The sequence below is a fragment of the Vidua macroura genome, chromosome 8, assembly GCF_024509145.1.
Source record: "Vidua macroura isolate BioBank_ID:100142 chromosome 8, ASM2450914v1, whole genome shotgun sequence".
Lineage (NCBI taxonomy): Eukaryota > Metazoa > Chordata > Aves > Passeriformes > Viduidae > Vidua > Vidua macroura.
In genome coordinates, this window is record NC_071578.1 from 5,603,269 (window position 1) to 5,674,053 (window position 70,785).

A 70,785-nucleotide genomic window follows, 5' to 3' on the forward strand; every position below is an offset into this window, starting at 1 on the left:
TTCCTGGTTGTACTCCATAATTCTGTGCTACTTCCCAGTTAGCTCACAGGAATCTGACCAGTCTGACCAAGGGCTGGGTAGCAGCTGTGAGAAGATCTCCAAATTTTGCCCCAGGTATTTCTGTTACACATCTGAAATTGTCCATATTTGAAGAGTTATTTTAAGTCTCACCGCACCTGCTATTCTTCAGAAGGATAATTTGATCTGTAAAGAAAGAAAAAAATCAAAGTAATTAGATTTAAAAGGCTGGATATCAAGACTAACCCTCTTGCTATTGAAGTAAAGATGATGAAGAACAAGAAAATGTATTTAAGTCTAGTTTCCTTGTGGCTGCTTCCCATCAGGGCTCTGACCTCAGTGTCCCACATCCTGCAGTGTCTCTGCTGGGTGAGAACAGCTCCTCAAAGATGCTCTCCCAGATCTTCTCCTGCCCATCCCTTCCTCCTCCCTTCTGGGGAAGCAGCAGTGCCAGAGGCAGCACTGCCTTCTGCCTCCCTGCTCCTAATTCCACACTGCTCGTGCTACCTCCCAGGTGGACCTACAGTATCCTGAGGTAGGGATTAAGAACTCAAACCTTTCTTGTGTCTTGATTTTCTTCATAAATCTGTAAAATGTGGGATCTGTAGGGAAAAAAAAAAAAATTAGAAGAGCTTTGATTTTAGAGCTGAGGTGAAGACCAGCCAGCAAACCATCTCTGCAAGATTTTACTGCCACAGCAGAGCTGCCAGACTTGGAATTAAGAATAAGGTATGCAGGCTAACAATTCCCAGCAGATTGGCTGCTCTGACAGAGATAAATCAAGAGGCAAATCCAAAACAATTCCTTTGCTGGAGTCGATACCCAGTGAAAACTATAATGCTGTTGTAGCAACTGGGCAACTCTCTGGGCTCAGCCATCCAGACAGATTTTTACCCACCAAACAGAGCCCCTGTCCAAGCCATGGACAGCCAGTTTCTCCAGGAGGATGCTGTGGAAAATGGTGTTAAACTCTTTCCTAAAGTCCAGACAGACACGTCCACAGTCTTTCCTCATCCACCACGTGGGTCTCCCTCTCACAGAAGGAGAAAGTGGTTTTGCCTTTTCCTAATCTCATGTTGGCTGGGTCTGATCCCCTCGTTAACAAATCTCAAAAGAGGCACTTGTTAATGGGAAAACATAGTTGCACAATGGAGTTTTTTTCCCTCAGAGAATTTTTCCTGAGATCAGTGCTATCCAACACTCTGGATACTGCAAATCCTAAACCCAGTAGAAAAATTTTACCCTCAGTACATGCTTGGAGAAGACTCAGTCAGTGTAGAATTGCTTTATCTTTATAAAGCAATTTATATATTTATACCCACTTTTTGCAGGGACCTTGAGTATCTCTGAAACTGAAACAAGTTTATTTTTTTTCTTATTGGTGCATTAGACAAAAACACATTGCCAGGGACTTGGCAGTTCAGGCAGTGCTGGTCAGTGCTGGGTGCCACGACTCCATTCTGTCTCACACCAGTCCTGCTGCATCATCTCCTGGAGCTGCAGGCACTGGAAAATGTCACAACACTCCGAGAATTCCTGGCATTTACTGCCTGTAGACCAAATGTGTGAAATAAACAAAAAAGCCTTTGATGCCTGCTGGACACGGAGATTCCTTACCTGCAGATCTCTGGCTATTCAAATTCCATGCTTAGAGTACTCCACTAATTCCTTACACCTCCAAACTGCTTTGGTTTTAATACATTTTTAAGAGTTACTTAAGCCACCTCTGTCTGCATCCATGTGCTAGAAAAACTTCTACCACAAATGTGTGCCTGGCAACAGTCTTGCATTTGAATTAAAGAGAGGAAAACACTACTGTGAGAGCAGCAGGCACGAAAATATCGACTTTGATAACTATATATGCAGTTTTCTCTGTGATATTACTATTTTGGAGGGGGGGGGGGATTTAAGAGTACTTGAATATTCAGTATGTGTACAAATGGATTTTTTTCCACAATGAGAGTGCTGTGATTATCCCTGCAGGAGCTGCATGGGAGGATGCTCATCCTCTGCCTGTGCAGAGCTATCCTGATCCATTCCCCACTGACAATTCCTAACTTGGCTCTCTCGGTGGGCCCCCTAAGCATCGCACATCTCTTCATCTTCCCAATGAACTGAGACGGTGCTCCTGCACAGCCAGGCTGTGGTGGCACACACACGTATGTGGCACATTAAATCGGAATTATTGGGAATCGCGGCATCAGAGCGCTTTGGGCTGGAAGGGACCTTAAAAAACCACCTGGTCCCAACCCCCTGCCGCACACGGGGCAGCTTGCCCCGAGCCCCCGCAGCCTGGCCAGCCCCCTGCAGAGGCTGACGCTGCCCGCAGTGACGCGGCCCGGCGGGAGCCGGCCGCGCCCGCCCGGCGCAGGCCGTGCGGAATGGCCGGGATGAGCCTCGGGGCACAGCGGCTCGCGGCGTTTGTCCTCCGCGCACGGTGACACCGCGCTCCAGCGCAGCCTTGGCACCCCCGTCCCGCTCCGTGGGGCCGGGGCTGGAGCTGGGATTCGGACCGGGACCGGCACCGGCACCGGGACCGGGACGAAGCGAATCTTCCCGGGCTGCCGGCGGCCAATCGCGGCAGCCCTGGCGCGCCCCCGCGGCGCCTCTGCCGCCGGGCATGCCGGGAATTGTAGTTCTCCCCTTGCGGTGCCGCCGTTCTGTGCACGGCCAGACGAACTACAACTCCCAGTAGCTTGCGGGGCCCCGCCGCGCGGTGCCCGGCCGTGCCTACGATCCCCGTCGCGCCCCGCGGGGCCTGGAAGGAGAAGCGGGTCCGGGAGCGCGCGGGGCGGCGCCTGCGCGGAGCGCGGCTTCCTGAGCGTCTGGTGGCGGCCGCCATTTTGTGGTGCCGCTTCCCTCTCCCGCTCGGGCTCTGCGGCCGCGGGACCTGGCGCGGGGGCGACGCGGAGCGGGGGAGCCGGGGCCGCCCGCACCCTCCTCACCTTCCCTTCGCCTCCGTGCGCCGCCGAGCCCCTCCGGCGCTGCCCCCGGGCGCGGCTGCGGAGAGCGGCGCTCGCCCACCATCATGGAAGACGACGGGCAGCCGAGGACCCTGTGAGTGGGGAGGGGGCGGCGGGGTGGGCAGCGGGCCCGGGGCGGAGCGGGGCGGGGGCAGGGATACGCTCCCGGGGAGCGGGGCCGGGGCCTCGAGGGGTGCCGGGGGAGCGGAGGGGGCTGAGCCGGGACGGAGCGTGTGCGGCAGGGCCGGGAGCGGGGTCCGGGCAGGGGGAGCGGGAGGGGAGCGCGGCGGCCCGCACGGAGACGGCGCTGCACCGATCCAAGGAAAACACGGGGCGAGCCGCAGCTGGACCCGGCGTGTAACGGGGTCCATCCCCGGAGCCTCCGGGGCCCGTCCCCGGAGGTTTGGAGGTGCCCGCGGGGGTCCCAAGCCTTCCCCGGGGGGCAGAGGCCGCCCCCGGGCCCCCCCCTGCACGGCGGTCCCGGCGCTGGGAAAGTTCTTTGTGCTCTGCCGGCGGTGGGTGGGATGGGGAGCGCCGGGAAAGCGGGAGGGATCGCTTTTCCCTCCAGCGTGTCACGCTGTGGTTCAATAACAGGGTATCGGGCCCAGCAGAAAGAAATAACTGTGTGCTGGCCGTGTCTCTCCGCGCTCTTTGGTCACTTGGTGGCTGTCATCCGTTTACTGTTTGAAAATACAAATTTGAGCATTTTGGGGTTGCTGTAGAGTTCTTTTCATCTTTGCAGATGTGGTTTTGGTGAATTTTCTTTGTCCTGTTGGCTTAAACGAGGGAGGCTCGCGCTTGTGGTTGGGCACTTGAGAGCAGGGATTTTGTGCTGCTGCTGATTTTAACCAGGTCCCAGATTTGCAGAGCAGCTGCCAGAGGGTGTTTCGGGCTCTGTGAGCGGTGCAGCGTTCGGGCTGTCCCTGGAAGAAAGGCAGGCTCATGCTCGGGCTGCCCAGATGACAAACACAGCTCAGGACAGTGCAAATGAAATCTTTGTCTATTTAGCTTTCAGGACAGTAGCCTTCAGAAAAACTCTCCGAGATAGTCGGGACTGAAAGCCACTGTAAAGAAACTACTGAAACAGAGTAAAATGTCTCATCATACTGTTCTCACTACCAAAATGATGACTTGGCATTTAAGGCTTCTCAAGGCAATTTGTTTCTTCTCCTTTCTAGGTCTGCAAAAGTTCTTTAAAGTCGTTTATAGTGTAGTATAAGTACTTAGTCCTTGCTCCCTGAGGTGCATAGTTTAAGTAAGCAGATCTGAAATGCTTTTTGTGTTGATTACCCAAATGAGTTTGCTTGGCCCTCAGAGCAGAACTAGCTTTGAGTCTTGATTTAGGGTAGGAGGAGGGAAAAGAGCAGAGTCACACAGTGTTTTATTTTCAAGGCTCCTTTCTTCATTATTGGCTCTTTTTATTTCTTTTTTCAGAACTGCTATATTCCCACTAAGTTTTAAGATGTTTTTTTAGTGCTAACAAGTTTGGATACCACATTGGCCATAGGTCCTACCCAGGAACACATCCATCAAGGACCTGACTTAACCCACTTAGTTACTAATAAGAAAAAAATAAATTTGTACTAAGATGTCTGAACTAGCATTTCTGCCGCTGCCCCAAATGGTTTATTGCACACGTGTGACTGTTTCATTTGTTAAACTAATAAACAGCATGCACATTAATTTCCTAGTAGTTCTGTAGTAACCACAATCACAGAGGGTTACTTTCCTGTAATTATCTGTAGGCTTTTTGCATGGAAGACAAAAATTTTGCTGTAGCATTTTTTACATTTTACTTTCTTATTCGTACTTTTAATCTGAAATATCTTTAAATTTAGAATAACAAGGCATGTTTTAAAGATTATTATCCTGAGCACTGCTTTTCATATAGAGCAGTTGTGATCTCATGAATAAAACTCACTGTCCTCCAGGAACAACAAATAAAAATATTGTTAGTTGAACTTCTAAGTTTTCATTGTTTGGTTTATTTGGGGAGGGAGAGGGGGGAGAAAGTGAAGAACAAATTGTTTCAGTAGCTATTTGACCATGTGCAAAAGCACTTGATTGATGGTGTAAGCAGAACTTTATGAATGTCTCAGTTTTTCACTCCTGAAGGAATAAATGAAATCCAAAATCTGTAAATTAGGAAGGAATTTTCTTTTTTAACAGTTGCAAGCCTTTTTTCTTTTTTTTTACTTATAAAAAGCAAAACCTACCTTACCACTGTTCACTCAACATTTATGCCCATCTTAACCAGCTCAGCAATAAGGATTGTTTCAATTTGCAGTACTTACAGGGCTGTTGTGTTTATTCCAGTCATGATAGGTCAGTCATAAACCTCTAAGAATTCAGAATATTTTCTGAGGCTTAATATAGAAAACTGACACCGTTTGCATTTTTCTTTCTTATATTTCTTAACTTTATAGAAATGTGGAGAATAACCTTAGATACTTTCTGCCAAAAATCTTTCCAGGAATGGGGGCCTTTCTGCATGATTTGTCACATGTAATTTTTTTAGCTGGTCCTAAAATGAGCTGTGAGCTTCTGATTTTTTTTTGTTGTTGTTCTTTGTTTTAGTAGAACACTTGAAAGCTCTGTTCTCTGTGAGTACTGTTAGATTTCACAGGCTGTATCAAAGTCCTGCTTCTACTTTAAAGTGAAAACTAAACTATCAGAAACCTGATGTGCTGCTAATGTTATCAGCTCCCACAGGCAGCCAGAAAAATTGCAAAGTTGTATATTCTTGTTCAAGTTTTTAGAAATATTTTGTGTGGTTTGTAGGTGTTCAGTGACTGCTCTGAAGTCACTGCATGACTATAGCTGTTACCTCATCAGCCTTGCCATGCTGTATTCCAGGTCTGGAATGTGGATAAGGTGCAGGAGTAAAGCTTCACCCAGATTCACTTCTCTTGAACTTCCTTTCAGTTCAGCTCTTGTGCAGGAATGTTGTCTCCTGGAGGAGGCTACAGAGTGGATTGTTCTTGGTATCATTTTATTTCCAGTAGCTCACAAGCACTAGGCAGAGTTGCTAGAGTTTCCATGGGCTCTTGACCACATCAGTTACCTTATTGCTTATCATAATTTCCTCTTTTAAATATGGAAACTGCCATTTCTTGCGTGTTGACTGTGTGAGAGAGAAATCAGATTTACTATCTTTCCTCCAAAAAGGAGTGTAAAGGAGTTTTGCGTACCTCAAAGTAGTGGCTGTAAGTGCCCCTTTCTTACTTCCCTGCCTAGGATGTAACACAAACCTGTTTACCTTCAAAAAGAGAGTTTTGCTGCTCAAGCCAAAGAGTTGAGTTCCAAAACTCATTATGGACTGATGCGTGCCTCTTGTGTTTCTTAGATAGTTCTACAACATCTCTGAATTTCAAGTAGTTTGTTATTCTTTGTGTTGTCAGCAGCATTCAGGAGTGTAATAGATAAAAATGTATGTCAGGACTTCTATCTGTCTACAGGTTGTTGGTGGTTTTTTTTTTTTTTTGGTAGCTGCTTATTAATTGGTGTTTAAATGCTTCAGACTTGCAGAAGGGAGCAAACACTATTGCCTGTGTGCAAAAAGCCACAACTTTTGCTGCCCTGTCACATCATCCAAGACCACCTTTAAGAGTTTAGTAAGTGCTTCTGCATTGCTGGGTTTTATAATTTTTAATAAGTTTGCATAACATTTCCTCTAGAATGTATCACTCAAAAAAGATTGAAATACAGTGCAATAGCATGTTAGGAGTCTTCTGGTTTTTTGGGGTATGTTTGTGAAAGTTTTGATTTCATGAAGTAGAATAGAAGCTGCTGTTGTGTTACATCACATGGAAATGGAGCTAGAAAGGGGAAAGCTGACCTTAGGCTGGCCATGAGTAGTGATTAGCATCAGCTGAGCCAAGTTTTGTGTTTCCAGAAAGGTAAGGTGTCTGCTCCTAATGTGGTGAATACATTGATTTCTTTAGTTCTGTAGTACTCAGACATTGACACGAAGATGTTTGTTTGTATGTTTTTATTAAAGTCCTCTTTAACTCTCCTGAAGGAGGTGATGTTATTGCAGTCTGCTAAAGACATGAAAGTAACCATCAAGTCTTACTTTTTAGCATATTGTTTCAAATTTGTAGAGATTTGTATTTCCATTGAGTGATTGAGAGATTTGGGTCTCTGAGTGTTGTCCTTGCTACATGAACCTTTACTGTGCAGTATTCTCAGTGAGTGCATTACTGAAGTTTGAGTTTTAGCAACTTGGGAAGGGCGGGAATGCCTCTGACTAATGGTAATATTGTGCACCAAGGCAGTATTTATCAGATACATTTAGGGAATTAATGGACCAGTAGGATTTCACATCCCGTCTGAATCCAGCAGTCAAGGTGGTGCTGATTTTTATGAAAAGGCAGCTTGTTTCATAGCTAAGGTTTATGATGCATGGTGGTATCAAAAAAAAACCACTTAGTATATCTTAAATATTCTAGCAGTTAGTGTAACTTTTCTTACCTTAGTTGAATCGATTGCTGAGGAATGGCTTTCCTTGGCCTTTTTTTCTTTTTTAAATTTTTGTCAGACCAAGAGGATTCTCCAGCTTGATTTTCAGACTTGTGTTTTCCAAATACATGTTGATATTATGCAGAAGAGGATGATACTTGTTTTGTTTTTTGTTAGTGTTAACTGTATTCCTTACTGTATCTGATTTGCAGTAGAAATAATGTGTTAATTTCATATCAGTGTTACTGTATCAGTGTACTGTGAAGGCTCAGTATTAATGAATACTGTTCTGCAGCATACATAGGAAACCAGAACTAGCAATAAACTGACCCTTTATGTTGGAATTCCTACTGGGATATCCATTTCCCATCTGATTTTAGTAGTATCTTCTCAGGTTAATATTTCCACTGAAAGCTATTAGTGATTTACAATTTATTCTTGGTGAATGATTAACAAAAATTTAGTTAATATTTCAGAAAGAAGGTATGGATAAATGTTTAACTACTAAGTTTTCAGGGTAGAACTGAAAAGTCAGTGAGATGGACAATTTGTCCTGTAAGGGGTCTTAGAGTTCTGCAGTTTTTAACTTCTCTACTGAAAAGCTTCATAACAATGCAGGTTTCTGTTAATGATTTGTGTTAATTCATACATATTTAATAAGAAACTAATGAGTACCTGAAAGATTTTAGTGGATGTTCTATATTCAGGTGGTACTTCAGAAAGTCACTCTGGATCTTGTAGCATTGAAGTCCTGCTGAGAAAGTGCAGAATTGCCTCATAGTTGCTGAAAGAACAACGTAAACAAACATCTGTTGATAACATTGTGTGGTGTTCTGATGAAAACAAATAGTGTCCGTTTTAATTTTGCTGGTCCAGATGAAAGTCCAGCTGTCAAACACAATTTGCTTTTGAAAAATTTTCAAGGGGTGCCTCTCAGAGCAATTTCAGAGCACACCTTTAGTTAATTCAAATTTGTCTGTGAGCAATAAGAAAGGCTTGTTCACATTTATGTTCACTGTATTAACAGGTCAGGCTGACTTTAGTTTGCAGTTTTATGACGTTCTGTAACTGACCAGAGGGAAATGAGTAACATGTATATTGTTTCAACATCTAAATCACAGAAGGTTCTGCTCATCTTCTTGGTTGCACTTGAATTCTTTATGCCTTGACAGGCTTGTTTGTAAAGGTGATGAATGTCCCTCTGCTGATGGCTTTTGACATCTGTTACTGTGACAAGCCTTGCTCTTAACTGATCATTTTGTTTACAATTTGATTACAAATTAGCCACATTGTTAAAAAGAATTTAGTTTTGTATTTATGACTTTCTCAGCCATTATCATGACCTGCTAAATCTAGGACTCTTATCTAAACTTGATAGGTATTTCAAAACTTGGAATTATTTCTCAAGATTTACAAACTAACAAAAATCAAGAAGTCTGAGTGATGTTAAAATAACACTGCCAGAATTTTGGGAACTATTACAAAGGTGGGAGCTGTTGAGATAGATGCTCTATAGTGCATTCCTGTGGCAGAATACTGCATAAATTGCCTTGTCTGTTGGTGAGTGGGCTGGCTTTCCAAATGTTCAGGAAAACAGAAAAGTTGAGTTGGTTGATTGCAAGGCGGCACAACTTGTCTGAGAGCTGCTCCTGAGCTCATGGAAGTTAGATGTGTGTTTGTACCCAAATTCAGAAGTATTCTTGTTGAGCTACTCAGTGGGAAGTGAAACTTAAAATATCATTGCCCAGTTGGTTGCTTGTTCTGCACAACATTCTTGAGCAATGTTCTTCATGCTTTTGACATCTCTGTGCCAAGGAAATGATTGGCACAAGGTCTTGGTATCCAGCACTGTCTGCATCGAGCTTCACTTCTCAGTTGTGTGGCCAACATTATAATTTAGAAACCACACGAGTACTGCATTAAAACTATGAAATAATTACTAAATATTGTCTTTAAAATACTTGAGATGTTTTAAAGGGTGAGTCTTTATAGTTGTTTAAGTTTTTAAAACCATGATTACATTTTAAAAGATGACAATTTCTGGTTTAAAATCTTCGTTTTTTGTTTCCTTGTGTAGCTATGTAGGAAACCTCTCCAGAGATGTGACTGAGGTTCTCATACTTCAGTTATTCAGCCAGATTGGACCATGCAAAAGCTGTAAAATGATAACAGAGGTAAGGCCTTCCACATCTGGGGGGTGGCATATATAGTGTAACTTTATCCTAAGTTCTCTAAAACAAATGAAGTTGAGGGCTTCTTTTGACATTACTGGCAGCGGGTTTCTTTGGGTTGATTGTGTTTGGCTTTGGGGATAACTCTTTGCAGGGGAGACCTGGTGTGTGCAATCCTATACTTTTGCCTGTAGCCTTGACATACCTTTTATCACCTGGTGATGAGTTTCCACTTTATTTAAAAGATTGTTACCCCCTCTTTGCAGAATCACATTGTTCTGTTGGTCAGAAACCTTATGTCAAGTGTAATTCATGGCTATTCGGTACATTTTTTACTTTATTTGAACATGAGCCTCAGTAATTCTTGTCCCTCTTGAATGAATGGTTCTTTTCTATGGATGACAAGTAAGAAATCCTTCAAAATAAGTTTGACTCTTCCTCAGCTTTTTCTGCATTAGTTCAAATACCTCTTGTCTGCACCATTACAAATAGTTCTTGTCAGCACCTGTCTGTTCTTAAATTAATTTTTCCTTGAAACAAAGTGACAAAATTTCCATAGAATTCCAGATAAAGTCTTTTGCACAGAGTGTTGGTAAGTATTAATGCTTTCTTATCTCCATTGTAAATACTCTGGTACCTTTACAGTTGGCAGCCATTTCTGTGAGCTTTTTGACACATCCTACAAAACTTCTCTCTCCCTGGTATTTTTCCTTCCTTCTACATTTGTAACTGGTAAGCTTTGAGCAGGCAGGGACTAATCTGAGCTTCTGCCAGGTTTAAGCTTTGGTCCTTCATCTCTGTTTTCTGTATTCTCTTCATACTTTTTACTACATCTTATGCTTCTTACTAACTTGTAATTACAGATTTCTTGAGGACAGTTACATTAGTTTTTTGTCAAGATTGTTAATGAAAGTATTAAAAGGCAAGTCTTGTGACCAGACTTCTTTAAGAGCGCTACCAGAAACTCCCCTGTGGGCTTCTTTTCCTTTCAGTGTGTCACACAGCTTGTTTGTTCCTTTGTTTTTAGCTTATCATCAACTTGCTGCTTGTTTAATCACTCTCATCTTTGTCTGGACTAATAATTTCCCATGTGACACTTTTCTCTGCTGGATTTGCTTTAAGTTTATTGGAGAAAAGTAACAGAAGGCTGACAGATCACAGTTGTTAGTTCTTCTCTGAAGAAACACTTTTGATTGTCATGTGCTCTACAGACAGCAGGTGCTGCTGCTCCCACCTTTGGCTGGGTGAGAGCTGTTAGCACAGTTTGGTTTCTTGAGGAATTAGATGAGAAATTCCAACATTTTTTACCTTGGTTAAGACTTTGTGGTTTTAAGATCTTTCCATAAGTGAGACATCTTCATGGAACAAGTAGATAAACAAAAACTGCTGGCAGCTGTATTCAGTCACACAGAGGTGACTGCACTGGGCTGACCTCAGCACCTGCCAATAAGCAGTCACAGGAGTACAGGATGGATTCTAGACTGGCACTGGCCTGCAGCTGTCACAGGACCTGTCCATGGTGTCTGTCCTTCTACAGTGTGTGGTAAACCTGTCCTAGGAACTCTATCATGGTTAGGTGGTTCTTACCATTGTAAGAAAAAAACTGGGATTTTTCCATTTTAGCCAGGTGTATCAAGTCATTCTTTTTCTTTTGTAGAGTATATGACATGAACATATCAAGTGTTGAAAAATTTCAGGTATTTCTTTTGGGGGTATATAATACTCAGGGTGCTGGCACAATATTTGTAGATAGTTTGAACACCTAAAGATCTGACTGTCTGCAAAGGAGATTCTTCTCCTGTTCAGATAAGTTCTCAGTGCTAAAGAAGACCTCCCTACAATGTAAAAGTAAGGCTGTACTTCAGCTGAAGCATAAACTGCACCAAATTTCCTAAAGAAGCCTTAAATGGGTTTCCCAAAGTAGTGTGGGAGAAGGAGTGAATTAAGGCTTTCTTTTTTGGGGCATCTGAGGTGAGTGTGCTTATAGAGAACTTTGTGACTGAAACTTTTTTTGTGATCTCAGGTGCATTTTCTTATCTGTTCATTGTGCATCAGTTAGAGGCCCCAAATACTGACAGTGTTCAGGAGGATGACTTCAGATTCCATGGACATTGTAGGTGTATAAAGGCCTTATGATCTGTTCAACTGTTGTATCTTCACAGCTTCAGAAGTAGACAGAGCTATGTTTAAGCTGTACAATCCAGTTTTAGGGGGAAGGACTGGATCTGTTCATCAGTGTAAGTGTGTATGGGTTGTCAGAAGTTAAGTAGGAATGCTGGAAAAGTCTTCTCTTAGCTTGTGTTACAGCTATGTTCTACCTGTACTGGGGGAGGTTGATAGTGAGAATACTGAGGCCAGAACAGTTCCTCTGCTAGACCCCTATCCATGTGAGAAATAACTTGTTTAGGGTAATATTAGTGTTTATCATAGTTTGGTCCATGCACGTGCTGAATGGTTAATGGAAATGTTTTGGTTAGAGTTTTTGTACTCATTACATCTTGGAGATATATCAAATCCAGTGTTCATGTTAGCATTCTCGACATCCTTTTCACTTGATCAGCTTTTCAAAAAACTCTTCTGTTCTTTGCACTTTATACTCTGGTACATGTATTACTTCAGTGACCTCTGTCAGTGAGTATTTTTAAAGGTGATTTGATAGGCCATCCTACAAAAACAGGTTGTACTCAAGGTTAACAGAGTTAACAGTCAATTGATTAATATCCTTTTCCCTCAGTCAAACTATTTTGAGTTCTTTTAAAAGGTTGTTTCCCAGTTGTTTGGTATGGCATTTTTCACTTGAGACTGACACTGTGCAGGTTCCAGGTTGCTGCCTGCTGGTGGTTTTCAGTCAAATAAATGGAAAGACTTCTTAAGTAGGGCAAGAGAAAATTGGTGAAAATGTGTCTGGGGAATAAGCCTTCCTAGCTTCGAGTATATGCATGAGGCAGTTTGTTCTTCTCTCCATTCTTCCCCTTTCCCCCCCTTTCCATCCAGTTTGCAGATCACTTTTCTGATCAGTTATTTTTAGTTCAGTAAACTTCAGTCCTCGTTCAAAACAAGCTATCCTTCAGAAACTGCTAGACCTTTAATAAAAAATCCATCAGAAGAATTCTTGCATTTAACTTTAATGTCAAAGGCTATTTCATAAATCTGATGCAAATCATTCTGAAAGTTTCTAGCTGTAAGTAATATATTTTCCTGGATTTTCTTCTCAGCAACCCGATAGCAGAAGGGTCAACTCTTCTGTTGGATTTTCTGTTTTGCAGCATACAAGCAATGACCCTTATTGCTTTGTGGAATTTTATGAACACAGAGATGCAGCTGCTGCATTAGCTGCTATGAATGGGAGAAAAATTTTGGGAAAGGTAAGTCACTCACATGGTAATCTTAGATTTAAAGAATATAGATTTGTGTGAAAATGTTAGTAAAACTGTTGAAGATGCTTTACCAAGATTAAATATTGATAGAATAATTTTTAAAGTATTGATATAAAAAGTAAGTCTTATTTAGGAAATGTATTCATTGTGATGTTCTATTTATGATGGTGTTTTATATTAAATGATGATTTTTAAGCATTGACAGTTGTAACCCACCCTTGAATGAACTTATAAAATGTAAGAATTTTGTGAATTTATACTAAATCTTATACTTGTTTTCAGGAGGTCAAAGTAAACTGGGCAACAACACCAAGTAGCCAGAAAAAAGATACATCCAGTAAGTAATGTAATGCCACAGTATCACTTCTACACAAATACTTCACAAAGTGGTAATAATTTATCATAAATGCATTTAAACATAACTTCTCTCCTTCCCATCTAGTGTTTAATAGAATTTTGCAAACTAATTCTTCTGTTTCTGCTTTACACCTGGGGAAACCGGAGTGGACAGATTAAATTGCTGCTGCTCTTCACATGGAATCCTGAGCGTTCCTGGTTCCCAGAGCTGTGTGCAGAGCATCACTTTCTCAGGAGTTGAAACTTTAGATAGCAGTTAAATATTTGATTAGTAAATTATTTATTTTCAGATCACTTCCATGTGTTCGTTGGGGATTTAAGTCCAGAAATAACAACAGAAGACATCAAGTCAGCATTTGCTCCTTTTGGTAAAATATCGTAAGTATCATCATAAACATTTCCATTATCAGTCAGAAAATGTGGTAGTGAAAATGTGTTTCTAAGTTGAAATGTTATTTCTTATCTATTGAGAGAATTTTTCTGCTGTTCATTTCTTTGTGGTGGGTGGGTGGGTAGTAAAGAGGGGCTGTATCTCAGTGTGTTTCACAATGTAAATACAATAATGTAATTGTGCTCTGGTTTGCTGAAAGCAATGTGCTTTTAACCTAATTTATATGTTAATGTCCTTCAACCTTTTATTAAAATTTAATTACTGCTCTAAGTGTGATTTTTTGGTGTTGAGAATGTGTACAGAGTAGTGACTTGATAAGTGGTATATATTGTATTCTGGGTGTGTTTTATGTGCATTTTTGCTGCATTTCATAGGCAGTGTGGAAAATTGGGCAATTGAAATATAATTCTATAAAGCAGCTAGTTAATAACTTGGGAATGTTTGGAAAAAGCTAATACTTATGAGAATGAAATCTGTTTTTTTGGATGATAATGGGATGAATTACAATTATAATATCTTAAATGAAAGAATGGTGGCTTTGCAATATGTGCACATTTCTGCCAGTTAAGAGAATGTTTCTTTAAACTTCTCTTGGACAATTCAGGTGATACTAAATCACCTGATGTTCTAATTGAACATATTTAACATTACAAAATCCTTGAGAGTGCTAAAGTATATATGTCCTAAAGAGTACTCCTACAAAAAATGTCTGTTTATGTTTTATCAGTTTATCTTTATAAAAATCAAAGTTGCACATGAACGTTTTTGTACTACTTTACAGGAATATATTTCTAAGAACAAAATTCTTATTTTTCTCTTGTTCTGTACGCATATTTTTAAATGAATCATAAATCTTATTTCTTACCTCTGCTGTTTTGTTTACTTTGCTTTTTGTCTCTTAATGTGGTAAGTAGTACTGTTTTAAAAATCAATTTAAAAAGAATAATTCAGGTTTCTGTTTCTCAATCTATATTTATACCTGAGACCTGCAGTTTTTCTAAAGTCCAAGTCACAATTAAAAGTAATAGCATTCTGGTTATTTTGCAGAATTGCTCATAAGAATGGACAGGATCTTGAAGGCTAACTGCAAGGAACTGTGCACACTGGAACTCAGTTGTAGATTTTTTCTCATTTCTATTTATTCTTATTATACATTATTTATATATACATATTTTAGTATTTACATTTTAACATTCTATATTCAGTGCAGTTCTATATTTCCAATCATTTTAACTTACTCACTAAAATTTCTGTGTAAATTTGTTGTTTTCGTACTGGTGTGCTTAGCATTGTTGTTAGTTTTATTCTCCTTTCTTAAATTTCTGAAAATGTCAATTTTTCAAAATTTACAGCTACCCAAACTCCAAAATGATGGTAGAGAATTGACCAAGAAAAATAAAGAAATCTGTTAACAGGCCATGTATGCCTTTTAATTCCTATTTTTTCCTCTTTTTCGATTTTTTTAATATTTCATATATTTTGTATCACTAGGCAGAAGACATTTAACTATTTAGAAAATGCATGGTAAATTAGATAGAATTGTTACAGTAATTTATAGAACAGTAAACCTTAGAGGACCCTAGCCAATAGAATATTAGAAAAGGAAACTTTGTTTCTCTTATACTTCAAATTTGAACATTCTAGTTTTAGCCAGTATAGGTTATGTGCATAGGTTGCATGTTTATTACATGTTATTTTTTTTGTCCTACTGCTTTTTTCTAACAGGTAAAGAAGCAATAGGGAGAGTTCAGGAATGACTGTAGTTTTAGGGCTAACTGAATTTATAAGAAAAAATTATGCTCACAATACAGTGTGTGTGGTTCCTTTTAGTTTTTATTTTGCAGGTTATCAATACTACCCTCATATAGCTGTGCTTCTTTTCACAGGGATGCACGGGTAGTTAAAGATATGGCAACTGGAAAGTCAAAAGGCTATGGTTTTGTATCTTTTTATAACAAACTGGTGAGTAATCACAATGCAGGTTTAAAATAGTTCCTATTTTCCATTTTTAGTTTTGCCTGTTTATTATGTATTCACTGTTTATTAGACTTCACCCAAGGAAACAAATTTACATGTACAGGAGCTGTATGTATGTTTAGGACAACATGGGGAAACTGAATAATTTTCCTTAAATATTTTGCATAGGAAAAACTCACAGTTTCAGGATTTTAGGCACATAAAGCCTGTTTGTGCGGTCAGAAGTCCTACATGTCAGATCTCTTTTGATGGTTCTGTAACAGTTACCTGGAGCTGTCATAATCAGAGAAAAAGTTTTAATTTCTTCAGATTTGCCAGTACCATAAGATACTGCAATTTAATGCCTTCACTTAGCGTGTTTTTCCAGTTACACTTCCTTTGTTCTGTGTTTCAGCTGGAAAAGCAAGGAATAGCTGTTATTTCTTTGTACCCCTTTTCCCTTATCATACAGTTGTTTGGTTCCTGTGACCAGAGGGGAACTGTAACAGTCATGGAATTAAAGTTAGTGGATTCTTTTGAGACTGAGCCATAAAAACTCCAGTTTGAAATTTCTCTTAATTCTACAAAATTAATGGATGAATTCTAAACACAGTACTAAAAAGTACTCTTAAATTTCATGTCCTGATTGCTGTTCATTCCCACAGCAGCTGCACCTGTAGAGTTATGGTGTGACTATGCTGTGCTGGTCCTTTAAGGCCTGTTTTTCAGAATGTATCATTCTGCTAGATTATATACTCCCAGTCTTCAGGTACTCCAGCCTGAGCTCTTAATGCATAACCCAGTTAAGAGAAAATGGAACTCCTGCATTGCACTGGATCAGTTATGGCTTGGGCGCTCTTCCATTTTTGTCTCAGCTGTGATCCTCAAGCAGGACAGCAGCAAGATTGATCAGAGAGTATTTCCTTTCCTAGTCAGTTCATTATGTGTTCACCATGTTTTAGGAGCCAAAGATGCTTGAATCAATTGGGATGTTTAATTATCTGGTGGTCTGGTTTTATCACTTAGATTGTATTTTTCTTATTGGTTATGTTTTGTAATTTCATTTTTGTATTTATGTGTTTTCAAAATGAGTACTCAATATAATTAAAACCTAGAAAGATCAAGGTCCTGAGTTTGAGAAGAGAATTCTAGCTGGGAGCAGCTCACCTTTAACTTGTCCACATTTTTTTTGTCCCTTGTGCTTGGCAGTTTTTTCCTTAAGCTTTGTTTTTTCCTTAAGCTTTGTGCCCTCGGAAAAGCATTTCAAACAAGCACTATTTGCCTGTCTTCTTCCAAAGCAATTGGGAGACACACGTTGCTTCTTGCAGCTGTTAGCAAACTTACCCTTGCTTACCAGCTCCTTCTGCTTACACTGTGAACTTAAAGATTGTCTTCAGTTTCATGTTCGAGATAAAAAGTGGGCCATGGATTCTCATGTGTATTCATACAATGGCTTTAACATGTGGAGAACTTACAAAGCATCTGTTGCACACCTGCAGGAAGCAAAAGAAACATTCAGTATAGCAGTTTTTATTTCAGTGATTAGTCCTGGCATCTGTGTGACCTTCCCACTTTTTTTGGCAACTTTTGAACGTTTTAATGTAGATGCTTGTATAGTGTATGTGTATATGGTATAAATGTGTGTGTGTAAAAATGTGTGTATACGTGTATGTATACAGGTAGTATATATTTGATTGCAGTTGGCTTCTATCCTGTGTAGAAAATGGGTGGGAGGAAGTTTTTACCAAATTACTTCTGAGGGCCTTCTCTGTAACCAGTTGCCTTCATGTTGATCAATGTCTGTCTGCTTGCTATGATTGTTCAGAATTTCATACTCTTCTTAGTACTGTTACTGGTTTTGTCAGTGGAATTAACTGATAACCAAGTCTTGGGAGTAGATTTGTACATGGTTTTTGTGGAAGTGCTACAATCTCTGTTTTAATCTCTTCAGGATGCAGAAAATGCTATTGTACACATGGGAGGCCAGTGGTTGGGAGGCCGCCAGATCAGAACTAACTGGGCAACAAGGAAACCACCAGCCCCTAAAAGTACACAAGAAAGTAAGAGCTTCGTGTCATGCTGTGTTGTGTTTGCTGTCTTTTCACTGTTCAGTGGGGGAATAAAACATAAGCCAAAATCATGTTACTTAAATCACATATTAGCTTGCCTTCCAGATCTTGATTAGATTTTTTAGGTATGTTGCATCAACATAGTCATAAAATATTTAATGTTTGTTAATAATGTGTTTGTTAAATGTGAAATTCATGCTTGTGTATGAGGTAAGTGTCTAGGCTACTGTCAGCCCACTCCTGAAAACCAGCCTTCTCTCTTTATAGATAATACAAAACAGTTGAGATTTGAAGATGTAGTAAATCAGTCAAGTCCAAAAAATTGTACTGTGTACTGTGGAGGAATTGCCTCGGGGCTAACAGGTATGAAGTATTCTCTTATTTTTTATTATTGAAACTTTTTGGACACCAGGATGATTACTAATTCAAAAACATCTTACGTTCTAGATCAGCTTATGAGACAGACTTTTTCACCATTTGGACAGATTATGGAAATAAGGGTGTTTCCAGAAAAAGGTTACTCATTTGTCAGGTATGGACAGAGAAAGCAAAATCTCTGGGTCTGTGCGTGTAGTAACACTTCATTTCTCTGTAATTTCACCTGATTGAACTTGTCCTGATACAATAAAAGCTGTCACCATATATTCATAGAATAATTTGGAACTTGTAAAAAGGGCCACCAACATTTTTACCTCAGAAGATGAATATTTGTGAATGCAAATGTTTTTCTCTGGATTTCCTGTATATATGGAGTCACTGTTTTTTAAGTAATCAGGTGGAAGTACTGTAAAACATAATATTAGTTTGTTTTTACATTTTTTAGGTTTTCAACCCATGAAAGTGCAGCACATGCTATTGTTTCAGTTAATGGAACCACAATTGAAGGACATGTTGTTAAATGTTATTGGGGTAAAGAATCCCCTGATATGACTAAGAACTTCCAACAGGTAACTGTGCTTAACCTTTTCTTTGTATTACAAAAGCAATTGTGTTTATACCTGTAATGACTTCCCAGTTATAATGGCTAAATTTTGTGGTGGAGTTCTTATGAAATTCCATGTTCTGTCTCAGTTATGTTCCAGTTCATCAAATTGGGCTAGTGATTTTGATGGAATATCTGTTACTGTCTTCTGGATATGATCCAAGATAGGGAGAAACTTTGAGGTAATTTTAATTCTTGCTGTTTTGCTAACTGCAGATTAGGTGGCTGTCCAACCAAATAAGTCTTTGGGGTTTCAAGCACACACAGATATATTTTTCAGTACAAGGATCTAATTAAGGCATAGTGACATCTTATTTTTCAGATCTCATTATTGCTTGTTTTAGCTCTCTGATTGATATAGCCAAAACTTTGCCTTCAGCAGCACAAATGCAATATAAACCATCTCTAGAACCTGAAGTACAATGGATTATTCTTTCTGCAGGTGGATTACAGTCAGTGGGGACAATGGAGCCAAGTATATGGAAATCCACAACAGTATGGGCAATATATGGCTAATGGGTGGCAGGTACCGTCGTATGGAATGTACGGCCAAGCATGGAATCAACAGGGTTTTGGAGTAGAGTGAGTAATTATATTTTTTTTTTACATTAGAATATTCCAGGAATGCTGTAGCTTAAGTTTCAGGCTCATTTGGGTCAAGGATTGCACAAGGTTTCAAAGTTTAGGGGGGCTCCTGTGTGCTTAAAGTTTATGTTCAGTGCTTGCCACAAGCAGATACTGGGGTGAGTCGCTCAGACTTGTACCTCGTGTGTGATAGAGGCACAAAGACCACCCAGTGTGCAAAAGTTTTGGGTGATGGTCTTGTCTGGTGTCTAAATCTATTCTGGGTTCTGACTGGAGGTGGTGAGTCTGAGCCAGGAGCCCTGGGTATTTGCCTACAGGGAGAGAAGGAACTACACACGGACACTTTAACTTGTGCAGTTTCAGAATTTGGGTGGGCTTTTAGTAATGGATCTCTTGAAGATTGAAGTCTTCAAAAGAACTCTTTGTTTTAACATAATTTTGAAATAACTTGTTTGCCTAGTTCTTCATTATCTGGTGCCAATTAAACATATTAAGCCCTGTTAGACCTATCACTGGTGTTCATGCCCATGAGGTATTGGGCATTTCTGCATCACTGATGTTGAGTTCCAGCCACCTGTGTGTGTTCATGCCTTGGGAGGCAGATGCCATATCCAACTGGTACCCAAGGTTTGTGGGGTTTTTTCTCCTTTGTTCTTAAAAAGCTCCTGATATTTTCAGGAATCACATGCTGTAGAGTTTAACCTGAATTACTCATTAAAAAGAAGAAGAAATTGTTCTATTTTGATACAAGTAGTTGTGTAGGAAGTATGTTTTTATATTTTTTTTAAGTTGCTTTTCCCCACCTTTTTTAACCATCCTGTTTCTTTTTAAGCCAATCTCCATCTGCTGCCTGGATGGGTGGATTTGGTGCTCAGCCTGCCCAGGGACAAGGTGCTCCTGTAATACCTAACCAAGCTGGATATGGTATGGCAAGCTACCAAACGCAGTGAGCTGGGACTCTGTTCAAAAGTGTGTATTTCATGATAGGCTGCAGTTTCCAGTGACATTCTGAAGACTGGAATGTAGACAATGAAAAAAAAAAGAAAATATTTATTTTAAAAATGGAAATGTTTGGAACCTTTAGCACAGCTTTGCTTTGGTGAAGGACACAAATGTCTTCTAGTTCTGCCTTTTTAAGTTTTTGTTCATGATGGATATGAACATGTTTTTCTTTGTGTACAAAAATGAAAAATAAAGTCAATAAAGACAATTCTGACTACAAATTTTGATATAGTAGGAGAAATGGCTAATGAATTTGATCTTGAGGTTACCATTCCTTTTTTTTTTTTTTTGGTTTTTTTTTGTTTTGTCTTCAGTGTTTTATATCATTGTGCTTTTAAGAGAAATGACGTTGAAAAACAGGGAGTTGCTTTTAGTTGAACACACATCCTGAAATAAACTGTGGACCAATCACTACAACCTGCGAGACAGTATTGAGTTTTCAAGAAACCTATGGACATAGCTCAAAGTATATGTAGGACTTGGAATAATTTTTTAAAAAGATATTTAATTTTTCTACATGCTTACAGAAAACAGCTGATACAATGAATAGTTCAGTCTGAAATGAAAAACAGTACTGTCTGAGAAATTTCACATAACTTTTACTGTCCACATTCAGGCACATGTTGGAACTTTTCAGAGCTGGTTTGCTTGTTAAAACTCTAGTAGTTTACATTTAATTTTGAGAAGTAAAAGTGTTTTTACAAGTATGTTGTTTGTATTCAAATCAGACAGTCATACTTGGGCTTTTACATAAAGTTTGAAGGCTACACATTGTAAATATTTCATAATTACAGTGTTTCAAAAGCATGCTCAAACATAGAAGTAGCAATGTAATTATTCAAAGTAATACTTAATATACCCTACTGCTTTAAATGCAGTAGATTGACAAGAATGTGCAAGACTGACATTTCCAAAGTTGGCTATTATGTAAAGTTACATAAAGAACTATAACAAAGAGCCTTAATTTTAATTTCATAAATCTTTAATGCATCACCTTTTTGTCATTAGAAATACAAATTTTTTGCTTTACATTATTTGGTATGTAAATACCTTGGTTAACAACCTTGTAAACCTATTTCAAGGTTATTATAAGTTGTATAGTATCTTGAGTGTTTTGAAAAATCTTGATGTTTTTTAAGTCTAGAAATATTTTGCCCAAGAATTTTTTAACAAGATTGTTAAAAACATCTTATTTTAGAGAATATTCAATGTGCCATTTGGTAAATGGAGATGCAGTTGAAACAGTACACTGAGTTGTGACTTATTTTTAATTAAAGTTTTTGTCTTTATGGATGGTTTGCATGTGATGAACTTGTACAGAGGCTGGGTTGTTTGTGTACTGAGTGTGTAAATGGATAAATCATGAAGATGTTTAAATGGTATACTTGGGTTATTTCTGAATTATTTTATGGTTACATTGATATAAACTGCCTCAATAAATTTGAAGTTGAAAATGAATGTAAGTTAGATATAAGTAATGTGTCCTCCCTGTGACAGCTAGAGGGTGCAAATGCCTCAGCTGTCATCTGGAATGCTGAGGCAGGCAGGGTTGGAAGGGAAAGAGTAGGATTTGCAGTAGTAGCTCGGTGAAGCAAACTTGTATTTTAAAAGAAACAGAAAATTTGGTTTTTAGAGATGGTAGTTCTAAGTGAGTGTCTGAGAAGCTGTGTATATTCTCTTTTCTGTTTCTGACCATGCAGGTGTTGCGAGGTGGAGTAGTCTTGTTTTGAAATGGAGATTTGCAGTTGTGTTAAACCCAGCCAGGTTGTGCAAATAACTACACTTATTGCTGTAGCAAATCACATGAGGGTTTTCTTTCCTCCTTTATTGATGGGTGAAGTAGTACCTTGACTTTTAGATCAGGTTGAGAGTGAGATGTACTGGAAGAGCAGTTTAGTCAGTTGGCTCAGCTGCACCAGAGGTACTTGTGACTCTGGGCATCTAATGCATGCAATAATGACTGAAGTTAGTGTGGAACCACGAGTGCTCGTGCTGGCAGAATTGGCCCTTTATCTCCTTTTCTCCTTTATGGTATATGTAGTGTCTTTCCACTCAAGATAGGAATCTTGCCTACAGGACTCTTGTTTTTCTATACATTTTGTACATATGTGTATATCTACGCGAGGATCGGCCTATACATTGTCGTTTGGAAAAACCTCACGAATAAGTCTGTGTTTTTGTTACACTCAGCCGGTTTAAAAAGTCACAAGTCAGTAGAGATACAAATTGTGAGTTCCTTTAGGATTTCTTAGGCTTCACTTGAAATCTGGGGTTTCTACATCCTTCTAGGTCTAGGTTTGCCATATGGCTGTTCTGGGTGCATGCTGGAGTGGAGGCAGTTTGTTCTTTAGGCACTACTGAAAATTTAGATGATGCAAGTACATTGCCACATAAATGCCCATATAAATGGGTGTGAGATTAAGGCAGTGATCTTTCAGGTCTCAATGTGTAGATCACTTTAAATCTGATTATTTAATATGCCTGCTGTAGAGCTGGGCCGTACCTGACCTGTATTTCAGGATGAAAGATAGACTATACCTTCTGATTTAAGTCTTTTGTCATTGATTTTTATACAGCTTTTCTGTAATGGTGATATTTCTTCGCAGACTGCTCAAGGTGTGGGGGTCTCCAGTGTCCTTTAATGTCTCTCTAGCACTGCGAGGAGGAGTTGTAAATTAGATTGCGTTTTACTCAGTAGCATTCATAAATGCATCACTGACAATTTTTTGGCACCAAAGAGCCTCTTGCACCATACTGCTTTTATGAGTGACACTTACACTGTTGTAATTTCTCTAACTACAGAAATCGACCACTACCTAACCCTTACCACTAGGATTTGGATTTCAGAAATACCGATTTATTATGGCTTAAGTTGATGCGTGCAACCTAAACCAAGGTTGTAATCTGCATTTGCAGAAAGTGTTCAATAAAAGTGGAACATGATAAAGGGCTTATCCTGTATTTGTCATCTGTCAAAGCATTGTCCCTCTTTGCTGTAAAACTGACAACAGGCAGACAAGGCTGAACTTGTAAACTATGCACTTGGAATCATGTAAAAGATGTTTTATTTAAAAAATTTTCCTACAAAATCATTTTGTATTTTGCGGAGTTGCAGTAGTAAGCCTGTAAATCTAAGGTTACGTGTAGCTTCTCATCAATCCTGCCTCCTTGTGTATATTTGCTAACAGTTTTTAGACATACCTGCAGAACCTTCTTCTTACTAAGATAACTTCATGAGAAGCGATTCACTGTACCAGAACCATTGCCTTCATTTCACTCAAAAAAGTCTCACAGTGAATAAGGCTTAGTTTTGCAGAAAAATAGTGATTTGTTTTTCTTGTGTTTGTACACAAGGAAGCAGACTTAAACTGTATGGACATTATTAGTGTCTGATACTTCTTAATTATCTGACTGTTTTTGAACAAGGGCACAAGTGTTTGTTTTAATCACGTGAAACTGTTTCCTGGTCAGCAATAAAAGATTTTGTTGCACTGTTCTTACATTGCAAGATACAGGCAATCTTTTGTTCAGTATATTTCCAAAAAATCAATGGGGTTTTGAAGAACTGCCTTGTTCCAGCTTGAATTTTCATATATAGATATCTGGGATCTGGATTGTGGCTACAAGAGCAAAAGAAAGTTCTCTTGAAAGTTGAGTGAGAATTCATTTTTTCTGATCATGTGTGGTGCCTGTCCCACATTGATAAATTTTAGGGTTTCACTATGTAATGAAGTTTCTGTTCATAAAAAGGCAACTGCAAGGCAGTAGCTTCTGGGAAGGTCTTTGTCGTGTTTCATTTCAGCTGACTTCTATGAATCCAGTTGATTGTTTTAAAAAAACCCTTAAAAGTTGTTGTGCTTTTTCAGTATCACATGGATAAAATCCCATCCTGCTGTATCATAATTTCAAATCAAAGAAAATGCTGAAGTGTTTACTGAATGTTTTACTTGAAAAAGAAACAGGACTTCATGTTGACAAGTGAACACTGATTGTGTTGTCCTTCTGAGGCTGTGTGCTGATGTAGATCATGGATGTGTGAATGACATGCTCTGCTCACTGACATTTCAAGGGTAATGACTCAGAACGTTAATTTGACATCAGTAATGATTATTTGAATACAAGTTATTCTTGCTTAAATACACAGCTCCCTATGCTTTGATTAAAGCTGATCTGAATCTTACTGGTTATTAAAGTATTCTTGATATGCTGTGGAAAGAAACATGGCTTTGCCTTCTATCTTAATGTTGAAGCTGTCAGTAAGACATCAGAGTTGCACAGACTGTTTTTTGTTTAGAAGAAAAACACTTAATGGAGTTGTTAGGGAATTCAGTGTAAACTGACTTTTCTGTGCTAATGCGTGATGGTGTTTGAATGTTTCCCTTCTAAAACAGTGGCTCAGTTGCCATTCCTTGCATGAACCTGGCTCTCACAGATCCCAGATTCTCAGCAGCTGTCTTTCCCAGCTGCTGGTGTGGAAGGGAGGAGGAGGAAGGGGAAAGATGATGAGCATAGGTGGTACAGCCCAGTGTGCCTGGGGCAGCAGTGCCAAGGCAGACTGTCAAACACATTAAGATCACAACAGGTTTACACAGACACTGCAGCAGTACCCCAAGGGTTGTGACCATTCAGACACAAACTTGCTTTATCAACTTGCTTAAAATAATGTGGCTTTAAAATTAAAAAAGTAGAAACCACATAGCCTCTTTGGTTCCTAGAACACTGAAGGTGACTAACCAAAGGAGGAAATTGTGTTAAGCATCTGAATTTGTAGACTTTTTCTTAATGTAGGCCTCTTAGCTTGGCATTCTGTTGCGTGTCTATATTGACCTTTTTGTTTGTATAATTGAAGTAGTTTCAGATATGCACAGCTGCTTGTTGAACATCTTCCCATGCTTGACAACTTCTGGAATAGGGATGAATAAGAACGGAATAAGAATTTTAAGTCTACCACATGAAACATTGGATAATGCTCACATTTCCTGGATGGAAATTGACTTACTAGAGCCAACTCTAAAAGTGTAAATATCACAGGGGATGATGAAAAGCTGCTGTCCTCCATTTGAGTAGCTACTTCTTTGACCTTAATAAATGGGGAATTATTACTGGGTTGCTGTTCCATGAAAAATGCTCTTCATGGGTTTTTGTTCCTTTCAATGGGGCAGATCTTTTACACTCCACAAATCATTTCCTTTCATGCTGGGTTGTCAAGCATGATGGGAAAGACTAATTGATAATATTTATTGCTTATTCTAAATCTTCCAACTCAGGTACTGACTGGGGGGAAAATTACCCTCTTAGTTATTAACAGGACTATTTAATTTAATAGACTATTTAATTTTGCAATATACCTTTGTAGAACCATTTCTACTTGAGTTTTACTTGCACCAGAAAGCACAAGGAGTCTACACAAATACGCCTTGGACTCAACTGCTTCGAGCTGTTGTTCCATCCTACAGCTGCTGCACCAGATCTCGTTGTACAGTCAAAGGCTGGAAATATTTATGCCTTGCTCCTTTCTTTGGTAAATTGCAAATCTTGTGTTCTGTACAGAATAAATATCTTCTGAATATTTGCAAATACTCAGAAAGCTAAGGTGCAATGTTTTCTGAACTCTTGCTATCTTGGTGTGAATTGGGGCTTCTTTCATTTACAGGTACATGCTGTGGTTTTGTAGGAGGAATTTGTGTTTGTGACATTAGCTAGAAACGTGGCTCTTTTCAGACTAAGAAAAATAAAATATGAATGTTTCTAGGATACTATTCCTAAGTGAATCTTGCCTCCTACTTGGATTTATGTATTCTGTGGAACAAGGGTACGAAGGTCCAAAAACATGTCTCAAATAATTTATAATGGATATTTTCATAAGGGAACAAAGCTATGTAAACTTGAAGTATGCATATAACAAGCTCTTGTTCCAGTAACAGCTGTTCTCATGTATTGCTGATACATTTTGAAATGTTCAGTACCTGAGGTTAGAGGACCAACAGCTATTGCTGAATGTATGCTGCATTTTGAAGATTTAAGGCCAATACACAGGGTGATGCTGTGTTCACCTTGACTTCTGAAAGAGTTCCTTCCAGCACCTTTTTGTTCTGTGGGTTTTTGTGGAAGAGCACAGGAACTGTCCTACAAGATGTATGCATAGAAATTTGCCAAGGTATGTGACATTTTACTTTGAATTCATGTTCCAAGGTCACAGTGTCTAGTGCCAAGTATCTGACAAGCTGCATGACTTAGAACTTGATGTTTCCTTGAAATGCTTCTACAGCAAAACCTTACTGAAAACTATTGAAATGCTTCTACAGCAAAATCTTACTGAAAACTATTTCTGGAGTCTCTCCTGTCAGTGACTTTTGAGTAAAAGGAAGACAAGATGTGAGATACTTGTTGGAGGGATCCAGGTAGGTCTGAGTTTATTGAGGCTGTAGAAACAGACATTCCTTCATAGTTATTTTCACTGTAGAAAATGCCTATGGATGCTTGAATTGTGAGTTCTGACTCAGTTATTGTCAGGACTATGCTTCACTCATTTTCCACACGCTGTTTTGCTGTGTTTCTCACTTTTAATTATGTTTCTAGTCAACAGAGCTGTACTTGCTTTTCATGCACCAGGAGACAAGTCTGTTGTATTTGCATCTGGTTCTTAGCAGAAACACACTGACCTCAGGTATCATTTTTAATATTCCCCTGTAATGCAAAAATCTTTTATTTCTGTTGTCTATACCTATTTTAGTATTTATAGATGGGTGTTGAAAGCATGTGTTAAGTATTTTTTTTTTTTTAATTTTCAGGTCCATACCAGACTGAACATTTCACAAAAGTTGCATTTTCTTTACTGTGCCCCCCAGTCAGTTCTACCTGTGTGCAGTCCAGAAGCCTTAGAATGCTTTTAAGATTTTGATGACAATTTCTTATTTAATTTCTAGTTGAATGTATGAATATTTTACCAAGTCAAGATTTTTATTGCTGTGAAATTGCTTATTGAAAACCATATTTCTTCATCTCAATACTTAATTCATAGTGCTGCTTTATTTTCTGAAAGCTGGGTTTAAGTCCTGTAGGTAAAAAAAAAAATGGCATTTGCATTTGATATTTAAAGGCAATATGAAAGGAAAATACAGTTCTTTCTTCTTTATAGAACAAAGTTGAATAAAACAAGTAAGAGTGGTTTAGTAGTAATGCTGTTATCAAACTTAAATGCACATTTATTACTAATCTAATGAAACATTTTCTTCCCTGACAGATGCAAAGAGCATAAAACTGTAAAAAATCACAGTCACACCTAAATTTCAAGGTTTGAAACATAGGGTTTTTTAATGAGTGCAATTTATGAAGAGATATAGGTGTAGGTAATGTAAGGTGGGAGCACTACTGGAGTTACTCAGCCTGTATTTCAGTTTCTGCATGTTTGAATTCGCTGCCAGGGTTTTTCAGTCTGTATTTTGGCACACATAAAGCTGCTGGATTGGAGGTACTGAGGAATGTTCCACAAGATTAGGGATAAAAGTTGACCCTGTGAACCTCCTTATACTAGAAAGTATTGCAAAGGAGTGAGTCAGAGCTTTCTGTGAGTTCAAAGTGAGGAGTGCTGGACGAATTCCCCTGATTTATTTAGGCAAGCCTGAAATAGAATATAATTTTCTACAAGAATTCTCAAGGCTGTTTTATGCTGTATACCTTACAGGAAGGTTGTGTTTAGATTTACTCTGTGTGTATGTTACTAAAAGATTAAAATCTTTTATTATCTGCTCTTTCACTCTGGTATCTGTGAATCTTCAGGCAGTAACTGCATTTAGCTAAGACTTACAAACCTTGACTTGAAACTAAAAATGGTTTGTTGATTTAAGGTTAATAAAACTCAGAAGTGATTGTTGGCTTTGAACTGTGAAAAACCACCCCAGATCTTAGCATCCAGTCCCATTACTTCCTCTGAAAGGACCAAGGTTAACCACACTGCTGTGTTCAAGCAGGCAGTCACTCGTTGCTTTGTGGTGAAACTGAAAACGTCTGTGCTGAAGCATTTAGGTAAAAACCCCATAAATGAGTCCCTGCAGGTTCATGATACTCTGTGCATTTCAGCTTTGGCTGATGTGGAAGGAAAAGCTTTCAAGCTGAGTTTGCCAGCCCATCATGAACATCAAGACGTTAAGGTGAACACTGAAGAAGTTTGGAATGTACTTTTATTGAACCTGTGATTCTCTGAACAGTGTATGATTTTTGTGCACAAATTCTTGATGAAAAAGCCTCATTTTCTGGCCAGTGTTCAGTTTGCAGTGCAGTATCTAGTCTTATTTTCTACTCTTAACCTTATAAAGTCTAAAATTGATTTTAAAGGGCTGGGATTTTTTTGCAGAGAAAAGAGAGTTTCCTACTTTGAAGGCCTCATCTCTTCATTGTTAACATTTCTAATTTTAAGTTCTTATAATCAAATAAGTAAGTTCCACCTCTATTGAAATCAGCTGCATTATGTTGATGTAAATGAAATCAGGTTTAAATCATGAGTTGGGGTTCACATAGTCTATTGATTAATTTTGAGTCTTTCAACGCAATTTGGCATTGAAATGAGCTGTGCATTTTATGAATTTTCTGTGATGTTATTCATAGCTCAGCATGATCCAGAATAGATTTTTGCAATGGCAACAGCTAAGCACAACTCATTTAGTTTCTTTTCAAATCCAGCTATTTAAATTTAAGTAAAATTACTCTTCAGAATACAAATCAAATTTTAAAATAGAATCTTTGTCTGAAATCACATTATCAAGCGTGTGTCTGCCTTTTTGGGTGTCTTGCACATTCTCTTTCCCCCTACACACACTCACACCTGTTCCTGCCAGTGTCAGTGGGAAATTTGCTGAATTTTATCCAAATTCAAAAAGCTGCCCTGTTTTGGGATGATGAGCAACCCAAGGCTTGCTCTCACACCATGTGCTAACAGGTCATGCATGTGCAGAATGGAGCAGGAGGAGGCTCAGAAAAGCTTTCAGGGTCACTTTTAAGGGCACTTGACTATTTGACTAGATTTCAGTTTTAATGGTACCCAGTTCATTAGGTGTGGTAAGTACTCAGAGCACACCATCCTCTCTATATTGCCTGGGCTGCAGCCAGAGGTTATGAAACGTGTGTGTGGGTTCATTTGTAAGGGAAATTTTGCCTTGTGAAATTAAGAAAAAGCTGGTTAAAAAGTAATGCAAGGTCTAAAAATCAATGTGAAAAGGTAGAGACGTGGCATATGGACACTGGCACAGTTTGAATTAAATCATAATATGGGTATTGCAGCTTATTTGTGGGAAAAGATTCAAAAAACATCAGCAAATTAACCATGCCTGAAAATCTCCACTGAATTCACCTGGAAGGAAAATTTCCTGAAGTTGTTTTGTCTGATGAAGCACTGGCTCTTGAACAAGAGAGCAGAACACATAGAGCAGCGTTGGGAACACGGCACTGAGAGGGCAGGGGCTGGTGTGCCCACCTGGGATTCTGCCTCCACGGTAGTACTTTCAAGAAAAAGGGGCAGAAACAAATCTTGGAAACATTTGTGTCAAGGGGGAGAGAGGAACCTTGGATTCCAGAGGTCAATTTGTGGCAGATCTGTAGGTCAGGTGTCCCGTTACATGAATGGACAAGGAGCTGAGTTCTCTTGAGTCATGGTGCCAGCACAGGCACCATGAGCACAATCTGACCTCCAAACATTCTCACAGCTCCTATGTACTCCCTCAGCCCCGAATCCTTGACGTTAAGTCTTAAAGCTAATCTGGTAACTTCTTGTCAGTACACTGGCTCAAAGATTATGTAGTTGTCCTAGGAGTATGAGTTCCTAAGACTTAAAATAGAAACTTTGGGCTTTGTGACCTGATTCTGAAAAGAAAAATAAAATCTGGTGCTGTCTGTACTGCTTCAGTGTAAATGTTCTGCCTGGAATACCTGGCACTAGTGGCTATGACTAAAAAAAGCTTTGGGAAGTGCATGTCCAAGCTGTCTTCTCCCACCCTGCCCCCTGCTCCTTTCCCATGTGCCTCTCCACGTGCTCTACCTCTCCCAGCTGTGCCACCCGGGCCCTGCTGCTGCCAGGGTGTTACACCCTGCCTGCTCTTCTGACGCTTGCACGGAATTTCCAGTTGTGTCCCAGATGTTGTGCCTGTCTCACTCATCTGCCTGAAAACACCACGTGCAGCTGCTGAGCAGTTCTCACAGCAGAGCAGCAAACTTTTATATTTTTTTAATCCACCCCAAAAGCCAAGAAATCATTACCAGCTAACAGAGCCTTTGGCCCCAAAGGCAGAGGTCCAGGGGGTGCAGGCCAAATCCCCTCAGCTGGAAGGTATTGTGCTGTTGTTTATTTTGGAAGCACAGATGCAATTGATTCTTGTGTTCAGTCTTCTGGTGTCACCAGTTCCCGGGAATGAGATCTTGGCCTTGTGCATATAAGTGGAAAATATCCATAATTTTCAGTGAGATGGGGAGCCCATCCAAGTTCCCTCTGTGAATGGAGCTTCTTAGCAATGTGTTACTGTGCATTCAAGATGGGATTTGGCTGAGGTGGAAATAAAACAACTGTTGACTTGTCTGCTAGCTGTGGTTTCTGTAATTTTTTGTGTATTGGTGATATTTCCAGTGGGATTTAAGCGCTCCCATTGCCTCCCACTACTGTTTGCTGAGGTAATTGTCTGTTTGATGGCTCACAGCTTTGTCAGAATTACACAAACTTCTCACATGGTGGATTTTTGAACAAATATGTTGGTAAAAACATTATTTCTGAAAGTGAAAGTATGTTTTTTAAAATTGCTATTGCGCTTTTCTATTCAGAAATAATTGTCCTTCAAAGTGTTGGAAGAGCAAAGGAGTCACTCCAACACAAAAAGCTTGGTGTGTCTGTTCTGGTAAGACAGGACACAATTTCATGAAGGTGCCCGTCTTGGGGAAGTGTTTCTGCTTCTTGCACCTGCTCCGAGGTGGCTGAAGCAAAGACAGGAGAGTGGCTGGTGGCTAATGCCGGGCGGGGACAGGGACACTGCTATCCCGTGTCCCCGAGCACGATGACAGGAGCAGTTTTGGTTGAGGAGCAGGAGGCTTGAGCCGGGAAGAGTTAGAGGAGGGATGGATGAGCAGGGTGCGGGCGTACGGGGATAACAGGGCTCTGAGAGCGGGGCGGCGTGGCTCGGGAGGGGACGGGAAGGGTGCGAGGGGCGAAGCCCCGCCAGTGCCACGCTGCGCGGGAGGTCCCTGCGCGCCGGGCTCCGCGGGCTCCGCGGGCTCTGCGCTCCGCGGGCGCGGCGGGGCCGGGCAGGTGCGGGGCTGGCGCTGCTCCCCGGGGCGGGGCGGGGCGGGGCGGGGCAGCGCGGCCGCCCTCGGGCTCGGCAGCGGGGCCGAGCGGCGCCCGGGATGTTCAACCGGGCCGTGAGCCGGCTCAGCAGGAAGCGGCCGCCTTCAGGTAACGGGGACGGGGCGGCGACCCCCGGGCGAGCCCGCGGCCGCTCCCGCCGAGGAGGCGCCGGGCCGGGCTGCGCTGCGCTCCGGGCCGGGCTGCGCTGCCCGCGGCCCCGCCGGGGGAAGCGCGGGGCTCACGGCGCTCCCCGGGCCCCGCCGGTGCTCGGGGCCGGGGCCGGGGCCGCTCGGTGGCCCCTCCGCCCCGCAGCGAGGCCGCGGGGGATGCGCGCTCTGGGCGCTTCCCGCTGAGCGCGGAAGAGGGAACTGGGCTCTGCTCGGGCTTGTGCCGCGGCAGCCGAGTTTCAGTCGGAACTGCTGCTGGTACCGGGGCCGAGGCGATAGCCCAGGACATCAGAGCGTGGTTGTTGGAACTCCAAATTGACTTTGAGGAGTTTGCCTTGGAGGTTTCAAGCTGGAATGGAGATTTCCAAGCAGTAATAATGTAGGGCATCACGGACCCCTCTGCAGACAGGCGCTGTAACGCGATTGTGTGTTTTGTAGCCCCGATGCTGCGAGTCTGTCGGTTCCACGGGGTGATATCTGATATCTGTCACTGCTGGGACATTTGGGGCAACAGTTGCAACCTCCAAATCCTAGAAAATAACACTGTGTTTTATGGTGTGCAGGAAGAAGTTGCAATCTTTCTAAGAAAAGCCAAATGAGATCTTCGTCTAGCGTTGTTTGGGTTTTCTGGGGTTTTTTTGGGGTTGGTTGGTGGTTTTTTTTTGGTTTTTTTTTTTTTTTTTTTTTTTTGGTGGGGGGGGGAGAGGCGGGGAGGGGGTATTTTAAAGGCTGTATGTCTGGTGAACACTTCCAAAGATGCTACAAAAGAGGAACGTCCCTTTAGTTTCCTTCCTTATAGTTAAAAGTGGAATCCAGTAGCCATCTGTTGCTAGAGACAGTCAAAAGAGGATGTTGAAGCTCGTGCTCTGAACACCCCACGCATGCAAAGGACAGCTCTGCTGTAGGAAAAGGGTCTAAAATTCAGCTGCTACTAGGAAAAAATTGTTGTGCGAGGATTCATCCGCTGGTGCTTGGATACATGGAAAGTAAGGGAATTTTCCCTTTTCAGCTGCTTGCTTATGAAGTTTCCCACTGATCCATACCTTGGATTTATTAATTCCAGACTGGTGATTGTTGCTGGGTAGGCATTCTGGTGACTGTAGGACAAGACAAGTTATTCAGAGTGCTTTTAAAGTAATAATAAAGGCTCATGGCTTGCAGATTTTTGATCCAGGTGGATGAGAGGACGACTGGTCAGAAGTTCTTCAGAAAGAAATGGAAGCAGCTTTTCCTGTTATACATCCATGCTTAAATACGGAGTGAGGAATGTGCTGTTTGCATGGTGCTTTTGTCATTGTGAGTGTTTGTGTGGCTGCTGTTTGTTGGGGAGCGTGCAGAAGGTGTGTGCGGGAAGGAGATGGGCAGAGCAGGCGGCTGGGAAGGGATGTGTTCAGCAGGATTCTGTGAAGGCTGTGAGTCTGTGCTGCTCGATATGGTGCCACAAAGGCCACGGTATCAACAGCTGGAGAGTGGCAGCAGCCTGGGAAATGGCTGTAGTGTGCAGTGCTTTGGAAAGCAGAGTGATCAGCGTGGCTAACTCAATTAGCCGTGTCTGAATCACTCGGTTTGATGGGCTCCCGCAGGTTTTTTCTCTTCGTGCTTGTCAGAAACAAGGGCCAGGACTGTGAGTTCTGACCTGCAAAGTTGTATATATTGATGGTATTGGTGCCTCCTGGGATTTTCTGTCCAAGTTCCTGTTTGGAGGGTGCAAATATTTGGCATTTTTGATAGCACTCTTCAGCTGATAATTACGGCGTTATTAGTGCTGCACTTACCGTTCTGCCGCGCACAAAGAGCCTTTATCTGCAGCCTGCTGCTGCAGTGCCATTGTGCGATGGGAAGGCAGCTTCTGCGAGGCTTCCCTCTAAAATAATGCTCCAGATAATGCAACTGCCTGTTTGCTGGCTTAGCATGGAGTGCCTCTGAAGAATGGTGCTGTTCAAAGAAGCACTCAATCATTTGCTGCGTTGGTAGGAGCAGCTGGCTGCTCCCCGCGCGTCGTGCGAGCCGCTGTGTCTCTGAAGCAGATTTCCAACTCAGTGGAAAGTTTGCTTCAGCAGAAACTCTTACAACTGTGCTCTGCTGTGCATGCCTTGCTGCCTTTCTCTGCCTCTTGCTTTCTAAGCCATGTAAAAGACGGCAGGCTCTGCTCTGAAATTTAATTAGCAAGTTATAATGTAACAAGTAATGTAAGAAATGCAGTTGGCTTATTTATCATCTGATGCGTATTCTGTGTGTTACTTTTACAGAAATATTGGTGGGAGAACTGCCATTTTGTAGTGCCCTTTGTGATGCACAAAATTATCTCCCAGTTTTTAGTAACAGCAAATGTCTGCCTTCCTCGTTTAAATGATCCTACAAATGTATGTACATTTGGGTTCTAGTCAAACAATGGGATCAAGCTTGTTGTTTCCAAGGCTATGTTACTTTGTCAGCAGATGGTTTTAACAGGAGAAAGTTGTCTTTTTAAAAATATCAGAGATAAATAGGTGTCAGGAGGATCATTCATGTAACTACACTGCTGTATTTCCTCCTCAAATTGATTGTTTCAAACTCATTAATTTGCACTGCAGTGAAAGTATCACTTTTAAGGTAATTTAGTAATAGAGATAGATTTGGGGATCAGCTTCTCTGGGGAAAACCTCTTTCCTGTCTTTAAAAAAATGGTGAAAATTACATATTAAATCTGCTACATGAAACCAGCATGTGGAGTGGGAGGTTATGATCCTGACTGAGAGGATGTCAGGTCACTTTTGTATTAGAATAAATGTTGGTGATGGCATATTTAATGGGATATAATAAAAATACCCAGCAGTTTTAATAGCCTCATAAAATTTCAGGGGTGTTTCCTACTGTCATGTGCAGCCTATTTATGTTTGTGCTGAAGGGGAATGTTGATGTTTCATGGTGGTTGCAGAGGAACTCTGGACATTGGGATTAATGATGCTCAGCCTGGGGTCCCCAGCCTCGGGGTGGGCAGTGCTGGGAGCTGTGGGCTGGGCTGAGCTGGGATTGCACCTCTGGTGGCACCCAGAGCTGCCCAGCACCTGAGACATCCCTCAGCCTCTGCTCTGGGGACATAAATGAGGCAAGGAATAAATGGAATGAATGAGGCAAGGGGTAAATGGAAGGCTTGCAATGGACAGACAACACTTGTCTCTGTACCACGGTATTTTTTGGGTTGTGGAGAGCTGGTTAAGTGAGGAAATAAACTGAGTGATAGTGTTCTGTGCAAGGCTCAGCAGAATGGACACTAGGAAGATGCAGTGTAGGTCCTCCCTTCAAAACCAAATTTTGCTTTTGAAGTTAAGTCTGTAGGAGGAGAGTGCAGGAAAAAGGGGAATAGAGGGAGCAGGGTTTGGAGGCTGACAAGGAGGAGAGGGGGCAGAACACAAATGGAAGGGCTGTGCTGGGTAGGCTGGAAGTGAGAGGAAAATGGGAAAAATTATGATCAGGGAGGATAGAGAATGGCCAGCAGTAAAATGGGAGATCAGTTAAAGCAGCAGAAGATAAGCAGATTGATGTATCCTGGGTTTCTGGAAGGACTTATTCTGGTCTTTGCTCACCAGAATTTTGTTTTTAGGTTTTCAAGGACCTGGGTCTGCATTGGCTCATTGAAACACATGCTTTTCAAAGTAATCATTAGTGTCCACTTCAGATTTGGCTGGAAAAGAAACACTGGAAAACAAATGTTGCCCCCTCCTGTTGTGTGCTAAACCATGCTGAATGAGGGGTGGCCTGGCTCTGCAGCCACCAGCAGCTGCACACCCAGAGCTGCCATCCTGCTCCAGGGTGAGCATGGACACAGCTACACATCCGAGCTCCTCAGAGGGTTTTGTGCTCTGCTGCAATACACTTGGCCATTCCCACTCAAGTCTCACAGATTTTACTGAGATTAAATACCCAAATACTTTGAGTCAGGTTTCTAAAACAATTTTTTTCAAGTGCTAATCAAGAACCACATCCTTTTGCACAAAGGGGAGCAAACTGAGGCGGTGTTAGCTCGCTGTGCTCCTGTCACATGTGAAGGCTGCAGCTGTGGTTTGGACACAATCCTTAGGTTCTGGCTCCTGACCTTTAAGCTAGCAGAGAGTTTCTAAAGCAAAATCCCCTCCCTATCAAGGCAGGAGAGATGTTCATTCATTTAGAGCAGTTGGTAAAACAAACAGACTCCACAGGTCCCTACCAACCGAAGCTCAGGAGCCTCTGCTGTCATGCCAATATTCTGTAGGGCTTTAACCTCAGCTTTATTTCCAGTCACCAGCTGGAAAGGGCATCTGCTAGTGTGTATTTATATATTAATATATATATATATATGTATTTCTGCATTGAGAGTTTTTTGAGATACTTAGTGAGGATTAGTTTCATGGTGAAAGAAGGGTTTTTAAAAGCAGAGCTTAAGCAGAACCAGTAAGTTGGTAAGGGAGAAATGAAGGAGTTATAAATAGAAGTTCTACTGGTTGCAGTAAGAGTTTTGTGCATCTCTCCAGTGCACAGTGACCTGAAGTGCAGCTCTTATCCTTCTGACTTCCCCCCTTGTGTTCCCAGGGCATTTTGTGTGTTAGAGGAGAGGAGGCTGAGCACTTTATGTCTGTGTTAGAGTTTTTCAGATGAGCAATAGCCTTCCTGGAGCTGTTCCAAGTAATAGGTTTTCTGAAGGGTCGCCAGCAAATGGGTTTTTTTGCCATCACCAGCCTTGAATGAAATGCACTTGTTCCTGGGATAGAGAAAATAGGAATTGTATTCCACCTGTCCTGTCTGTGAGAAGGCTGGCTGGCAGATCAGATGTGGGCACAGTCCAGTACACTTTATAAAAGGAGAATTTCAGGACTTGGAAACAAACAGTAAAATCACCCTCTTGCCCAAAACCAGGCTGACTCAGCTGGAGTGATGCTCTTCTGCTGGGTGTCTTTCCTCCCATTAGACTGGATTAATATCTTGGACTGGTTCCCCTGCTAAAGAAACCATTATTTTTCTTTCTCTCTCCACTTTTACATCCAGCTTCCAGTGATGATTCTCTTCTTAAAAATAAATTTCACGTGTGTGACTGGCCAGAAGTTCCTTTAGAGAGGCCAACATTGTTGACAGTGCCAGAGCAAAATATGGACTGTGCTCATTGTGTTGCCCAGGCAGGAGGTGCTTGAACCCCTATAAAACAGTGACAGTGCCTCCTTACACGCTCATTAATTATGTGTCTGTAAGGAATTTTTGCCTCCTTACAAGCAAAGCAGAATTCAAGTGTCTGTATGTGTGTATTCATTTTCAGTTTTATGGCATTTCCTTTAAAGAGAGAAGCTGAAACCAGGAGTGCAGGGGGAAATGGGGGAGACATCCATGTGGCTGATGCTTGTCTTTTTCTAAAGAAGATGCAGTTTTGTTCATTTTATTCTTTTTCCAGAGATAAATGATGGTGAGGGCCACCCAAGCAGCAGCCAGCAAACCTTGAAAGGGACCTCGAAATGGGCCACGTCACTGGAGAACCTCCTCGAAGACCCGGAAGGAGTGAAACGGTTTAGGGTCAATATATTAAATATGGATATTTACATAAAGCAAAGTTCAGGTTTTAAAGCAGAATGAGCCTCAGCATGAAGGGTGCAGCTGTGCCAGCACTGTGAGCAGAGGCACACATCCCTCTAGATACCTCTAGTTATGACCCCTGGCAAAACATTGTCACAGCATAGTTAGTAGCTAATTATTTATCAAGAATTTAATTTAAACATGCATATCAGTATCTATTAAAAAATGTACTACTTCATCTATTCAAATTTCTGTTCTCTCTCACATTGATTTCAGTTTGCTTGTGTAATTTATGAAATGCTATCTTATGCTTTTTTAATATCCATACGGTTAAGTGTCACTACATCTTGACTGAGCCCTGAGGAGCTTCCCAGGTGGCTCCTTTTGCCCCCTGCCACTGCAGCCTGTGCTCAAAAGCCTTTTGGCTGCACCTTCCTAAGGGAATCTGTCCTCTCTTGCAAGGATTAACAAGTTGCTGTTGGATAAACTGCAGTCCCTGGGCCACTGGTCCCTCCTGCCAGGCATTATTTGTCACTGAGGTCCTGGGCTCTCACTTCTCACACTCTGTCCTTAAGCAATGAGTTACCAGGAGCAATCTGATGACTCTGTGGCTCTTGCTCTGTGTTTAGCAGCTCTACTGAAAATATTCCCTTTCAGTTTACTACAAAGTGTGGGCTGGTGCAGCTCAAAATGGCTTGAAGTTTAATTAGGTGAGGGTGGTGAGTTGGTGTTTCAAGGCCTTCTTGCCATGATAGATGTAAGAATAGGAACTGCCTACTTCAAAGTGCTTTTGCCATACTGTACTGATAAAATGCACTGGGATAAAATGGTTTCCCACCAGACTGGTTTGAAAAGTGAGGTAAACAAGAATAACAAAATGCTGATTTTAAATTACTTAAAAAAAAAAAAAAAAAGTAATCTTGGTGCTGTTTAATTCCAGCATTACTTAGTCTCTATTTTCTAACACTTGAAAGAGAAAACTGATGATCTCAGAGCTATAAAAGTTTCAGTCATTATATTTCATAAATACATTTAATGTACACTTTTCCCCTTTGAAAGCATGCCTCACTTTTGGAGGAATGTGCTGTGTTTAAACAGCATAGAGAACTCAGCTACATCTTCTGCTTCAGTTTCTTTAAGTGAATTTATTGCCACTGATGATCACGTTTACAAACACTTTTATTTGCAGAGATTTTACTCATTAGAAAAGTCAGAAAGATACTACAAGAGAATCCCAAGTGGTTTGTGACTCTCATTAAAATGGTTCATTTTACTCACCTGGGGATGAATTCATATCTTTTTGGATTTCCCTTTGAGCAGTGGCTGTAAAAGTGCTGGAGTTATTTAAGGGAGGCTGGAGAAGCTGTTCCTGTTAGTTACTGATATGGTCTGAGATTAGTTGTAGCCCATCCTCCTCCTGGAATGTGCTTGCAAAGAGCAGAATATCAGAGTGTTCCATATCCTGCAGATACACAAATGCACTGGTTCTGTGACACTGGGCTGGGTAAACTCATGGTAAAGTTAATTGTAGGCAGCTTCTAGCTAGGAAGAGGGGAAAACAACTGAGAAATTGGATCCTAACCTTTCTGTGTTTGTTTTTCTCTTTCCTAGGAATTTTTAAAGAAAGAATTTAGTGAAGAAAATGTTTTGTTCTGGTTAGCATGTGAAGAATTTAAGAAAACACAGGGAAAAAAGCAGGTATGTTTCCTAAATAAATTCTACTTGTCAACAAAGTTTACTTGGCAGAGCTGGAGCTAGAACATCTCTGTTGCATAATGTGCTTTGCGTGATTGAAAATAAATATATTTGAAGAAATTGCACTAAAATCATCCTGGTGGAATTGTTTGGAAACAAAGCTGGTTTTATTTCAAATCAAAACAAAGAGCTGAAATTGTCAAGTTTCCCATGTTTTGAAAATTGAACTTTTTGTAGTTTCTAGGGTGTAGCAAAAGTTTTATTAATTCGGTGATGTTGCATCCTCTTGTTTGCAAATATAAAGATATTTCATTCAGAACTTTTTTAGAGCAGAGCAGCTATTAGCTGGAAATTTACACCACTGTGCTATCTTAGTGGAACATAAAAATAACAAATGGCCCAAACAAAAATATTTTACAGCACCAAAATGAAACATTTTGCCTTATCAAATTACAAGCTACAAAACATAAGGCCTCTGTTTGAACTTCTTTGCTTAAATATTTATCCAAATTGATGTATACCTGCAGAGCCTTTTCATTTTGATGACAGCTCCACCTTTCTAGTAGGAAATATTCTATTGGAAAAATTTTCCACCAGGCACCTCCAATAAGTTTTTTTTTCTCCATTGCTTGGATCTTGGCTTACATTTAGATCCACCAGGAACACAGGATCCACTTTCACATTTAGACTTTGAAGCCCATAGAATCAGGTCTAAAATATGTACCATGCTTTCTTTGCTTGTTTCTCAAAATGTTTTTGTGTCTGTTTTTTTGTTTATTTTATTGTTTTTTTGAGAAATTTCAAATTTATCTGCTCTTTAAGAACTCATTCTGTGTGTATGAAATTAAGTAGTATCAAAACTCCAAGTGAGTATTCCTGTCCTTGAGAGTCAGACTCCTAAAGCTCTTTTTTTTTTTGAAATCCCACTTTTATGCTTTTTACCTGAGTGCAGCCGTTGTTGCCAAAGGGCACATCTGGGACCATGAAGAGGTGAGAGTGGGAAATGCCCCTTAAACCTCTTCCAAGTGAATCACAGAATTCACAGAATCACTGGGTTGGAGGAAACCTTCAAGATCATTGAGTCCAACCCAGCCCCAACAGCTCAACTCAACCCTGGCACCCAGTGCCACATCCAGGCTTTGTTAAACACACCCAGGGATGGTGACTGCACCACCTCCCCGGGCAGCCATTCCAGAACTTTATCACCCTTTCTGTAAAAAACATTTTCCTGATATCCCACCTATATATCCCTTGGCGCAGCTTGAGGCTGTGTGCTCTGGTTCTGTCAGTTCCTGGAGAAAGAGCCCAAGCCCAGCTGAGCACAGCCACCTTTCAGGAGCTGTGGAGAGTGCTGAGGTCACCCCTGAGTCTCCTTTTCTCCAGGCTGAGCACCCCCAGCTCCCTCAGTGGTTCTTCACAGGGTTTGTGTTCCCAGCCCCTCTCCAGCCTCGCCGCCTCCTCTGGATGTGCTCAAGCATCCCAAAGTCCTTCCCAAACTGAGGGGCCAGAGCTGGGCACAGCACTCGAGGTGTGCCCTCACCTGTGCCAGGTACAGGGGCAGAATGAGCTCCCTGCTCCTGCTGGCCACACCACTCCTGATCCAGGCCAGGAGCCATTGGCCTTTTGGCCACCAGGGCACTCTGCTGGCTCATGTTCAGCCAGCTGTCAGTGCCCCCTGGTCCCTTTCTGCCTGGGCACTGCCCAGCCACACCATTCCCAGCCCATAGCATTGCAGGGCTTCTTGTGGCCAAAATGCAGCACTGGGCATTTGGATTTATTAAGCTTCATCCTGTTAGACCCTGCCCATCCCTCCAACCATTCCAGGTCTCCCTGCAGAGCCCTCCTACCCTGCAACAGATGGACACACACTCCCAGCTCAGTGTCATCTGCAAATTTACTAATGAAATTTCTTTATTTTATTTATGAAATTTAGTAATGAAAGACTCAATCCCCTCATCCATGCCATCAATAAAAATATGGAACAGAGCTGGCCCCAGCACAGAGCCCTGGGGGACACCCCTGGTGACTGTCCCCAGCTGGATGCAGCACTGCTCACCACCACTCTCTGGGCCAGCCATGCAGCCAGTTCTGAGCCCAGCACTGAGGGCTCCTGGCCAAGCCGTGGGCTGCAGCTTTTCCAGGAGTGTGCTGTGGGATTATATGTGCTTGGAGGAACATCAGAAATGCCCAGGAACAGGAATCAGATAGGAGAGCTGGGCTAGGAGAGGTGTTAAGAAGTGCGGGTGTAAGAGGGCTGTGTCCAGACTGCAGATTCCTCTCTTAAGGTCAGTCAAATATTGTCAGCTTAAACAGTTTCCCAGCAGATTTTCAACAACAAAAAATTTCCCTGCCTTTCCAAACAATGTATTTTGGGTAGGGGAGTCTACTTTCTGTAAATATCCTGTGTTTTGCACTGAAAAAAAAATTCCCCTCAAAACAATTTTGCTGGGTTTAGCTGTGAGTATTTTTGGGTATTGATAAATCCATAAAAATACAACAATATTATTTTTTGCAAGAAGAGGGAAATGTTCAATATGTCTGTGAACTTTGTAACATTTAGTAATTCCAGTTTTGTGTATTCAGCTGCTTCCCTCCCTTATTAAGGTCCAGGAATACAGAAAGTCTTGAGGAAAGAACAACCAGTCAGTCGACTTTTCTGTAAAGTCCCACGCTTTCAGTGGGATAATAATCATATTTTCCCTTGCTAAATAATTTCCATATTTCTAGCTGATTTAGGATTGCTAATTTAGGATGCCAGTAGAGAAAATGTTAAAGTGATGTACAGGGAGTGAATTCTTCAATGAATTGCCAAATGAATGGACAGAGACTTAACTAGGTTCTATTTGGGTTAATTATCCAGCACCAGTCATTCCACAGTGTGGTCAGCCTGGAGTCTGGGGTTGCCCAAATTATAAGTGGCTGAATAAATGTGCTTTAGAATGACAAAGACTTACAGTAAATTTTTGTAGCTACTGCTTATCGGTGGCTTTGTTTAGATAATTTACAAAACTAGGAAAAGCACTAAAAATAGAAATCTTTCCAGTGTTTTTGGTAGCACAAAGCATGGATTTTTCTTCTGAAAGTGACTCTTGCAGAAGTCCCTTTGCATTTCTCTATTGTGCACACAGTCCTCTAAAAACAGACTTTTACTTGCTTTGTAATTCACTTCTCCTTAAAACTGGTTTCCCACACAGATTAGCTCACAGACACTGAGGCTCTTGGTCAGATGGAGCTGATATCAGTTTAACCCTGGTTGGAGGGAGTCCAGAGGAGGCCACGGAGATGCTCCAGGGACTGAAGTAGCTCTGCTCTGGAGCCAGGCTGGGAGAGCTGGGGGTGCTCAGCCTGGGGAAGGGAAGGCTCCAGGGAGACTTTCCAGTGCCTAAAGGGGCTTGGAGAGAGCTGGAGAGGGACTTTTGACAAAGGAATGGAGTGACAGGACAGGGAAATGGCTTCAAACTGACATAGGGCAAGTTTAGATTAGGTATAAGGAAGAAATTCTTTAATGTGAGGATGGTGAAACACTGGAACTGGTTTCCCAGAGCCCCATCCTTGGAAACATTCAGTGCCAGGCTGGCTGGGGCTCTGAACAATCTGATCTAGTTGGAGATGTCCCCTGTCCCTGCAGGGGGTTGGAAGTAGCTGAGTAAGTAATTTCAAAAAGTAGTTTCAAACTTACTTTATTTCAAAATTACTTTAAAGTAATTTCAAACCCAAACCATTCCATGATTCTATGAATGGGATTCCCCCCCCACTATTTTTAAAGGATGAGATAAACTTTTCATTACTGGACATGAGAGCTCTGGCCTGGGGTTCTACTTGATCAGTTTAAACTTGCCCGAAGGTCACCACATGAGCAGTGGGTTAAGCATCCCTTGTGCCAGGGATATTTCTTGTTATCCTTTCTCTGCCAGCCTGGGGCAGTGTTTGGTTTTGTACAGGCTGCTGTTCCACCAGAGTGGATGGTTCAGGGAGCAGGGGAGATTTTTGGCAGCTGCAGAGCGAGGCAGCAGGCAGAGTGCATTGCTGCTCTAGGCAGATTTTAGAGTTCAGCCCATCTTCTTCTAACAGGGAGGTACAAAGTTCCCCCTCAGCTCAAGACACATCTCTGTAGCTCAAAAAAAAAAAAAAAAAAAAAAACTTTAAAATTGAAGTTAAAATACAGATTTAATGTTTAGTGAAGATTGAGAAAGCAATGGGGTCAAGTCCACTCGTAGCAGTGAGTTCTGCTGCCACCCATGTGGCTCTTGTGTTAGGGCACATCTTTAATTACTGAAATGGGAGTGGTGGGGATAAGGGAATAAAATTTAACTTTAAATATTTTGTTGGAGTTAGTCATATGTTGTTGCATTTGTGACTGTTAATTAAATAAACAACATGTCAGTCGTGCTGCTTCCCAGGGTTTAAATGTTTCTCCTCTTGCAGCTGAGCTTCAAAAATAAATTACAGATTGTAATAAATGCTTCCAACAACAGAGAATATTTTCAGCTATTGCTAAAACCCACCAAAATATCCATGTTGAAGTTTTGTAGTGAATGATTCCAGAACAAAGTCCTGTACATGAGGAGTTTCCTCTGGTGCTTCCCATGTGGAATGTAGCAAGGGCTGGGTAATGCTGCACAGCTGCTGAGTGCGGGGAGCCTGGTCTGGTGAGCATCTGGGGCTCCCATCCACCTCGTTTGGGAGCCACACATGCCTGGGAGCTGAGCTTGACCTCAGGAAAGGAAGTGGGGGGGAATATTGGATCCACTGGAATAGCAAGCGGATAGGAATAGGCAGAACTCCATACTCCAAATGGGAATCTGGCACGGACACTGGGGAGAGCACACAGATGGAACTGGGGACTGCCAGAAATCCTTTAATAACCACCTGTGAACAAGATCCCAGTTTAAGAGCTGTTTCAGTTCCAGAGTTGAGTTCCCTGTGCTGAGGCTTTAGTTTCAGGCTGGTGCAGAGCAGAGAATGCCACCGAGTGAACAGGGACAATCTCTGCCTCCTCCACCTGAACCTGGCTCTGCCTGAGTGACATTTGGGGGGTGTATGAGCACACTGGCAGCTTTAACTGTTCTTTCTTTTTAAAGCAAATTATAAGCTGTAGTTAATCAGCTGCTGTACTGCTGAAGCACAGACGTAGCAGAACAGTTCTATTTGCAGCAGAACCTGTAATGTTCAGCTGTGCATTTCCATATTTCCCCACTGCTATAAAGCCAGGTCCTCTGTGTCTCTGCAATGGCCGCCTATCCCTACCACAGCTCTTTCACTTCCTTTCTTTGTTATTCTTCCTCACAAAATCCAAAGAGCCTCCCTGTTTCACCAGCCTCCCACACAGTCCTGTTGTTCCTCTCCATGCTCTTTAAACTTCCTCAGGGTTACTTCTAGTTTTGTGTTCCCTCTCAAGCCTCCCTCTGCTCTTTCTCTGTAGTGCCCAGCTTGCTCCTCTGTCCTTGGGCAAGCAGCACCTTGTGCTGGGGCTGGTGAGGAGCTACATCTGCCTTGATTAGCCAGCAGCAAAGAACATCCTGGCAGTTCAAGTAGAGCAGAGAACTTCTGAGCACATACTGCAGCTTTTCCCTTGGTGCGTGTGCTGCTTTTCCTCTCCCTTTCTTTTCTCCTGCTGATTTTCCATTGGCTCAGCAGGAAGGCAATTTCTTTTTCTCAGTCCTTTGCCTCTCTCTCAAGTGTGGTTGAAATTGGACAGCAAGCTCAACAGTCATTTGGGTGGGACTGGCAATGCAATTGCTCATGCAATAACAGCTGAAGGCCCCTTTACTGTGCCCTCATTAGGACATTAACTTTGCCACTTGTTGCAGTCACACCTTTGATCCCTTGGATTAATTGGTTATTTGGAACAGAAGTGGCTGACCCAGTCCTCCCTGAGCTGTGAAACAGGTTGGAAATTGTTAAAAACAGTTCATTGTGACCTAATGCACTTGACACGTAATGTTCTACCCACCAGATGAATAATGAGTCTTAAAAAGGAATACTAGAGCATGGGTGTCCCCTTCAGCAGTGAGACAGCCCCAACTCTTTAGGCCTCCTGAATGCTCAAGCACATGCAGCTTTTCTTCTGATTACCCCCAAGTGTAAATGTACCTCAGCTGTAAAACGTGGAAGCAATTCTGAGACTCCTTCATGGGCAGGATTTAAATGTTTCCTTCTTCAAGCCCCGTTCCCATCAAAGGCACAGCCCTTTAGCTGCTGTGGAGCTGTGGCTGCTCATTAGAGGTACCCTGGGGACACTGGTGAGTGCCCAGGGCTTGGGATGGCCCAGAGCAGCTGCTGCTGGTTGCTCTCAGCATGCAGAATTCACATTGCAGCAGGGGGCTTGGCTCTTGCCTGGCTCGGTTCTCTTCTCCCTCTCTGGCTTTCTCTTATCCAACCATCTGTTAAGGGGCCTTTCATTGAACTTCAGGGGATTGTGGCCACTCACTGCTTTGAAGCTTGAAGATGCTGGTGGAGTCAAGATGTTATTGCTGTTACTGGTTTGACAAGGGAAGAGCTCTGAAACAGGGCAAATACCTACAAACAAACAGCTTTATGCAGGTCAGGCCCTTCTTTATCACCATTCAGAGGCTATTGACAGTCTTATCTTTGCCAATGAGCCAAGCTGTTGGAGTTCTCTTCACTTAATTTTCCCTTGTAGCAAGTTCCCAGTTTTTCTTCCTCTGGGTTTCTTGCCCACACTGAGGATCTGTTGGGAAAAACATTTGTCTTAAAAGCAAAGACAAGGTGTAGTTGATGATGCTGAGCAGTTTTACGCTGGCTGCTGAGATTGAAACATGCCAACCTGCCCTCTGAGCTGAATTCTGGCAGCTTGCACTGATACCAGTGTGGCTTTTGGCCTTTGGGGGTGTTCCTCTTCCAGTACAAATGAACATACACCAGTGAGATAAACCTGATGCAGAGAACATTCCCACAGCAAATAATTCTTTAAATAAATGTCCTTTTGCAGATGCAGGAAAAAGCTAAAGAGATTTACCTGACTTTCCTGTCCAGTAAAGCTTCCTCCCAAGTCAATGTTGAAGGGCAGTCCCGTTTGAGTGAGACCATCCTGGAGACACCTCACCCTCTCATGTTTCAGAAGCTCCAGGACCAGGTAAAGTTGTTTATTTCAATAACACAGTTTTGTTCATTTTTGTCTTTAGTGAAGATTTTTGGTTTTGGTGAACTCTGCTTTCTAGCTGTGATTGAACAGGTAAGCACAGAGCTGGGTTGCTTCCATGTTGGGGATATTAATGCAGCTGCTCTGAGATATTCCAGGTTCTTGGCCCATCTCACTACCACCAATTAATTAAGAGACTCAATACAATCATTCTAATTCCAACTCAGGACTTTCCTGGAAAACTGGATGGAGTTTTCTGTTGGGTTCCTGCGTGGGTAGCTTGAGAATCGCCCTGACTAACTCAGTGCCTTTGTTTTCCTGTGTATTCGCTTGTTCTGAGTCATTGCTGATGTTTGTTTCTGTAGTTGCCCCTGGTTTCCTTGAGGGCTCAAATTTCTTCATTTTACTTTGCTTTGGTGTTTATCTTGACATGAATATAGCACAATTTTCTGAAAACCCTCCTCTTCTGCAACATGCAGGACTTAGAGGAGTTGGTTTCTGCTTTGCCTTTCCCTAAAGAACCTGGGAGGTCTGGTAGAAATTAGAAATCTTGCAGGCATGTCTTTAGGTGGTAAATTTTCTTGATATTCAGCTGATTTCAAAGCATAAGTTATGAAGTGAGTCATTCTTATCTGCAGCTTTCCAGCACTTGCAGTACTATTTTTAATTCCTGTACCATCCTCAGGACTACCTGTATTTTCCATTTGGCTCTTTCCTTTTGTGGAGAAACAGCACAGTGATTTAAACAGTGTTTTCAGTCCATTTCAATCAGGTATTGAATACATTGGCTGGGCACTGGCTGGGTCACTTGGAGGGGTCTGAGGAGCAAAGGCTCTGCTGTTTTTCAGGCAGACTCCAAGACATTAGCAGTGGAAATACCTGAATTCCAATTTCCATGTGAAGAAACAGAGTTTTTGATGGAAAAAGTTCTGACATTCCCTGGTAAAGGGAAGGACCTGTTCTGGTAGATCTAAGCACTGCAGTTCAGGGTGAGTGACTCTAAGAGTGAAGCTGGGGAGAATACTGGAGTTAAAATATTTGCTGTTTTGTAAATGACATGCACATGGAGAGCCAAGGATCAGTAATACCTGAACTTGAAACATACTGCACTAGTGGTAGAGGAATCCCACTAGTGTGGGAAGAAAATCTGTGAGCTTTTAAAAACAAATGCAGAGCATTTATGGGTCATTGCAAGTTTCCAGTGCTTGAAGCTACTGTTTATTGCTGTTAGATAGTGGCTCAGAAGAGTTATGGTCTTCTCCAGTTTTCAATCCTTATAAAGTTATGAAGAGTGGTGTAATTTGCTCTCTGAGGAGCAGCGTTAAGCACTGCTGGCACTGTGGGTCTGAAGGAGAAAAAGGCAGAGCTGGAAGGCCACAGTGTGGTGTACAGCAGTGCTGCTAACAAGAGCTTCAGTTCTCCAGAGAGCTCCTGATTTAACTGGGGACACTGGCGGGGTGTGCCTGCTAAATGGGGTGACCCCAACTGCCCCCAGGCCATTTGTTTGTGCTGAATGAAGTGGTGTGAGAGTGGTTCCCAGAAATCCACGTGCTCCAGAATACTTGTGGGGTAAATGTTCCTGCTCCACACAGGCAGTGAGAGGAGGGAGGGATGGAGGGGGAAAAGAGGGTTCTGCTTTGGCACGTGGTTATGAACTCTGCTCTGTGTATTTGGCTGCCCAGACTGCAGAAGATCTTGATCTTCAATGCTCTTTCTCTCTGGGAGATGCTTTAAGTGATACCAGAAACAAGAGGGGTCTAAGTTCTTAACACAGACATGATGTTTTAGCAGGAAATGTCTTCCTTACAGTTTTTTTTTTTTCCCTTGAGCTGGTTTGGGTTTGGGGTTCAGCCACTCTCACATCAAGCTTGAGAGCAAGGGGAATTTATTTCTGCCCTGTGCAATCAAAGGATAAATTTAATTATATTGTAGTTATCCAGTGCCAGGCGGTATAATTTGACTTTGCTTAACTCAGGAAGAGTTCAGACCCTGAAGATCAGGCTGTACACAAAGTGGGTGTTTTGAGATTTTTTTTTTCCATATTCCAATATGTATCTTGAAGAATAATATTTCCACAGTTTTAGACAATAACTTAAATATTTAAATATGTAAACAAACACTAGTAAAACCCACCATGTAATTTACTTGTAAGGGAGCTATTTCAGCAAATGCACAGACAAGAACAGTCAAATTTTAGGTGTTTGCTTGTGTCTGCCCAAGTTCCTCAAGGATGTGAAATGAAAAAGCAATTTGAGATTGTTTTTTTGTCTTGGCAAAGAATTGTGTTAGCTGATTGTACTATCAGTTAGAAATGAGGCCTGTAAAGGTAAAGATGAGTTATCCACACATGGAGTAGCCACATCTGCAGGCAAGAATCCAGGAATTTGTCTTGGAAATTCAATTATTCTGAGTATCAAAAAAAAAAAAAAAAATGTGTCCTGAAAGATGACTCAGAGAGGCTCCACCAGTGAAATAATAGGCTGAGGGTGAGCCTGGCTTTGGTTTTGCCTCAATTATAGTTTTGAAGTTAACTTTTTTTCCCTTCCCCTGTTTCAACACCAAGCAAAATATAGTCCTGACCTTGACACCTGAGCAGATTCCAGGCTCCTCTCCCAACCCTTTTGTTTTCAGAAAACTCCAAAAGAGTTGTAGGTTTTTTTTTTTTTCTCTGCAGTGGGTATAAATAGAAGAGCAGAAGTTATGCTGAGGGATGAGCCTGAACTCAAGCCCTGGGAGAGAAGAGCTGTACTTGGGGCTGATTTCGTGTTTCCATGCTGGCTGTGAGAAGCTCTTGGCCTACTGAAAAGTGTAATTACACAAATTTAATCCACCAGCAATTTAAACCCGCATTTTAACTGGCAAAATACAACCTGTACCAGGTCAGCTCTTTGTGGCAGGTTCCTGCAACATTTCTCATGTGACCAGTCTTGACATTTTGTCTAACAAGGATGGGAAGATTGGCATAGGTTTAAGGAATATTGGCTAAACCAGTTTCAGTATTTGTGTAAATTATTCAGAGGCTTTCCTTAGTTATCTAGGGCTCTGCACGAGTTACTCTGCAGCATTCAGGAGTCACTGCAGTCAGCAAGGTGCATAAAAGGTACCTCCCTTTCTTCAGAGCTCTGCTTGGTCCCTCTGAATGCCTTCCAGACACCCTGCCAGGAGGAAGGATCTGATCATCTCCTCCCTGACCCAGGCATGGCACCTCTCACCTTCAGTATTAGGTGTGCAAAGCTGGCTATTGTGAAAAGTATGATTTGATTTTTAAACTACTGTGGGTGTTACTGCCAGGCAGTGACCGTGGAACCCACGACATTGTTGGCTGCATGCTGCCCCTTGGAGAGTTGGAAGTGTATTTTTAAAAATGTCCTGCTCTGTAGTAATGCTCTAGTACAGACAGAATGAAAGTGCATTGGAATTAAAGCATCCTTCTCATTTAAAATCTCATTTCACTGGGCTCATTTGCTTTGTGTTCTTTTCCCCCTCCTCCCAGATATTCAACCTCATGAAATATGACAGCTACAGCCGCTTCCTGAAGTCAGACATCTTCCTAAACCACAAGAAGAGCGAGGAGCAAGAGGAGAACTCACCAGAGGCTCAGACTGCAGCTAAAAGAGCATCACGAATTTACAACACATGAGACACAATGGATCCCTTCAGGAGAGGCCATACAATAAGGAAATTACACTCAGGAACAGTCTAGGTTTATAGCAGTTGCATTTAGGGCTTGGAAAGCTCAGAACCTTTTTAGGAGATACTTACCTTCTTAATTGCTTGAATGACTAATTGTTTTTGCATGACAGCTATTAACCAAGCACCCGTGGAAGGACTGTTTCCCAGCTGAAAGGCTGAGGTATTCCTCCATAGCATGAATTTCCTTTCATACTTCGCAAGTTAAAATGCTTTCAATTCTTTTATTTTCTTTTGTGAGGCACCTTGGTGATGAGAAATGGGCGATAGCGTGGTTGGGTTTTTATTTTTGCCTCGTAATTTTTATTTGGGACTAGCTTTTACATCCTGAACTGCTGGGAGAAGCAGCTGAGGAGAATATTTCACATTAGTTTGTGGGTGAGTCATTCATAGCAAATTTAATCATAAAGGGACAGCGTCTTTCAGGGTTAAGCTCAGTAGAATCCAATCCCTTCCTGTGTGATTTTGTTCTTTCAGAGTGATGTCTGTTTTGCTTTGCCTTTATTGCTGAATCAAAACACTTCCCTAGTCACAATTTTCATTTTTGTAATTTTTGTATCTCCTAAATACCCCCCCTTTTTTTTTTTTTTGCAGTAGACAATCACCTTCTTCAGAGAATGGGATAACCTCTATTCCCTTGGGAACAAAGGCTCTAAAAGAGGCAGAATCTCTGAAGAACTCCTAACTATCATTAGGAAATGTGACAGTAAATAAGTAAATATCCCTCTCAGGGCACACTGATCTCAGCAAAGCTTGGCTTTGTCCCTCATACCAGTGTGGCACCAGATGCTGCTATCAGGAAGCATCTGGTCTCTCCCAGGTCTCCTGAACAATCCTGCTCTGTGCAGCAACAGTGCTTTGGCAAAGGACCAGCAAATCAAATCTGGTTTTGTTTTACTCAATTTTTTTTTTCCTGCTAAAATCACCCTGCCGAGTTTTGTTTGCCCCACTCAAATATTTCAGGGTTTCCTAATTGTGATTTTGGAGAGCTGCAGTGGAATGGGGAGCTGGGTTTGGGGTTCAGCCACTCTCACATCAAGCTTGAGAGCAAGGGGAATTTATTTCTGCCCTGTGCAATCAAAGGTTGGTGGAGAAAGACATTCCCAATGAGCATTCCATGTTGTCCTGGGAATGTGTCGGCACTGCAAAGCACATTTTGGCATGGAGTTTTTCATGTGTTCATATATTTTTTGATTAATTCACTGCAGCGTTGCTAAATCACAGTTTAAGCTGGGAAAGTGTATTAGCTGCTTGCTCTATTTACAAGCTTTGCAGCTGTAGTCTGGCTGTTTCCCACTCTCTCATTATTTACTCTTCCATTTTTTTTGCAGTGCTTGTTTTGAACTTTTGTTTATGTGCTGGCTAATCTAAATGCACAGTTAGCTTTTGAACATTTTGTACTTTTTTTTTTTTTTGTCAGAAAGGCCAGATATATTTCTTACATTGCTGTCACAAACAATGTTTAAAAATCTAAGTCTAGTTTGTCATTTTTGAGAATGCAAACACTCTTGGTAGACTTGATTATTTCTTTTAACTCTAAGCCACTCTTGCAGGTATTGTGTAAAGAAAATTGTTTCCAGGGGCTTTTCCCTAGTTAAAAGTGGGGATGAAAGTTCTGATTCTTCCCCTAGAGCTCCATGCCCTGTTCATTTTTAGGAACTCAAAGAAAGAAGAGGTCAGTGCCTCCATAATATGCATGTTGTAAGGTGTAATTCTTGTGCACTGAGTTAATGTTCTTTTTATGCTCCCGAAAGATTCAATGGTGAAGTCATATTACTTCAGGCACTTCCAGTGGTATTTGACCTCATGCTTAAGCTGTATTTCAATGTTTTACTGAATAAGAATGAGCTGAACATGTGCATGATTTTTTTTTTTTTTTTAATTTTTTTTTTTCCTCTGCTGGGGCCTAGGAAATGGGACCATCCAGTTCTGGACTTGCCAACTATTTGGAATCTCAGGATTACCCCTTTTGAAAATCCACTGTAATAACAAACTCTAAATGCCTACCACAGCAGAGGACAGAACTTCTGATAGCATTGAAGCCCTTGGGAGTGGGCAGCTTAACCAGTTTAGAACTGGGGATTTGTATTTTCCCAGTGTTTGCTGCATTAGTCTCAGTGATAATGAAAAATTCAGCATGGGGACATTCATGGGAAAGATGCAGAACGAGCTCTTACCACATTCATCACATGGATGCACAGTAGATTCTTTTTTAATCATATTGATTTTAAAAATGCATGAGCAAGGGAGAAGAGTCTTTGACTATCATGTTTTAAAATGGTAAAAATAGAAAATAAAACCAGGAGCCTTATGAACAAAGGTGGGGTGTTAAAGAGAGAAACTAAGTTTGTAGCTGCTGATGAACAACACTTTCCTTGGCAATATGTTCCCTTTCAGGTACTGTCTTTGCTTGCTCAGAGCAAATGCCCCACATGAGTAGACACAAAGGTGCTTTACACTACCCCAAGATGAAAGTTACTGAAATGGAAATGGATGTTTTAGCAGCATCTCTAATCCTGTGATGTTTATTTCAATACCTATTACATTTCTAACCTGAGGTACCTTAACCCACAGAATTCTTAATCTTTGAGTTGCTCTTATACCTCAGAGGTAAAAAAGTTGATTGCACCATTCTCTTTGTGGTGTCTGGGTTTGATTTCTCTACAACACCAACAAGTAGACTTGCAACGTGCAGAAGGCAAAGATGTTTTTCCTATTCATTAGATTATCTGTATTTTTCAGTAGGAGGGCAATGAAGATGTCTGTAATTGCAATTTGTGTACATGTGGGGAAAGTTGGTATTATGACAAACTTGCTCCTGGAAATAGGTGACACTTGCTCCATGTGGCACAGAACAAATCACACCGACAGAAAAAGAACTGTTGCCCTAGGAGTAAACCCTTAATTCCAGGAACAACTGTAAACATTGCATCCAACCTCAGGCTGTAAGTGGGTGCTCAGAGTTGCTTTATGTAGAGATTAAAGATAGGATCTACTTCCTTTCATAGAACTTACACTGAAGGTATGAGCACACAAAACAAGCAAGAGAAGTTTCGTGCCTGATTGCATGCCTTAAACTCTACCCTATTTTGTGTTTCTCAGCTAAAAATTAAAAATATTCTACAAATACACCAAATCTGTGTGCTGACAACTCTTCTATGTTCTGAACAGAGTTTGGGTTGAGATGGCTTCACGTCCCATAATTATCCCATTTTCAGCTCTCACAGTTTACACTCTGCCCTTTTTTTCTTGGAAGAAGGAATGGCACAGTGGGGCTCACTTCTGACCGGGCTCTGAACAAATTGCAGTAAGTCACTTGAACAGGGGAAGATGCTTCTTGTACCTGCTCCATCTCCCATTTCTTTTGTTCCTGCTGCATTTCTTTCAGTGCACTTGCCAGCCCACTGGTGTGGAGAAGGAGGGTTTTAAAAATCAGAGTGGGGGAGAGAAAAATATTTAATGCTCCTGTCTGGATAACAGTTTGGGTGTGTGCTTGGTTTTTTACTGACAATTCAGACATTTTAAGTGGGTAGCATCTGCTTCTGGGCTGAAAACTCATTAGGCTGGTGATGCAGAGAGGTCCTATATAATTCTGTGACTGGTCCAAAGCTGAAAAGTCATATATACTCCCTTTTATAAATTGTTTATAACTCTTTTCATCCTAAAACCGGACTTACAAAGTCCTACCCTTTTTTTTTTTTTTTTTTTTTTTTTTTTTTTTTTTTTTTTTTTTTTTTTGCCAAATGTCTGCCCCTGACAAACCAGAAGCCCTGTTTGCATGACAGTGATCATTTCCCCGTGCCAGAAGCAGTTCCTCTTGTTGTACATCCAGCACAGCTCATGTCCCAGAGCTTTTGGCAAAGCCACGGTGCAAAGCGAGCTGTGGTGCATCCTTTATCCCGAGGATTTCTGTGACTTTGCTGTGCTGCCGTGCAAGTGCTCAGCAGCTGCAGCCGCAGCTCTGATCGCTCCCGTTTGGCTGTAATTTAGGGAAAGATGCTTCTCATCAGGGCTGCTCTATCCTGACTGATCGTGTGCAAATCCATCGCAGCCAGGAGTTTAAAAGCGCCGCATTCCCATTCCAAGGGGCTTGGGAAGAAGCGGGGAAAGCGGCATGTGGCTCCTCGCAGGAGGAACGGGAGCGCTGCCAAAATTAGCAGCACCCTCTCCTGGCTCTCGGCTGAACAGCTCGTAGGGATTTGGGACTTGGAGCAAGAGTCCCAACAGGGAAAGGTCGCAGCTGCTTGTTCCTCAAATGCACCCGGTGACCTTCCTGTCAGCCAGAACTGCAGCTCAGTGACAGCAAAACTGCTGGAGTGGCTCTGTGTGTCAGCTGATGTCGCTCTGACCAAAACTTGGGGGATCCCCGTGCACTGAGATTAAAATTGCTTTGAAAGTTGCCATTACAGAGCAGATAATGCTCTGGTAACGTGCTTTGTGACACAAACCTGCAGAACAGGGCCAGCAGCTGTCCCTTTGTCCCTGCTGCTCCTGCCGTGTGCTGTGCCCCGAAGTCACATCCCCCAGTGTCCCCATAGGACATTTCCTACAGGAAGCAGTGACCAGCGTGCTGAAGGCTCTTACCCTTGTTCCTGATGCCTTGTGAAGGCTGGCCTAGAGCAGAGACTAGACAGAGCTGAAGAATAAAGCAGGGATTTATTCAAAGGATCTCCTCCATGGATCCACCTTGGGCAGCTCAAGAGCCCAGCCAGGGCTGCACCCAAGATGAACCAAAATGGTCCCAAAATGCACAACTGGTCACGGGGTCTCTCACTTTGATCAATTCTGCTCCATTTGCACCTTGCAGTTCATTGTCCCATTCCAGCTTTAGCCCATGCACTCCCATCCTGCTTGTTTTTCTCTCTCCAGCCCACAGTGTTTGTGTTCTTGGGCTGAGATTTGGATCATTTGTCCTTGGTCCCCAGCTGGAGAAGGAATTGTTTTGTCTCTCTGCTCTGTGCAGAGAGCTCACCATCCCCTAATATGAAGCTCAGACTAAAGCAGTGTACACACTAAAGGAGTACAAAATCTGAAAAATACAAAAGCTAAAACCGGAGGCATCACTCCAGCCTTTCCAGAGGTCATGTGCCCAAAATTCAACCCGCTGCTTACCTGCACCCCCTGTTACTCTCATGCTTTTGTTTCACCTTGCACAAAACTCTGCAAACCAGCAGGAAAGGGTGGCTGGGAAGAGCAGTGCTGTAGGGTCAGGGCTGGGGATGGGGATTATGCTCCCCATCTTGGGCAAGCACCACAACTGCTGTCAGGGGGATCTCCAGACTCGGGGCTCCTGTTTTCTTTGCCATGTGAATTTTCAAGCAGAATCTGTCAGTTTGATCCCTTACTGGAGCATGGCAGCCCCTCAGGGCATGTTTTCCTCAAGGAATCCCAGGTGTTGCCTGGCCAGACCCCTCAGCCCACGGGGATTGTGGTGGTCAGTGTGTCCTGGACAGGGTGTCCAAGGGTGACATGTCCAAGTGCCAGGCTGCACTTCAGCTGCCAGGAGCTGAGCTCAAGCTGTATCAGCATTAGCAAATGTGGTTTTCATCAGGCCTGTCTCAGCTGGTGAACCATTTGATTAGATAGATTTCAAGTGTTTTTCCATGTCATGACTAAGATGAGATAGGAACTTGAAATGTTTGACCAAGTTAGGCTGACAATTGCAGCACTGAAGCTCTCCCAGAGTTACCAAAAAATACACTGACTTGGCAATAAATTGAAACCTTTCAGTTTCTTTCTCAAGCTGCAGTTCAGAGGAACAGCTGAACATAAATTTTTCTTAGTTCCTGTTCTGTATTTACTGATTTAATAATTTTTCAATGGTTTGAATACTAGGTTTAGACCTTTTTTTACACCTCTGCACTACACACAACATGAACATATCCTTTTGGCATACCTGCAGTGCCACAGAGATGGATCTGGACAGCAAAGAGCATAGAGGAGAAGCTCATGTCCCTCTTAGTCTGTAAAGAGATATCAAACAGTATGAAACCCCAAAACATGAAGGACAAAAGGCAGCACTGCTACAGATACCACTGAGACTGAGAACCTCAGCTCGTGGTGAGACCTCAGGGGCAGAGTTTTGGTGCAAGTCATTCCTTGAATGAATGGGAAACCCATCTCTGCTGCTTTTCTTGCAGTGCTCAACCAGCCACTGTTAAAAGCTGCTCTCAACATCCTGACCAGGCTGCTTGGAAAATCCCCAGGCGCAGGGAAGACCTGTGGGATTAAAATTGCAATCTAACCCCATAATGAAGATAATTGGGCTCACAGAACCCTGCCTCTGACTGCTGCTCACTCCACATCTTGGACACCGTTTCTTGCTAAGGAAGTATGAAATTACCAGGGTTTTCTTTAAAGCAAATCTTTTATCCTGGAGCCAGGAGGGTACGAGCTGTGTGTTTCATCCTTTCATTCCTTTTCTCCACCCACTTCCTTTTCTACTGTAGAGAAATAAGTGAACTCTTTGTGATCTCTGCTTTCAGGAGGTTTCATCGCCCAAGCTGCTCTGTGGATTATCAGCAACTTCCCAGCTAACAGATGGCTGGGAGTGACAGCAGTGCTGCAAGGAATTAAGGAAATTATTTCCATCTCGGGACCGGTCTCATTCACTACGTTATGCAGCTTTTAAACATTTTCCATCCACTCAGAAGAAAATTTGTGTATCATTTACAGAACACGAACAAAATCTCTCTGAAGCAAAATTTCCAACCTCGAGGCGAGTTGTTGTTTTTGGAGTCATCATTGGGCAAAGGCTTGAGGGAAATCCTATCCTCTGTAGCTGGGCCAATAGCACTGTAAATTTCAAGATGATCTGTCTTTTTCTGAGCTCAAGATTAGGCAAGGAACCAGCCTCTCACTGAGCCAGTAGCAGCAGTCACAAAAACTACTGAGTGTGGCAATTTTCTTGGTAATTTTTCATGTTTTTTATTTTGACTCTTTCTTCTGGTTGGCTAAAAATTCCCTTTCATGTGCAGGCGTGGAATATTCTTCTGTGAGAGGAGAGCTGCCAAAACCTGAATCAGTCTTTTTTATTTCTTCTTTCATTTTTGAAAAAGAGAGGCTACAAGTTAGGAAAATAGAATTGGGAAGTGCTGAGCCTTTTCAGGGCTCAGCATTTTCAAAGAGGGATGCCCAAGGATGCAACTGACCCCCCAGAGGGGTGGGAGTGGATGGAAAGGGAAAGCTGCAGGGCTGGGAACTGCCAAAGGTAGATTCTGTTCAGGGCTACAGTGCTAAGGGTCACCTGCCCTTGTGTGTGTAACTGATGTCCCAACAGGGCTCTCAAACTGCACAGAAAAAGGAAGGGAAAAATCAGGTTATATTTTTATATTTATCAGTTATGGTGTGCTAAATAAAATTGAGAAAGGCATAGTAGTAACTAAAGTGACATAGACAAAGTCTCATTCAGCCAAGTTCCAGTTTTGGTCTCAGGGGAGCTGTAGCTGTACCCTGAAAACCATTATTTACCTCACTGTTGTTTCCTAATTTGCCTCTGTGTGGGTGCAGCTGGGAACTAAAATCTCCAGAATCATGATATGGGTATGTCCTGACAACTTTAATTTTATCTGTGTGACAGCAATCTTCTATGAAGCAGCACTGTGCTTCAAGGCACGTCTTGCCTCACCAGGGTGGGAGATTTGTGAGCATCTGGACTACAGCAGAATGAGGCACCCACTTCCCAGAGGATGTGCAGACATCACTCCCACCCTCTCTTTGGTCTTTGTGGTCTCCACCCTGCTCCTTCACCCTTCCATTTTGCACAGGCATAACCTACACCAGGATTATTACTTCCCCCCCCCCCTTCATAGTCTCCTTTAAAGCTTATAAATACAGTGGGCAGGAGTGGTTGTACTGTGGACCAGAAACCCTCCTAAATACCTTATAAAAACCACCAATTTTCAACATGGGAGAAAAGACAGTGATAGGAAAGAGAAGTAACTGTTACTGAGCTGAAAAAAGGAAAATCAAGCTCACAGTGTGGTGAGCGTCCTGTTTTCCATGTAAACTGTTCCATGATTTTTTTTTTCCCTAGCACTGGGCTGTACTGCACAGTTCTGGTGCACCTCTGCTTTATAAACAAAGAGGAGGGTTTTGCTTGGGGGTATTTTTTGGTTGTATCTTTTGCCAATGAGCCTGAAGCTAAGGTTTCAGTTTGCTGCAGCTGTGCTGGTGTAGATGGAGCTGTGGCAGAAGTACCTCTGGCTGTGCCTTGCAGTGAATCCTTCCTGGGAGCCTGGAGATGCCACAGGTTGGCACTGCCCTGCCTGGTTTGGCTCAGGAGGATTTGCAAACATGTGTTCCACCAAGGCTGCAACCCCATTTTTCATTTCTACCGTTAACAGCACTAATTTAAACGTGGTTTAATCAGGTGACAGCTTTTGCATCTGCTGCAGGTTCATTGAATTAACACCATTTAATAGATTTGTTTTTTGGGGACCTGTCTCACATGCCTGTTTGAACTGACAGAAGCCAGAGATTCAACCTCCACCATTACATCAATGCTGGGATTTTCAAAATTTGGGATTTTCAGAGGCTTAAGCAGCACCTAAAATTGCAGCTGGAGCCAGAAGTAACATTTTGCTAAACGCCCTCCTTGCCCTGCTGCAGGATGGAGCCCTGGTGCCCTCAGCACAGGCTGGACAGGGACCTGCTGGGCCAGAGGAGGCCGTGAAGATGGCCAGGGGCTGGCCCAGCTCTGCTGCCAGGAAAGGCTGGGAGGGTTGGGGTCAGCCCAGAGGAGGAGATTCCAGGGGGACCTCAGAGCCTCTTTGGGAACCTAAAGGGGCTCCAGGAGAGCTGGAGAGGGACTTTGGACAAGGGATGGAGGGACAGAACACAGGGAATGACTTCCACTGCCAGAGGGCAGGGTGAGATGGGATACTGGGAAGGAATTGCTCCCTGTGCAGGTGGCAAAGCTCCGCTCCCGGTGAGCTCCGTGCGAGGGGGACTCAGCAGAGCCGGGACCCCAAATCCCCATGGCAGCCCCGGGACCCCCAAGTACCCATCGTGGCTCCAGGACCCCCAAATCCACATAGTGGCAGCAGGACCTCCAAACCTCCATTGTGGTCCCTGGACCCTCAAACTCCCATTGCGGCCGTGAGACCCTAAAACACCATTGTGGCCCTAGGACCCCCAAATCCTCATGGCAGTCGTGGGACCCCCAAATTCCCATGGCACCATTATTCCCTAAAACACATTATGGCCCTAGGACCCCCAAACCCCATTGCAGCCGTGGGACCCCCAAATCCCCATGGCAACCACGGGACCCCAAACCCCATTGCAGCTGTGGGATCCCAAATCTCCATCCTGGCCCCGGGACCCCCAAATCCCCACGGCAGCTCCGGGACCCCCGGCCCGTGCAGGGCCCCGAAGCACCGGCAGAGGGCGCGCTGGGGCCGCGCGGGGGGGGGGGGGGCGGATTTTGGGGGCGTTTTTTGGGGTTTAGGGGATCCCTGTGTGTTATTTGGGGTTTAGGGGATCTCAGTGTGTTGTTTGGGGTTTAGGGATTCCTGTGTATTATTTGGGGTTTAGGGGATCTCAGGGTTTTATTTGGGGTTTAGGGATTCCTGTGTGTTATTTGGGGTTTAGGGGATCTCAGGGTTTTATTTGGGGTTTAGGGGATCTCAGTGTTTTGTTTGGGGTTTAGGGATTCCTGTGTTTTGGTTGGGGTTTAGGGGCTCCTATGTGTTATTTGGGGTTTAGGGGATCTCAGTGTTTTGTTTGGGGTTTAGGGGCTCCTGTGTGTTATTTGAGGATTAGGGGATCTCAACGTCTTATTTGGGGTTTAGGCACAACTTCCACTCTCCCAGGTTGCTCCAAACCCCGTCCAGCCTTGCCTTGGACACTTCCAGGGATGGGGCAGCCACAGCTTCTCTGGGCAACTGTGCCAGAGCCTCATAACTCTCAGAGAAAGCAAAACCTATTCCTTCCTTCCTGGAGAGCAGCCAGCTTCTTTATGATATTTCATTTGACTTTTGCTGTATTTTTCCTGCACCCTGGATGCTCAGCTGTGGATTTGCGAAAGCCTCCCTGTGGTTTTGAAGCTGCCATGGGATGAAGGTGGGTAGATGAGGCACTTTGGGCTTCTGGAGTAACCACACTGGCTTAACGTGTCCAAAACACATGGCAGTGTCAGCACTGTGATTGTGTTCCCCTTTAGTTTCCAGAATTAAGAGGGAGGAGGCTGCTTTAGTACCTTACAGAGCACTTTTCTTGGAGATGAGCAATGTTGTTGGAGTGCCACAAAGCTCAGCAGGTCCAGGTGGATTCATTCCTGACATGGACCAGCTGTGAGCAGGGACAAGGAAGCACCACTGCCCTCCCAGAGGGAGCAGCACGGTCCCCATGCTTCCAGCCACCCGCCAGGAAGCTCAGAAACCTGGACTCAAAAACAGGAAAGGAAACAAAGAAACAGAAGCCCCGAGAGCTGTGCTCTGAGGATTGCAGCAGCAAACTTCACAGCTGCCTTGTTCTGTGCCAAGGGTCGCACCCGCCTGCTCCGCTGCTCACCTGGGAAAGTCTGCATGGAAGGAGAGCCGAGTGTAAATCAGAGTATTCATCACAAACAGCCGTGGCATTGCTCCCAAATCAGCTTCATGTGTACTGAGAAATGTGGGTCCTGACCTCCTGTAGCTCTGCCCTTTCCCTCCCACCAGTGCAGCAGTGACATTTTTTTATTCTTTTTCTGTCTCTTCTTTAGCATCCACTTCCAATATTCCTCTTCCTGCACTCCAGGCATTTAGTCCCTCTTCTGTACTCCAATCTACAAATGATTTAAAAAAGAATCAGAAGCAGTGAGAGATGTAACTGTGGCCAGACCTAGTCAGGGAGTGTTTGCTTCACATTTCAAGCTGGTGATTATGACTAAAATGGGCCACGAGCCTCTGGTGAAAATCCAATCATAAATGTGCCACGTGAGGCAAGCGTTTGACATCTGCAAATGGGTGCCATCTGTCTCTCCTTTTAAGAGTATTAACTGTCTAAAAAAGGAAAAGAGATGCATGAAACTTGGTCTGAGGTCAAAAGAGTGTGAGTGAGATCAGGGGTTTCTGATTGCAAAGTAAAATGGGGGATAGATTCACCCCCCCCAGCTCTTCTTGGGAAGTGGTGGGGAGATAATTGCAAGTGTCATGAAGTCACACCTGCAGATTTGGGGGAACTTGGGATGCACAGACAATCATACAGCCCAGCCTTCTTTTTAGGGCCAGACCAAGGCCTTTTCTAAATGAGGAACTGAGTAACATCAGAAGACAACATTTTGACTCAGCTTTTTGCAATTCTACTTCTGCTCCCACCCCCAACCCCTGGAGCAGGGATCAGGGCCCTGTTCTGTGCCAGAAACAGCTCCTTGCTTTTCTTTTCATGAGACACTTTGCTCCTGTGGTCAGCAGCAATGGGGCTGGTGTGTTCACTCTCATCTTTCCCACTTCTGGGCTGTTCCAGAGCCTTGGGCTGTCAGAGGAACCTCAGCTCTGCTGGGCTCCCCTGCAATCCTGCCTGGCTCTGGCTTATCAGGGATTTGGGACTGACTTCTCTGTCTCTTTCTTAGGTGTTACAAGCCAGCACTTACCCCAGTTTCACAAGAACTCCTCACAGTTTTAAAGGCTTTCCATCACACTTGGTCCAGGATGGCTGGCCAGAGGGGAGCTCTGTAGGCACTGAGGCAGCTCAGAGAGGATTTGCTGAGCTCTGGGTGTTGTAGCAGGACTGCTGCTGCTGTCCTGGCAGACTCTGGACTGTTTCTAGCACAGGAGAGCGTGCTGGAGCAGTGACACCCCTTGAACAGCACAGAGGAAGAGATTTGCTGTGCAACTCACTTTGTTCTTGCTGTGAATGTTCTTGTTTGCTTATGCACTCAGTCTTACAGGAGTGTTGCTCTGTTCTTTTGAGAGTTTTAAAGTTTTTATAAAAGTTTTAACGTTTTCTGATATTTACATATTTCAACTGAATTTTCTTATGCATGTTTATGTAGTGGTCGTTTTGCATTCTTCTTTGTGGGTGGAGAGAATTGATAGACTGTTGGTTTGACCTGTGTGGTTGGAGAAGTGTCAGTTTCACCCTCCAATCCACTGTCAACTTTTGCTATTGGATATATACTGGAGTCAAAAAGTAAAGTTTGCTTTTTTGGGTTCTTTTTCTTTCCTTTTACCTCTAGCTTGCTTCTGTGAGTTATTTCGTGTCACAGTGTGACACAGGAGAGCATCCTTCTGGGTTTTGATGCAGGCTGTGCACATCCTGAGCACCTTATCTGACATCAGGGGTGTGACTGTCCCCCAGACTGTGGCAATCACATATCCTCTGAACAGAGAGAGAAATAGCTTTCCCAAGGATTTTCCTGAGAAGCTGTGAGAAAGCTCAGAGAAAAGAATGAGAAACAATTATTACCCTCACTTGTTACACCTGTTGTTGTGCACATGTAGAATGTGTTATAGAAATTTGTTTACCAAAGGGTAATTTCTTAATTAGACATTAGTAATACTGTTTAGATTTTCAAGGACTGTATCAGACTGTCTGTAATTGTACTTCTTAGTAGTATAGTAAAATATAATATAGTATAGTATAGTAAAATAAAGTGATTGATCAGCCTTCTACAATCATGAAGTCAATACTAATTATTACCCAGTGGGGAACCCTACTATGATACCCAAACTATCCAAAAATGATTTTTAAAAGAATCTGAACGTTGGTAGATAAGGGGGGTAACTAGTGAAGCCTACACATTACTGAAAATCATGTTTCCTTTCACTGGAGGATCACAGGGTAATGCAAAGTCGTGTATTAAACAGATGGGGAGTTTTAAACAGGAGTTTTAAACAGGAGTATTAAACAGGAGTATTAAACAGGATGGAGAGTTTTGCTGAGGAGAGAACTGCCTTGGCCCCACTGTATGCAGTAATGACATGGCACAGGAAGGAGCACGGAAAAGAACAAAACTCCAGTTTCAGTAGAATCAGAACCTCCCACTGAAGCAGGAGCTGTTTTTTCCCGGCTCCAGGGAAGCGCCCGTCGCGTGCAGCGCTCGCACATTCATTGAGCACGATGCGCAGTGACAAGCGAAAAGCTGCTGGTGTCTCACTTGAACCAGGGAAACGCTTTCAGGGGCCAGCAGGGTTTTGATGAGAGGTTTTTAGGCTGCAGGTTTAAAAGGAAACAAGGAACTCTTTACGTGTGGCCAGCCGTGTCAGCAGCAGCTGTTTCACACAGCTCTCATTTGTCTGAGCCGGGTGACAAGTGTGGGCAGCACCACGAGTACCTCTCTGTCGCCAGTGAAACCAGCTGGGCTCCTGCTGTTGCTGTTTTCTCTCCCCCCTGGCAGGGTAAGGCACGTTCTGCAGTGCGGATTGCTCGGTCTCTACACGCCTGAAGGCGTTTAGACCTTGAGGCAGTGACCCGGTCTGAAGACTCACAGACAAAACCCAGCTCCTGCATGTCCCCAGGGAATTACTGATCCAGGTTTGCCTGGAACACATCCCCAGAACAACTGTGGCTCAGGGAGTATCTGAACAATTTTGGAAGGATGAGTAGTAAAAAAAAAAAAAATATTTTTTTTCCCCTGCCAAATGGGACAAGGAAAGCCTTTTCGGGGAAAATTCCTTGCCAGGAAATCCTTTGGATGCTTTTGAATTTTTTTCTCAGGTGCCCCTAGCAAGGCCACATTGTATTTCTGCAGGAAGGTACCATTATGTATCAACAGCACTGCAAACCATCAGGGCTGCAGCAGGGATGACTCACAGTTCCATTACTTTGTGAGCATCGTGACATCTCGACATGCAAATTGTTACTGCCAGCCTCGTGTTTGAATTTGTGTGTGGCTCATACAGAGCTGTGGACACAGACCCTGGCCCGTGAGGGCTGGTGGGGGTGCAGCTGCAATGGCCACTCGCTCGGAGAGGTTTGTTCTCTGCCTGAGAGCTGCTCTACCCTCAAATGAAAACAATGACAGAGCAGGTAAAAAAAGGAGTGTTGCACCTTTGCAGCTGGACAGTGAAGGGCTGGGTGGAAGCGTTTCTGTGGGCTCCTGTCCCACTCCTGACCTGCTGGTCCTGCAGCCAGGGCGGTGCTGCTGTTGAGGGTCCTGCCCTGAGCCTGCCCTGCTGCCATCTGCCAGGGAGCCTAAAGCACTAACCTGGACCCAGCTGATGGTCTCATGGATCACATCCAAAGCTCTTTAGCTCACAGTCAGGGCTCTGAATACGTGCATGGAAGTGTTTGTGGGTACCCTGGGTTGATAAGGATCTCTAGCTCATTCAGGGCACCCGCAAATATTTGCATGAATGTATTCAGAGTGGGCAAACATTTTTGAATACCTCGAATAAGTGAGAAGCCTTGGAGGATGAGGGGACTGCAAATCCCCTCTGTACTCCTTCCACAAGCACCAGTGAGCACAGTAATTACTCCACGGTGTGTGATGGAGAAGAGGCAATTCACCCCTCAGTGCCAAAGCTCTGCATGCAGAGTGGCCCCAGCAGGGCACTGAATGGAGCTGTCCCCTATCACTGGGGACAAAAAGGAGCCCTGTGCTGCCAGAGCTCATGATGTGCCAACTGTTGCAACTACATACATTTATCTGCTTCCAGCAGGCGATACCACCAAGGTATCTCCAAATCCAAACTGTGGAGCTGCCTCCCTGGCTGCCCTTCCTCTGCAGTGTGTGGGTTGTAAGCTGTTCAGGGCAGCTATGGCTTCTTGCTGGGAACATTTGCTCAGCTTTGGCTGAAAGGAATCCTGCTGTTTCCATGATCTCTTGCCAAACTTGCACTGGTGCTGGGCTGTCTGAAGGCAGAGCATCCCTCTCCTGACACAAACAGTGAGGCAGTTTGGGTCTCCTCAGATCTCCAGGGCTGCAGCCCATCTCCAACCACACTGAGGAAGCCAAGAGGCACAGGATTTATTGGGAGGAATTTCTTATTGCAGCTTCCTACACTGTCTTTCTTAAACTGTTTGTTCGTTGTGTTGACTTAATTCACCTTTCACCTTGCTGAGCTAAAGCCCTGAATGTTTTGGTGTCAGGAATCCCTGTCAGTCACGGGGGCAGTCATCTGCCTGCTCCAAATAGGCTGAGTGACGACTCCTGCGTGTGGCTGTTGATCTTCTGTAATTGCTGCCACGTCAGCAGCCACATCAGGCTGGCTGAGATGACGGTGGGACACTAATCCCTGCAAATTCCCCTCTCACCTGAACCCTTTGCGTTCTTGGTTCAGATTTGCCGACCTTCTGTGGAGAGTTTTCAGAGGATAAAAGCAGCATTAATGGTTTGAGGGTCTCAGACCTCAGCACAGGCATCCCCTGCCTGTGAGACTGCTGGAGCTGTTTGTGCTGTGTCTGCTGGCACTCAGCACTGCAGGCTGTGCCCTGGGACCAGGTTCTGCAGTAGAGGAGAACTGGGAGAGAGAGTTATTCTGGAATACACACTGCTTCCAGACTCCTCTGCATCCTGCTGAAATGGAAGGACCTGCCTCGACGCTGTGCCTGAGAACTTGCTACATAAAACACTGCAAAGTGCTCGGTATTGCTGAAAATCCACCTGAGCTGGGGCAACGCCCTCTCTCCAGGAGCTGCAGGTGCTCTCGTAGGACTGTGGAACAAGAGTGGTCAAACAGTGTCAGCAAGTGTGCCCTGCCCATCATCCCAGAATATCCAGGCTTCCAGGATGTCAAGGTTTGCATGCCAAAACTCTCTTTGCAATGTATGGTGACTGCTACCTATTCTTCTGCTGGATGAATAGTTCCCTTGTGTTCTGGAAAGCTGATGTTTGATATGATAATAAAGTCTGAGCTGTGGTTGGGTGTAGAAAAACTTAACTTGAAAGTCTTTTATTCTGCTACATTTTAAAAGCCGATTATTATGTTTAGGTTCATTTTGTTTTCTAAACCATTTTAAAAAGTTTGAGTTAGGAAAACTGTTTTGGTCAGGTTTAAGTGTCCAATTACCTAACTTATTCCAGAAGTACAACCACTCTAGGCAGAGACATCAGATTTGCTGGGTCCCCTCCAGAATGAAGTGTGATGGAATAGTGGGAGATCAAAAACTTGATTGCTTTTCAGTTTACATGGCATGTCCAACCCAGTAATTCTCATTTGAGCTCAATGTTGTTCATTCATTACGAGCAGGCAGCGTGCCAGGGGCTGGTGATGGAGTGCCCCACTGAGACATTGCTGGGCTCTCAAACCAGATTTGTGGCTGGACCCTTAGCGAGGATCTAGACTTAATTAGAGATTGTCAAAAACTGCATGAGTGATGTTTGTTTTTTTTTTTTTTTTAATACCAAAGGCATTGTCAGGCATAATAAATGATTGCAAAATGTTCCATGACTCTGCTGTGGCTGTCATCTACATACAGTGTAGTCTTTCTCTTTATTGATTAGAAACAGTAATATAATATAAACCAGTTCTCCTCTCAAGCCAAACTGCTGAGGTTTTCAGAGGAAAAGGCCATGGTCTGGCCTAACTTGCTGTACAGAAACCAGCTGTTGCTCCTGGTAGCTTGAGACAGGCCAGGGTGTCTTGGAGTACCTGTGAGAAAGGTGGAAATGGCAGAGCAGGGACTTTGAAAACCCGGGGGACATTAAACTGTGGAAAGGCAACCTTTTACATGGTGAGTTTCTGCCAAAATTTAATCTCCCAGTCAATAAAAGGACTTCTCACATGGATGTTCCCCTGAAATCAACCTAAAGATGCCCAAGTGTATCAATGGGGGCTGGGCCAGGTCTTTCTTTACTATTTAAATAATTTGAGTATTATTTTGGCTGGTTAGAAAGGAGAGAGGCATCCTGCAATGGGAAAAGAGGAAGAAAAAATCTACATATTGATGATGATGATAATAATAATAAACTTCATAGTTTTATATGTAGAAATATATTGAATGTGAATATTGCAATTCTTGTAAAAATACACTGAGTTCAGCAGTTACCTGGGATTAAAGAAGGAGTAGGGGGGGAATGAATTTCTTAGAAGTAGGATCAAGTTTTGCCTTGGGAAACAGCAGCTACAAGCTAATGGGATTAGAAAAAAATAAACCTAAAGTTCCGTTAATACAGACAAGTGAGAAATTGTTTCGAAAAGTTAGATTTTCACAGAGACAACACAAACACAAAGTCTCTGGACTTCTGTTCCAGAGAGGGATTGGTACCGAACTGCTTGGTCTTCAGGCAATTTGGATTAAGAATCTCAAACATAATCCAACAGCTGTTTATTGTATGGAACCTTATACCTTAGATCCTATTTCTATTTAAGCCAACATATTTTAATTCAGATTTCCTTCTTCCTTCTGCCCCCAACCCTGCCTCTCCCTCCCCCTCTATTTACAACAGTTATCAAAAAGCTATTTGGGAAATCCTGCCTTCAACCAGATTTTCCAGGACCTGGAAAGAGGGAAGAACTCCTCCCGCCAACTCAGTAACTTCCCAAGGAGGGGCTCGTTAGCCCATTGCCTGGGGAGCTCCTCAGGAGGCTGCTTGAGAGGCCACCAGCCCAGCAGCCCTGGCTTCCAGGACAAACCTTTGCAGGAGTATTTCAACGAGAGGCTGATGGAGCTGGGGAGCTACGAGAGCAGGAGGTCCAGCAGGAGAACAAAGGGGCTTGCAGAGAAGAACCAGAGCCCCTCGCTGGCCCTCAGGGGCTCGCGGCGCAGGAGCAGCTGCGGCGCCGTGCTGGGGATGGGCAAGGAGGGAGAGGAGCCCTGCAGCTCCGCAAAGCAGCACAGCAGGAGAGGGATGGAGTGCGAGGCTCAAGAGGAAATCCAGAACGTCCTAAAGCTCTACACTGGTGACTTCCTGGACCTTTTGACAATGCCCATCACTGCTCCTCTAGAAGCGTTTGTGCAAAAGAAGTGATACTGGAGCTGGTTACAGATTTTCATGCAGTCCTGGAAGAGTTGTTCCTGTTCTGCACCACTCTGATTTTAGCTCAGTCCCCTCTGATGCGGAAAGGTGCTTGTTTTGGGATTGTTCTTGATTAACATTGCATATATTTGTTTTCAGTTATTTCCTGGAAAGAATCAGCATGATTGAGCCATAGGTGCAGCTTATAGCAGTGTTCTAAATACATGCATGTGTTACTAGAATACTTAAGTTGCCTTCAAAAAAGGTGATTAGTGTCAGAGGAGTAGCTTGTTTCCTGCTGTGCAGTTTGTGTTAATTTAATCTGAGGAAAGGCTGTTGTATTCTGCCTCTTTATTTTGCTTGTTTTAAGCCCCTTGCTTTTATCATGTCACTGTGGCCCAGCTAATTTATGTTCTTACTGTGACTTATCTGTGACACAGATGGAAATAGTTGATGAGAAATTACTGGTTTTCAGTCATTGCCATGTAATCACGAGGTGGATCACTGCAAGAGTCTGATGCATGAAGAAGCAAACACAGACATAAGATCTACTTTCAAATATGATCAGCCATTATGGTTTTATTTGCAGACTCAAAACTCCTTGATTCAAAAACCACCGCAAGGGCAAAGAGGAGAAAATGCTGGATTTAAGTTAGAATGATGGAATTAAGTATGAAAGAAGGCTCCTTCCCTCTTTCCTTCTGTAAATACAAGAACCACATAGGGAATTCCTAATGTAATCTGAACTTCAAATTGTTTATTGTATTTTAATGTTTATTGTGGCCATGTAAGTATAAAATGTCAGCTGCAGCTGAATCTTTTTACTATGGGAAATGTCAATGTTTAATTCCACAGTGAATATCAGACCCAAAATGAAGCAATGATTTTAAGCTTCCAGAAAGATCTATTACTGCCTGTGGTATCATCAGCAATAAATTCCTCATTATAGTTGTGGTTTGAATTGATGTTTCTCTCTTTGCTTTCAGACTTGTTTTAATGTGAGTTAACAAGTAAACCATGCCCCTGGCTATACCAAACCCCTTCCAGTGTGACTCATCCCCATCACTTTTCCCTCCTTGTTCCTCTGCTTCTTCAGCCCTGGTGAAACTTGCCCAAAGATATGTCTTGTCCCTTCTGCAGGTCACATTTTCCCTCTTCCCAACACCTACCTGCAGAAATATTTCTTCTGCATTGCCTCCTCAGCTCTTGGCCTCGAGTTTGTGTTTTTCAGACTTTTAAGATTCAAGGAAAGGGGAGGGCAGATTAAGGAACTTCTCACATCCCTCTGCCACTTCCCTCAGGAAACAACCAAGAGTTTCCCCCCCAAAAAAGGGAAGGGAAACATGTAAGACTCATTCCACATCCTTTTCCCCATTCTGGCATCAAGATAATCTAAGGGAAGCGAGCTACGATACTGAGAGCTCTCAGTCTTTTGTGTGTGGGAGAAAACACTAAATATTTAGGCCAAATGAATTTTTCTGAAATCCCAATTGCCTTCCTGCTGCAAATGGAGGTGGCAGCCAATTAGGTGAGATTTTCCCTGCAGGAAAATATTTTTATTTTTTAAGATTTAAATGGAAGTCTGAAACTCATAATGTATTAGCAGATGCCATTGAAGGGATGCATCTGGTTTTCATTGTGAGTTTGCCAGAGGTTAGTTTCTCCTCTAGGAGTGGATTCACAATAATAACATGGTATTATGTGAGGGCATAATAATAACAGTGCATGAGGGGAAAGGAACAGTATTAATGGGACACAGGCAACCTTAATTCTTTCATTTCTTAAACATGTGGCTTTGTACACTTGAATATGTCCTTTTGAAGTTTGGTTTTGCAAGTAATTTCCGATCCATACGCTTTTCAGAAAAGGGAAACTGTCTGCCTTTTTGCTCCTGGTATTTTAATGACTGTCACACTGCAATAACCCCAGATTAGCAGGTCTGGAGCATCCTGAGCCTCTCTGCAGATCTCTGCCATTTAAATTAACAGAGGTATTGGAGACGTGCACTGTTAGGGTGTGACTGACATTGGCTGACAGCAAAGGAAAACAAAGCTTCCTGAAGAAAAAAATTAGCAGCAATAAGCTGTAATTAAAAATAAACCAGAAAACCAGGTATTTTCTTCTCTGAAAGAGTGGTGAGGCATTGGAATGGGTTGCCCAGGGAGGGTGTTGAAGTCCCTGGAAGTGTTCCAGAAATGACTTAATGCTATGGTTTAGTGGACAAGGTGGTGTTTGGTCAAACGTTTGACCTGATGATCTTGGAAGTCTTTTCCAACCTTAATGATTCTACGGTTCTGTGATTTACCCTAGCACCTGTAAATGGGCTATTCAAGCTGCTCAGCCTCTGGGCAGTTCCTCTTCTCCACTCAAGACAATTCAGAGCATCAGTTTTTAACAGGCCTTATTTAAATTTTATTTTTTACTTTTACTGAATACCAAATGTGAAACACAATTTCAAAACCCCAAAAAATAGACTCTGACTTGGCAGAAACTTGTAATGTTTCCTCCCCTAGAAGGACCCCATAGACCTGAAATTTCACAGTCAGGCCCATTTATGGTATTTTTCATCTGTAAAGCACCCTGAGGAATTAAAAAAAGTTGACGTGCCTTTTAAATTGGATTTCCTTCAAAATAGTGTCATGACTTTCCTCTGAGAAGCTGCACATCCCATGTCAGAGATAGTGGAAAAGTCTAAGAAGACTAAATCTCCCTGGAGGGAACATATCTAGATGTTGCTGCTCAGAAAAGACATGAACTTACAGAGAGGGAAAAAAAAAAAAAAAACCCAAAACAACAAAACACCAAGAGCTGTTAAGAGAAGAAATAAAATTTCATCTCACAGCCTCTCAGATTGTTAAAACCTTGTGAAAAAATGGCTTGGGTTTGTTTGGAAAGTGATAATATGCATGACCTGAATTTATATAGTCTGTTACCTTGGGTTTTACTGAGTTTAGCTGTTGGATGTAGCTGCTTCTTTCATGCAGATAATCTGTTTTCTCAATGTTCTTCCGTGAAACTTGATGCAGACACTGCTTGCCATTAGTAGTCTCATAAAAATATTCTTTATGCCTCCTTGAAAAGTTCTTCTTTCTCCTCTTAAAGGAAAGCAGTGCATCATCTCTTTCCTGCTGGTGATTTGGC

General features: G+C 42.7%; 2 protein-coding genes across 7 annotated transcripts; both read left to right on the forward strand.

Moving 5' to 3' along the window:
* Positions 1-2,858: 2,858 nt before the first annotated feature.
* On the forward strand, positions 2,859-23,828 carry TIAL1 (TIA1 cytotoxic granule associated RNA binding protein like 1). 6 transcript variants are annotated; one of them, XM_053984439.1, is made up of 12 exons: positions 2,859-3,075; positions 9,520-9,616; positions 12,829-12,978; positions 13,273-13,327; positions 13,638-13,725; positions 15,625-15,700; positions 17,646-17,754; positions 18,031-18,126; positions 18,211-18,295; positions 18,587-18,710; positions 19,188-19,327; positions 20,163-23,828. In XM_053984439.1, the coding sequence occupies exons 1-12, from the start codon at positions 3,047-3,049 to the stop codon at positions 20,278-20,280; spliced, it is 1,167 nt and encodes a 388-aa protein (XP_053840414.1). In that variant the 5' UTR covers positions 2,859-3,046; the 3' UTR covers positions 20,281-23,828. The 6 variants fall into 6 exon arrangements, with proteins under 6 accessions (XP_053840414.1, XP_053840415.1, XP_053840416.1 ...); XM_053984440.1 differs by having other exon boundaries at positions 12,880-12,978; XM_053984441.1 differs by lacking the exon at positions 20,163-23,828 and adding an exon at positions 18,835-18,927 and having other exon boundaries at positions 19,188-19,275.
* Positions 23,829-31,687: 7,859 nt separating this feature from the next.
* Positions 31,688-52,953, forward strand: RGS10 (regulator of G protein signaling 10). Its single transcript, XM_053984445.1, has 5 exons — positions 31,688-31,760; positions 37,218-37,336; positions 38,948-39,034; positions 45,984-46,127; positions 49,627-52,953. The coding sequence occupies exons 1-5, from the start codon at positions 31,712-31,714 to the stop codon at positions 49,771-49,773; spliced, it is 546 nt and encodes a 181-aa protein (XP_053840420.1). The 5' UTR covers positions 31,688-31,711; the 3' UTR covers positions 49,774-52,953.
* The last annotated feature ends 17,832 nt before the right edge of the window (positions 52,954-70,785 follow it).

Bases quoted from the DNA above. Each gene is read 5' to 3' on its own strand.
- RGS10 (XM_053984445.1), top strand. From the start codon at position 31,712: ATGTTCAACCGGGCCGTGAGCCGGCTCAGCAGGAAGCGGCCGCCTTCA. The intron at 31,761-37,217 runs GTAACGGGGACG...TTCTTTTTCCAG, and splicing joins CAGGAAGCGGCCGCCTTCAG to AGATAAATGATGGTGAGGGC. The intron at 46,128-49,626 runs GTAAAGTTGTTT...CCCTCCTCCCAG, and splicing joins TTCAGAAGCTCCAGGACCAG to ATATTCAACCTCATGAAATA.
- TIAL1 (XM_053984439.1), top strand. From the start codon at position 3,047: ATGGAAGACGACGGGCAGCCGAGGACCCT. The intron at 12,979-13,272 runs GTAAGTCACTCA...ACTTGTTTTCAG, and splicing joins GGAGAAAAATTTTGGGAAAG to GAGGTCAAAGTAAACTGGGC. The intron at 18,296-18,586 runs GTATGGACAGAG...TACATTTTTTAG, and splicing joins AAAGGTTACTCATTTGTCAG to GTTTTCAACCCATGAAAGTG.